The sequence below is a fragment of the Anopheles marshallii genome, chromosome 3 (assembly GCF_943734725.1).
Source record: "Anopheles marshallii chromosome 3, idAnoMarsDA_429_01, whole genome shotgun sequence".
Classification (NCBI taxonomy): Eukaryota; Metazoa; Arthropoda; class Insecta; order Diptera; family Culicidae; genus Anopheles; species Anopheles marshallii.
In genome coordinates this window covers 19,978,782-20,050,870 of record NC_071327.1, presented here as the reverse complement: position 1 = coordinate 20,050,870, position 72,089 = coordinate 19,978,782, and the positions used below count along the sequence as shown (strand labels likewise).

General features: G+C 46.7%; 5 protein-coding genes across 5 annotated transcripts; 2 read left to right on the top strand and 3 right to left on the bottom strand.

Moving 5' to 3' along the window:
- Positions 1-19,589: 19,589 nt before the first annotated feature.
- LOC128714609 (glycerate kinase) lies at positions 19,590-21,098 on the bottom strand. Its single transcript, XM_053809483.1, has one exon. It carries the CDS (start codon positions 21,096-21,098, stop codon positions 19,590-19,592), a length of 1,509 nt encoding a protein of 502 aa, XP_053665458.1.
- Positions 21,099-21,790: 692 nt separating this feature from the next.
- LOC128714025 (uncharacterized) lies at positions 21,791-27,132 on the top strand. Its single transcript, XM_053808900.1, has 3 exons — positions 21,791-21,831; positions 21,908-22,221; positions 22,301-27,132. Exons 1-3 carry the CDS (start codon positions 21,791-21,793, stop codon positions 27,130-27,132), a joined length of 5,187 nt encoding a protein of 1,728 aa, XP_053664875.1.
- A 3,652-nt stretch (positions 27,133-30,784) lies between these two features.
- Positions 30,785-32,437, bottom strand: LOC128712325 (UDP-glucosyltransferase 2-like). Its single transcript, XM_053807221.1, has 2 exons — positions 32,322-32,437; positions 30,785-32,249 (listed from the first exon to the last, which is right to left on the bottom strand). The coding sequence occupies exons 1-2, from the start codon at positions 32,435-32,437 to the stop codon at positions 30,785-30,787; spliced, it is 1,581 nt and encodes a 526-aa protein (XP_053663196.1).
- Positions 32,438-32,461: 24 nt separating this feature from the next.
- On the top strand, positions 32,462-42,726 carry LOC128712324 (uncharacterized). Its single transcript, XM_053807220.1, has 6 exons — positions 32,462-32,535; positions 33,336-34,103; positions 35,564-35,619; positions 41,605-42,306; positions 42,367-42,535; positions 42,609-42,726. The coding sequence occupies exons 1-6, from the start codon at positions 32,462-32,464 to the stop codon at positions 42,724-42,726; spliced, it is 1,887 nt and encodes a 628-aa protein (XP_053663195.1).
- A 4,688-nt stretch (positions 42,727-47,414) lies between these two features.
- On the bottom strand, positions 47,415-70,453 carry LOC128710919 (vesicular glutamate transporter 1). Its single transcript, XM_053805784.1, is given in 7 exon segments — positions 47,415-47,795; positions 49,004-49,189; positions 49,266-49,451; positions 49,513-50,001; positions 50,004-50,297; positions 51,694-51,976; positions 70,404-70,453. Coding segments are annotated over 7 exon segments (1,869 nt in total).
- Positions 70,454-72,089: the final 1,636 nt, after the last annotated feature.

Genomic DNA, 72,089 nt, shown 5'->3' with positions numbered 1-72,089 from the left:
CACGCACCCGTTGGCCTTGTGGTCCGGGGAGTGTTCCGTACGTGGTGTGCGGCAAAACGGCCACCAGCAGCAGTGGCTAATGCCAAAAAAAACCACCCCCCCCCCACACAAAGCGCATTCGCTTCGGGACGGGCAGGCAAAACGCAAAGCAATTGCATGTCATTTTCACTTCCGAATTATTTATTGCGCTCCGGGCCACAAACGGAAACGCGGCTGCTAACGAACCGGTACAAGCGCACCGCGGAGCGGACTTCTGACAAGGTTCGGCCAAACGGTGCGCGGCACTTGCTGCACCGGTTTTCCCTTTTTTTTTTTTTTGGCCGGCCTCCGGGGATTGATGCTCTGTGAAGTGAAATTTATCTGTTATTTAGATCGAATGAATTATATTTAATCAAACAATTAATAAATTATCACCGAGCGGCGAGCCGGCGAGATCCGCGCTTTGCCAGAGGCGGCAATCTTCTGCCGGCACTGGTCATGGACGACTCCATGTTTACTTCTTAACACCTTCCGAGGCGCGATCGAGCGTTCCGTTGTTGGAGCGGAGCAGCTTGCAGGAGTGCCGATGCACTAGGTTCGGTTGTGTAATCTGGGCCACCGTCTATCGTGGGGTATTTCTTCCCCGTCTGCACGTCCGTAACTGTCCATCCGGGCGGAACAATCGACCAGACCAGATTAAGCAGATTAAGCTGTAGCAAAACCCGTTTCCTACCCTGAACTACCACCGCGTAGTCCGTGAGCCCAAAAACTTCATTTCTGGGGAATTCCGGAATCTGCATGAACGACTTGGAGTTCCTGGGCTCGTACCTTAATGATGCTTGAAAAAACAAAACCCAAATGAGGTTATTATTTGTTCACACCTCTTTCCGAATGGGCCCAAAAAGGATGTTTAGCTTCCGGTGGTCGCGGGATATTCCCAATTCCTCATGAATGAGTTAGAATATTGGAAACATTGAAGTCCCCGGAGAGCAACTCGGAAATTCCCAAACTATCGCTCGTTCGTTTATTTCGTGTGGAAGCTAGAATGTACCTGTAAATCGTACATTCTCGAAGTGCGTTGAGCATTGAAAACTATTTAACAAACTGGATATTATATTATAATGAACATATCTCACAATCTCTTCCTTACTTTCAAGCAGCTCTAGAAAGACACCACGGCGAATATTAAGATACCAATGGTGATCATATTCACAAGGCATCATAATCCTCGTTGGTCCTTGCAAACGACACTTGACCCAACCAATCGGCGCTGTAAACTGTTTGGCTAACAGCCTTTCAAACTTTGCCCACCACTCAGCTTACCCGGCGCGGACTTTGCAATGCCGAGAGGTTAGCCATCCGATTGCCTTTCGGCCATCGAAACAAGGAAATGATTCTAGCTCAACCGAAAGGTCAGTAATCTAACACCGCTGAAATGAGACAGACACGGACCGTGCTGCGACCGGTGTCGCAAAAACGTAAAAACCCCCAAACCCCGCTGCAAAGCACTGCTTCGATACGATACAATGTAATCATCCGTACGGGGGCCTTTCGTCCTTCTGGTTACCCAACACCGTGGATCGGGTTTCGTGTTACACCCGCTGTTGTCCGTAACCTCCGGCCACCCATGACCGAATGACTGATAGCACCAGCACCGTTTGCTGATGAGCGATTCCCAAACCTTTTTTTCCACGCGGTGCCACGGGGCCATCGCATCGCGCGCGGTGCGGATACGGGCCGGCCCCAATCAACACCTTTCCCCATCCCATGCCCGACTTCAGCACCAGGGAAACGAGTTATCTGACAGGCTTTTATGAGCGCGCCCGTTCCAGCGCCTTGATTGCGCTGCGTCTTGCACCTCTCTTGAAAGCCTCTTAAGAGTACGCCCGCGGTCAGCGTGTGTGTTTTATTATTACTGAGCAGTTTTTTATATGTTGTTTTCATTTTTTTTTATTTTCAAGCCACAGTGAGCGGCCGTGTGAATGTACCGAACAGAAGCACAACCTTCGCGGGTAAGCGTCGAAGGACGCACAGCATAATGACCAGACACTCTGGCACTGTGTCGCTCACCGAAAGGGTGATAGAGTTCTACGATCTACGATATCCATCAACGTTACGAGACGCCGAGTTGGTCCGGCTCGCCGTAAGGAGCGAATCGAGACGAGGTGGCGAACGTCCACCGATACGCAAATGAATGAAAATAATAAACGCTTAGCCAGGGTTCAGCTGCCCGTCCCGTGCAAGGATAATTCATGCGCGTTCGAGGACCAGAGTACCAGAGCACCGTACCGGGGAATGGGCGAGGACAGTGGCGAGAACAGTTACCGGTCGTGCCGGGGGTCATCGGCTGGGCAGCATCATTCGACACCTTTGCCGATATTCGCGATCGATCGACACGATCAGTCAGTTCGCCGACCGTTCGACAAACATCCCACCGTGATCTTTGGAAGCCGCCAGTACGTCTGGCGAACGCCGGCAACCGTCCCGGCACGGTTTTTTTTTTTTTTTGCGCGGAACGCAACCCGTTTCCTTTGTCGGCACTCATTATCGTCAATAATGGGAATGGGTTTTTGGGTGCGGACGGCGGGCTCCCGGCATTATCGGCAGCCAGAAGTTCAATCAATTTTACATCCCTCGCGCGATGCAATGGTGCGACTGAAACGGAACGTGCAAAATTCCGTCCATCCGGGTGTGTGTGTGTGTGTGTGTGTGTGTGTGGTGCGCACACACTTGACTTGGCTAAATATATAATCAACCTTCGACACCGACAGCTTGCCGCGGTTCCCTGGCGGCTACGTATAGGGTTTTGAAATTACCGAAAATCCTTCGATTGAAAGTAAACAATTTTCTCCAATATGTGTAGCAATTTCATGTTTCCCCTACCACCCCCTCCCCCTCTCCTTTCTCCCTCACCTGCTTGAGACAGTATATATGCTGTATGATAATTCACCGAAACACCCAGCCGAGAGTTCGAGCGTGTACGGGCTCTGCAGCTTCGTTTAATTATGAAAGTTTCAATTATCTCTGTGACCTACATCAATGGCATAAACTGCTTATGTAAGCAGCACATTCTACAACAATGCTGCCCATTACGCACCGAAGCAATCAGCATGGAATGTTTCTTATCGTTCTTTTTTCTGAATAATGTTTACTTTTCTTAATTTGTTTTACAAGTATTTTCTTGTCGTCATTCGCAAACGAGGAAGAAGAATTCTATTCCAATTCATATACTAAGTGCTCTAATATCTTCTAATATCTTGAATTCCCTCAAAAATGGAACACTTTTCATTAAAAGTATCGCTAGCCAGTCGATAGTTCCTTTTTTTTGGGTCAAATGTTCAACTTATGCATTCATCGTGCGCGACTTTCAAAAGGCTGGCTGACTAAGACCTTCCATCAACGAGCGATGCTGTGTGTAACATCGTCGCTTGCCAGGGGGTGGCGGGAGGGGGGAGAGGAAAAAATGAAAGGGCCATAGGCCCACGCGCGCATACACGCTTGGCGCCCTTTCCAGCGGCATCGATGACACAAGCGTAAGATGTGCCCATGCAGACACGTATATTTCACCCTCGAACACCAGCGACAGGCTGTCTGGTCCGGTCCGGGCTAGCACAACCTTGAACGACCCATTAAAGGAAAAAAAAAACCTCCACGACACACACACACAGCTCACCACACTCACCGGTTCGGTACCGTTGGGCATTTGCGTTCGGGTTGCGCCTCCGGACCGCTCACAAATGATTCGTTAAATGTAAATAAATTATACGGCCGCGGACCGTGCCCGAATAGTCTCGTACGGTTTGTGTGTGTGTGTGTGAATGCCTGCCGAACAATAGAAGCGCACCTTGACGCGCTTTCATAACGCGCACCGTACAGCAAATCGATAGTAATCAACGCCACCGTAGCAGAAGGATGCTTGTCAAATTCGTAAAGGCAGACACAGAGACGCGCTCGGCACCGGACCGTGGAACGTCTTTGCTTTGGGACGGGCACCCAGCACACCACACAATAATAGCGTGATCTTGCTGAAGCTAAAGGTGCCGCACTCGAGAAAGGGACAGAGAGAGAGAGAGAGCGAGACAGAGAGAGTGGGCCCTTTGCCCACTCGTAAATGCTGATAATGCGCAAAACAACGGCACAATGTGCACGATCGCCCTCGTCGAGCGGCCCCCGGGCTGAGATGTACGAGACCGTTGGGAAAGCTCTCCTGTTTTGGGAAGCTGCGCAATAGACAATAGACGACCTAATAAGATAGTGCCCGTGCAGCAGGGCCCGGACGATCGTACGCCCGCCCGCCTGCCCATGTTTTTTCCCATCTTGGCAGATCCTTGTTTGGTGCAGAACGGCATCCTGTTCGGTGGACGCACATGCTTCTCATCGTGTTACCACGCTGCCTGCCTGCCGGCCCCGATCGTTACCAACAATAGCCCACGACGAAAGGACTCGGCCACAGCTTTGCCAGACAGCTTGACTCCGGCCCTTTAGGACGAGGGCTGTAAAACAAAAAAAAACTTTGCAACAACACAAGCCGTGAGCCACGCACACACCGAACGGCGTACAGCCAATCGGTTAGGGGTTCACGTGGTTTCGGAAACCTTTTTAGCACCAGCATGGTCCCGTACCGGGACCAATTGCTCAAGGGGCAAGCGATCGCCGCACCAGTGTTGCTGTAATTCGAGATCCCATCATCGAGAGATCCCACCGCACATCCATCCGTTGCACGATCCGTCCAGCTAAATGGCTTATCGGTTTCCGTTTCCCTGTGTAAGTGCAAACGGTGCGTCCATTGGCAGGGCCCAACCAATTTCCAAGGATTGTGTCTCTCGAGAACTCGAGACTCGGGGCCCGTTTGGCCGGCATTCCTCGAACTAGCGTGGCTCGGTACGGTCCGGTTGCCATATGCACGCAGCACCCACCGGCCGATCTCTAGCCCCTTTTTCACATGCATTCCCTTTTTCGCCACTTGAAAACGCCCCGTCGGCTACGGTTTCCAAGTATTCCCAGCCTCTACGACGATGACTTCACAGAAAACAGACTGTTCGGAGCCGGTATGGTGCGATCTATTTGCTTCTTGCCTGTGGACGGCATAGTGCACACAATTTTGAGGCTGTTGCACCAAATTATCATATTACATAGTGCACTGGACATCGGGGAAAATTTGCTCTACCGTCAATGAATCTCGCGTAATGAGGAGAAATCCACCCATAAATGTGGCAAGATCTGATGGACATGATAAGATAGGACACTGCGCATTCGATTGGTGCTCGTATCATGAGCAAGCACAGTGAGTGCAAGCACTGAGATCTGGTCAACCACCAGAATCCTACCAGATCCTACGAATATTCAGGATCTCTTATCTCCAATATCTCGAGTTAACTCAGGATCAAATACAAGAGAGTGATTGATAGTGCATGTAAACCGGAGATGCTAGAATACCTGGATTGACTCCAGTATGAGTATTACCTCCTCCGTATTTGTTCTTTTAACATTGGAAATGAGGGAACTTGGAATATCTAGAGGATTTAGCGTGAATGTAAAGAAATTAAAGATCAAGATCAATTCAAGATCATTATAATCCATTACTCCAGAACTCCAGCTCCAGAACTCAACAACAGTTCGATGTGTCAGACCTCTTCAAAGTTTAGACATAAAAATAAATAAATATAAAAGATCTGATAAAAGATCTCGAAGATCTTCAGTAAAATTCCTACGACACAACAACCTTCCACTGAAAGCGACTCATTCGCCCAAGAACGACAATGTCGCGCTGTCCGTCACCTGCAACTGCAGCATTGCCTTTTTCGCGCATTTCATTCATAAAACGCGTCAGTTCCTGCGAGTGACCCGGTGAAATGGTGCACACTGCAACGAGTACACCGCAACAGTCCGTGTCGGTGGACAAAACCTGCTCGCTTCCGGTGGGTTGGCAAGATGCCGAACCGCAAAACATACCGGCCCGGCCGATAATAATCGAACCGATCATTGGACATTCGATCGGTGTCAGCAAAACGAGCTTTGCGCACCGTTCCAATCGTCTTCACCCCCCCCCCCCCCCCTCTCCCCCTCCCCGGCAGCACGAGCAAAACAATCTGGCCCGCGTTTGTACATTTCTTTTCGCTCGGTTTTGCAAAACTCCCGGTGTACCGGACGCGTTTGCTTTGCGGGCGAACAATCATCATCCACGGCGGGTAACGCCGGGAAGGGACGCATCGAAACGAAACGCATTAATTGATACACGCATTGCGCGTTCCTCAATGAATTGCAGATCGTGGTTCCCAATCCCGGTTTCCGTCCGGTTTTTCGCCGATCGCGGCCAAACCGAACGAGAGAATGCCGCACCGGTGCGGCAGGACCGGGCACCCCGGGTTTGACCCATTGCCGGCGGCGGAATGCAAACGTACCCGAAGCCTGACGGATGCTGTGACGGGTATGTCAATGTTAATTTCATCTGCCGCTGTTGTCGTTTTATACATTTATTTCTTTTTTTTAGTTATTTGTGTACCCAGACCCGAGCGCGTCCCGGTCACCGTGCACCGGGTGGCGCTGGACGCACCAACCATCCCAATGCCTGCAGCGTGCCCATCTGGTCTGGAACAAAACACGCGCGAACCTAAGCATCGTTTGTGATGCGCGACTGCGCGACCGCGGACTGGTTTTCCGTTTGCTTATGTTTTATTTATTTGTGTGTGCAAAAACATTCCACTTAATTGGAATGGAGTTATCTCCTTTTATAGGAAAATTTGTTTTTAATTGATTTCTCTCCCTCTGGGTCCGGCCCCGTTCGGTGTCTCCTCCGGACGCCACATTTGCTCGGGGCTCGTGCGGTGGCCCACTGGGACCAGTTTCCAGTCGCGTCATGACGTGCACATCTGCAATCGATACGCCGATCTTCGAATCGATCGCACATCCCCGCACGGCGGAAACCGGATCGCCACGGGCCAAACGAACCTCCCCGGTTCCACTGGCTGTTTGCCCGGTAGTGGTCCGCCAACGGCAAGGCACTCGTGCCGGAGCACTCCAACCCGGCGGCCAGCGAAACCGGTCCGTGGACAGAGATCAGGTTTCGATGACCACAGTTTCCGCAGGCGCAATGCAGCAGAATCTGGCTAGGATTTCTGGTCAGCCTCGTCATTAGCTTCCGTTCTGCAGGAGTCCTACTCGTCCTGGTACGCCGTCAGCGAAGATGAGTGCTCTGGCGCGTTTGGAATAATGAATATTGCACATTCTCGACTGCATATTCTGTTTGGACAGTTGTGCGTGCCCAAAGTGTCAGCTAAACATGGGCAGAATTCATAATCAACCATGCAGTTCGAAAGTTTACCGCTGATGGACGGTTGTCTTCAGTCTGTGTTGACGGCACCACTTGGAATGCTACCTTCCAGATGTAGCTTTTTGAATGTTCAGCAAATTCTGCAACGCTTTCTCCGTGCGCCTGTTTGATAAGCACTCTCAGACTGATTGCCAATCACAAAAGCAACAGACACGCTGAAAGGCATTTGTTTAGCTTTTATGTTGCTAAAACAACAAGCCTTCCGCTCTCAAATATTGTGTTAGACAACTAAATGCTCTTAGCGCCACCGTGAACCGTTGGGATAGGTTGGCGAGCTTTCAGCATGATTACATAGCCGCCCTGTCAATGTGGATGGCGTGGAACTCCAGCTACAACTTCGCAGCATTATGCTACTCCTCTCGGAAGCACCTTCTGCTCAAGTGCTCCGTAATATCAATATTGAACCGATTCGTCCGCGTATGCGCGGTGCGGTTAACAAACTTGTGTGTGAAGAATGTTGTACAAACAGATGTTAACGATCGTGTTCGCAGGGTGTGGTGTAAATATTCTAAACCGGCGAATCGATCCTGCCCCCCCAAACATCCTTTTCCCACGTCGTCATCCGCTTATTGCCACAAAACTAGTTCCTGTCGCTGTGTGCTGCTGATGTCTCGCGTCTGATTCCTGGCTGATACGATCTCGTAACTAAATCTACGCGCCGCTCCGAGATCGGCCACATTGGGTCCGATCAACGATCATCGTCCCGCTTCGGGTGGTGCGGTTAAGGTGTAGGCAAACCGTCGCCAAACCGACGCGCGCGAATGGAAACATTCTGCGCATTTGTATAATAAACTGGCTTGACTGCACGCAAACCGCAACTAATCATAGCAAAGAAATGGCTCGATCGAAGCAGTTTGATCCGCTGCGTTGCACACCCATGGCTTCTGCTAGCGACGCAGAAACGTTACCGCAACACCACATGGCCCCGCCCGGTGCCACCGTATGCGCCCACCAGTGAGCGAGAGAAATGAATGTGTCATTACTATTTCTTTGTGTTTTGGATTGCTTTCAAATTGGATTGCATGAGCTCACCTACAGTGGTGTAATTTAAAACATGCTAATTAGGTGTTGTTCACTGCAGCTGCACAGTTACAAATTGCGTAACGCATGATGCTATAAATAAAAGCATTTCCTCATGCTCGATTGTTGACTCAACCACTTCTTCTTTATCGGCAACGCCAACCTCCAGAGGTCTAGGCCTGTCATTTCTGGCTTTCTGTGACTTTATTTACCCGTAGCTGGATAGTCAGTCCTGCGTACGGGGGATTGGTCCGGATGGGATTTTGGTCCGGTTCGTTCGTGTGAAGACCGGCGACCATCATGCCACCGGGCCGCTTCTCTCAACAACTTCAAAGAGCATTTAATTCAGAGTATACTCCCTTTGGCGAGACGGCTCGGTGCTGTCCAAAATCCCATCCGGACCTATTAAGAATATGCTCCTTGGGGTTGAAGATGTCTATGTCCAAACTCTTAAATTCCAGAATTGGCAGTCCTAGACCTCTTGAGGTTGTTGTGCCGATAAAGAAGTTGAAGAATATGCTCCTTGAGGTTGGAGATGTCTATGTCCAAACTCTCAAATCCCTATCATTCAACTGTACAATGAAATCCAAAGAATTCTCCAAGATTGAGAAAGAAAACTGGAACTATAATTAATAAACTCTTCTGGGGATCGGTGATGTCCACGGTCCAAACTATCAAGTCTCCAACATTCAACTGTACTATAATATCCAAAGCTACTAAAGATTGAGAGAAATCTGGAAGATTGAGAACGTAACCTGATCGTTTAATTAAAAGATCATTTAGTTCGCGATAAATTCTTTTTCAGGTTGGAGATGTCTACGTCCAAACTCTCAAATCTCCATTATTCATCTGTACAATGAATTCCAAAGCATTCTCTAAGATTGAGCAAAACAATAGATCATTCAATCCAGAGTACATTATTCTTGGGAGTGGAGATGTTCACGTCCAAACTCTCAAATATCTACCATTCAACTGTAGTATAATATCCAAAGGCATTCGCTAAGATTGAGACCAAAAAAAAAACGGATGAAACGACTCACGGTGACCTTGTCGGTCGTTTCCATACTTTCACATAGGCCTTGCGGCGATTTGGTCGAGGCCATCGCAAGCTATAATCGACCGCCACTTCAATCTGTTGGTGATTGGTATCGAAATAAATAGGCAAACAGGGAGCGAGAGAGATCGAGATTGCTGTTTCGAGATGGAATGATGAATTATTAATTAATTTAATAGAACTATTCGATGGGTTTGCTACAGTAACCAAGGATTTCTAGGCCGGTTGTCCCCATTCGAGGGCCAAACCACGAGACTACCGAGTTCCATGTTTTCCACCACGAAGGATTTATTCCATTTCACCACCACCTGTTGCGCTGTTTACTCTGTTGTCGCTACATTTTGTCACCAGTTTGGCTGCGTTTTATTTCACTTGTAATACTTTTTGTTCCCACTCCCCCTGTGATCGCTTGTGATGGTTCCACAATTACACATACACACACACTCACACTTGGTGATCTTTTTTTTTCTTTAATAGCTTCGATTAATTCACCACTTGCCTTCCGTTTTGCTCCTTGCCCATTTCCTTGCTATTTGGGACCCGGGAACACACACACACACACACTCACACGAAGACGCACTCACAACGCACCTCATCACCCTCGCCCATCACTGCACCGTCTGACCCTTCCTTTTACGCGATAACGCTTTTCTTCTTAAGCGATCCGCAAAACGATCCGCGTCGAACGGACCAGCACGGAACGGATTCGCCTTCCCGAGGCCGCCCGAACCGCACACGCAACGCCACAACACCAATCCCTTGCTATCTCTCTCTTTCCCTCCTTCCCAGCCTCTCTCTCCCTTCCTTAAACACACCAGTTTGCCTTAGCTCCTGTCTCGATGTTGTTCCACCCGGCTTTCTTCTTCACCTGTCGCTCACCTTCATGTACTTTCACCCCGTTCCACAGGCACAAGGGCGGTACAGTGGGACGGGCGGGTTTTGCGCTGCTGGCTGGATGAATTTGTAACAATTTTCCTTTCTCTCCTGGCTCCGGTGGCGCTGGTATGTGCGGCTGTGTCGCGATGCTGTTTTGTACCTTTATTTATTTACCAAACCACCGATCCCGCGAGTAAACGAGTGATTTCGGTGTCGTTTGTCGTAGCAAGGCTCCCCTTTGCAAGAATTTCCTGCCACTTAATACCACACCGTTCGGTTGACCTCTCGGGCAGGCAAACCTCTCTAGTCACCTTCCTCCTTTGGTGCCACGCGGAATGGTTTAATGTCAACGATGCGTTACTATTTTCCACACACCTGCATTAATTCTCGCCGGAGCTGTGAGCACCCCGGGGCAGATAGCACTAGATAGCACTGCGGTTGATTGGATCTGACTTTTCAAACTTGTTTCTGATCCGGCTACGGGTCCGATAGTCTTGCCGTACCGTACACTAGAACGCACGGCTGTCGTCACGCCACGGTACGAACGGGTTCGTCGCTTATACTACTAGGCGCAGCCGCAAGTCTTTCGATTTGCACCAATTCAACCTTTCGAGCCGTAATTTGATCCGTTTCGCACGGGATCCACACTGCATTCCCGCTGTTGTTTACTAACCAACTTACACGCGTACGTAGCAAAACCGAACCCGAACCGCTCGGTGTTGTCGGAAAAAAGCAACCCTCGAAACAGGGAAGAGAAAACGCTAATTCAACCCAAAAATACGGACGAATTCCCGCACACGGTCGTCACACGACATGCTGTTATGTCCGCGCTCAACTCTCTACTGGTTAAATCTATCCGTGATTATTTTAAACTCCCCCTCTCCCGACCCGGGGGGCTTCACGATCGCGACGCTGCCAGTGTGGTGCTGGCAGCCGAGCTTTAGCCGATGTTTGCTGCAGATGGCGGGCCACCGCGCGCTGTCGGCTTCAACCTGATCAACCCCCCCCCCCCCCCCCCTCGTTTGCAAAGCCTTCCAAAACCACCAGCCCGGGTCGGGCAGGAAGAAAATCGAAAATGATTACGACGATGATGCTGCTGATGATGATTATCATGGGCTCGATGCTCGATGATCGTCGGGGCCGGGGTGGAAGCCATGCGATATTGCCATGGGGCGCGCAGTCATCGAGTCAAGTTTTTTTTTGTTGTTGTTTTGTTTTGCTTTTGCTTTTAAGCACCGTCGCAGCGTATGTAGATGAAGCAGCGAACCTGCGCAACAGGTGGATCAAGCCGCTTCTGGTGCCGTAGGGGCTTAAATCACACGGCGAGCGAGCGCGACAAGGTTGAGTCGCGCGTTTATGCCGCGATGGCCATTCGATGGCTGCTATTTTTATTTATTTTTCATACCATTTTTTTCTGTTGTTGTCTACCTTTTCGCCTGGCGCGCTATCTCGTTCGCACCGCCGGCACGGGGTTTCGGCAGGGGTTCCGTCCCAGGCGTCGCGCTGCTTGGCCGGGATGCTGCTATACAAGTTTCCAGCACACCAACCCGAACCCGAGAACATCGATTTGCATCGTTAGAAATCGGCGTAGAAAATGAAACCCAGCTTGCGCACCCCACCGAACGGGTCCATCCCCCCCCCCCCCCCCCCCCCCCCCCAGTGCGATCGCGAAACGGTAACTTGGGTGCACAATTCACGGCTCCCCCTGTTCGTGTGTAGTACCTGTTTTTTTAAATTTCGAACTCCCTTCCCAACGCAAGAAGACGCGAGATGAAGGGGAAAAAAAATCTACGCACGGGCCCATGTATCGTCCAGCCTTCGTGGAGCCCCCCGGACCGCGGGTCCATGGTCGCCGTCGGCCACGAGAAAAGGGAGCCGCGGTGCGGGGAAGCCGGGTGAAAATATCACCTTGTTACATGATACTCAATTTTATAATTTGCATCTCTACTCCGGTGCGTGTTCGGTTGCATACTGCACCGAAAACGACGAAACCATAAATCCGCGCCCCGGCAGAAATTTCGAACGGATTTAACGGCCGTTAAAGACCCGCAGTCGGTCAAGGAATCCGTTGCGAAAGCAGGCGAAACCAAGCATTCCCACCACTGCGGGTACTGTAACAGATAGTCCAGTTACATTCCAACAATTCCTCTTGCGCGTAAATAATTCAATTTGTACCATTTTGTGCACAGGTACCCCAAACTCGAGCTGAGCACCTTGTTCTCGGCTTAATCTCCGCTTGTACTCCAGCGTGTTCTAAACCAGCACCAGAACCACCAGCTCGGATGGTACGCATGCAAATTTATCGCTCTGCCGTGCGCACTCAGCATCATGTGACTCACCTCGTTCTATCCTTTCCTCCTTCACGTCAGTCCCAGGTTCGTACGAACGACCAGCCCGCGACCACGACGACATCGATGACATCGGCAAGCGAATTGAAATGGGCAACAACAACAGCAACAACAAAATACATGGAAAAATCTTAAACAACTTTAACAACATTACTACAACCAATCCGCGCTACTAATAAGAACGTGTTTTGTCCCCCTCCCCCCCTAGGTGGGTCCTCGGCCAACCGTGCTGGCTTCAACGGTGGAGTTGCCGTTGGCAGGCAGGAACACTGCGAGCAATCCACCATTCCCGTGCCCGAATCGAAGCGCTCCGAGCCAGGGCCCGACCAGGGCTGCAACCGGTCTAACCGGTGGCCTTCAGTTTTTTTTCGAGTCAACGTATTTTTTCCTCCTTCCTCCACCCCCTTCCCTCCCCCCTCCAGGCCAACAACCCTCCCTCCCTCCCGCTTGCCCCCCTTTTCTCATTCGCGCACACACCGTATGTGTGCGCGTGCGCGCACGCTCGCACATAAAACCAGGTGCCATTTCCGCCGTTGTCGTCGGAATGTGAAAGAGAAGTTTCCAGCTCGAATGCGATCTCCATCCCTCGCACACCTTCTCCTTCCCTCCTCCAGCATCAAAACATGCAGCGAAGGCTGCCACCGGAGCCAAAACCGTGTGCGATCAGCAGCAGAACCAGCGCGTCTTTAGCGCGGCGAGATGGGCACGATCGAAACGGTCGGGTGGACTTGCAGTCGCAACTAATGGCGCATCTCTTGTTGCACCGCGTCTTGGACACCGTTCGAAACACCGGCGGGCCAAAGGGAAAAATGGTGCGAGCGAAACGGCTGTCGCGTTGCTGTAGCATTCTTGCGTAAGCTTTGTAAGAAATGTCAGGTAGGATTTATGCCTCGGTGACGAGCCGCTTGCAACCTAAATGCACCTTAATGTGACGTAAGTCACCCGAGGTTCGAGGTTCCTTTTTCCCGCAATCGATTCAACGGTGGACATCTTCGCAAAGTGACAAAACTGTAAAATAGTCTTGCAACAGCCTCAAATAAGCCTCACGTAGTCTCGCGCTTACTAAGCCCTTATTAAGCACCCTTTATTAAGCCGTATTCCAGTGGCGCATCATGCAGCGGAGTTGCATGACTAATTTTCTGCACCGTCGTGTCCTTTCCCACCTGGATGACCATCGTGACCAACTTGCGTGCGCACCACACGCCATACGTAACCCTTGAACGGAGGATATCTTGCCAGGGGAGGGCAACACACGCCAACAAAACCTGACGACCCCATGCCATAAAACCCATCGGTGAAGCTGAGCTTATTTTCAACCTAATGTGGCTTTCATAATAAAACTTTATTTCCCTCTCATCTCCCACCGCCCGGGCGAATATGTCGCGCCCTCAATGGGGTCGTAGGCGCGAACTGATCGGCGATCGATCGATGATCGAACCGAAGCCTTCCAAGCTCACAGCTGTGCCGGGCCACACTTGGAGGATAGTGTTGTGTTTCTAGCCGAGGGTTTTTTGTCTTCTCTCTCTCTCTCTTTCTCTCCCTTCCTAAACCCATCTGGCTACTGGGCGGGATGCGCGGATGGGAAGGGATTGAAGCAATGATAATCGATAAAAATCATCAACAAACACTTGATGCTTAGGGACAGGGCGAGCAGCCAGATAAAGGAAAGAAGAATGTCGTATCATAAAGCGTCTAAGCGGAGAAGAGTGGCCACCGGGACACCGTACCTATCTTAGGCGCATTCCGCGTGGAAGTAGTATTGTGATTAAGAGTTTTAAATGGCTCAAAGATACAAGCCAATCCAAACGTTTGTTCATATTAATTCTTCAACCTTTCACAATCAAAGTTTGGGGCACTGCAGTTCCGAGCACTGCACATACACACACCCAGCGATCTCCCGGGAGATTCGAGCCGATGCAATTTGGGCGATGCGATCCAGCCGCCCGGACGCTTCGTTGGGAATGTTGGGAGGAATTTGTGTGCTGTCTTCAAATGGGCACACACCTGTCCAAAACGGGCCAAACTGCACTTCGCGGATGGGCGATCGTCTAGGCCACCGCGCGAGATTTCCTACCATGTGGAAGGCGGGTGACCATCACCAACACGATGAAGCAAGGTAAAATACGAGCATGGCCGCGATAGGAGGGGTGGAGAGGGAGAGGAGGGCGGCGAAGAAATGGTTAAGAATGTCTGCCGTCAGGAGACGGTGGCGAACATCGTGACGAAGTGGTTGATGATTAAAGATGTTGTATAGGACACCTGTTTCTTTCCGTTGTTGTTTTATGATTATTTTTATAGCTTTTATTGATGCGGGAATATAGCTGTTAATTAGTGAGAAAATTTTAAAACAAACTTGTTCGCGTTCTCTTTTCCTTTATCGTGCCCCCTCCCTGTCTGTCTCACGTGACTTTCGTTCCCTTTTTCTTTTCCCTTTCCTGCAACACCTCGGGTTGGACATGGGCAGCTGGGCGATGGAATGGTTCCCAAGTGGTTGCAGTGGCGGAACCAGCAGAAGAGGAAACGCGGACAGGAAACGGCTGCAGTACGCACATCCGCCATCACCACCAACCAGTTGGCCGCGCGAAGCGATGGCTACGATTTTCTAATTCTTTTTTCACACGTCACATTCGTCGGCATTTTCCGCACGCCCGTGATCGAAGAATTCTGCTTTAATGAACATTAATGAGCGAGGCGAGGTGAGTTCCTGAAGGTTTCCGGTTTTCCGACGATGTCCACGATGGGCTGTGAAAAGTGCTGATAACCACGGCAGAAACCATGCGAATGTAAATCTCGATGTAGTCTCCAGGAATGGTTTTCTAGGTTAGGTTTTGTCCACCTGGGGGAGAACAATGTTTCTGTTTTCCTTCGGAGCTTCCCAAGAAGAGTTGGGTTCATCATTAGTTTTGTATGAACTTGAGCGGTTCGTTCTTTGTGAGGAACTGAACGAACGGTACAGAACGTTCGTTCTTTTGTCTCCCATGAAAAATGGAGTCTTTTATAATTTATACGTCGCTCCTATAGTTCGCTCCACTTGCCATTCCCGGTCGCTCATCAAATGATCCTACGTTTCCCAGGTAGTTCGCACAACCTGTCATTCCTGGACATGCGTTATTTGTCGCTCAACATGCGTTACGGGCAGCTCAACTTGCGTCATTCAACCTGCTTCACAGCCCGTTTAATTACTTTAACATTTAATGCATAACTCACCCCCGTCCCGTCTATATAGAAAGTTCAACCGGGAGACTCTTCGTGATCGAACTGTATAGGTTTCGCTTTTGTGAACGAACTCTACATAGAAGCTTCTGCCAAGTGACACTGACGTCAGCCAATAAAGTAATTCTGAAATCTTAAGTATAAAATTTACGTCATTTTATTCGACACAGCCCCGAAACACGATCATTAACAACTTCAATGGGAAACTTCCCCCTTCTGCCGAATATCATCTTCGCTAGAAAAACGAGTTTTTAGCTTGTTGGACATTGGACGTAGGAATTGATGGACAAAACTACCAAACTAAAAACTAGTTTGGCGAAATCTCCAATCCCCCTCCCCCAAAAGCACACACAAAGAAATCAATGAAACAGAAATATTATATTGCATATCTTCAAAAAACCTCGCCGGCGACCATCGAACCGGTTGCATATGTGGCCCATCACTAATGTGTGAAATTTTTCTGATGCCTTTAAAGAGCGCCTTCAGCGCAGCGCACGCATCGTTCAAGCGTTTTGACGATTTGCGGTGTCTCTCGGGGCACGGACGTAAAAGCATCGCCACTTCACTACATCACTCACAGCACAGCGCCAGACACAACGTCGACGAAATTCAACCTCAAACGTCCATCCGGTCCGGGCATGAAGCGGCACGACGGTTTTTTTTTTCGCTTTCCCCCCCTTGTGTGGCCACACGGTCTCAAGTGCAAGTACCGTTGGTTGCCGGCAGCGCCCGGGGCCTCCGGGTTGATGACGGTGAGGCACAGGAATGTTCGCAGCAATTAGCCACAATGAGTAACGATCGCTGATAATTGCATTCTCGCACAGCGCGGCGCAGCGTTGCAGTGTCGGCTGGGTCATCCGTTTTGGTTCGCGTTTATCACCAGCTGGACCGAAAACCCAGCACTGATACGGGTGGCGGATATGGGATGGTCGAGACCACATGGGCCTGAGCGGCATGGCCAGGGGTTTATGAGCTAGAATTTTGGTTTAGTCAAGTGATGTGTCCACGGGGACACGGCGACCAGAAGGCAACACACGCGCACTCCAGAGCGTCATGCTGCTTCCTTTCGGTAAGATTATTCAATTTATTAGCTTGATGAGTTTGCTTCAATTAGCGTACTCCCCAGCCCGCCCCAAAGTGCCATGCGCCCCAGAACGTCGTCCATCTCAGGGGTAGCAATTACGAACGATTGCAGCGCACAAGGAATTTCGACGCCATACCGTAACGGAACCCGACCCGATCCAGCCATCACGAGATCGATCCACCCTGTGCGGTGTGTGTGTGTGTGGGAGCATAAATGGAAGTAAATCACACAGCACGAGCCTGAATACCTGAACCCTTTCGAGAGATGCCCCCCCGGGTCGGGGGAAGTAGTGGTGATGGGCATAACGGTCTTTTTCTTCCCACATTAGAATTAGAGCTCCGGTCCGGTGCGGAGCGTATCAGTGCGACCAATTAAGCAGCGCACCGGAAATGACCGTTCGAGCGGACACCACAGGCGGATAAGGGAACGGGGACCATACTGTCGAGGTTTGCTGCTAGTTGCCATTTAGTCTGATTTGACACCGGCACAATCTACCGTCCGAAAGGGGGTGAAGAAATTGAAAGACGAGCAACGGTACGGACGGAACAGTTTGTCGACGTGGCTCCATGCAGTCTCTTTACGATCGAGTGACAACCGGCCTGGTGTGATGTCGGCATTGTATGTGAAATTAACGATTTTGCGGAGATATAGACTCCAGTGGCCCTTAACCTTGAACCAACATGCAATGGCAAAGCATTCAATTATGCGAGAGAAGAATGATTTAGTTAATCAGAAAATTTGCTTTTGAGATTTAGCAATCTTGTGTTATTATTGAGTTATTCACAAAAAAGTCTGTTAGGACCTAAAGATTTCTCTTTATACGATGTTCGAAATAACCTGTGTTAAAATTAAAAGGATATATCAACGGTCATTTTGAAATGGTTTCAAGAAAATAAATCGTACATTTTGGCAACACTGTCAGTAGTAACGCCAGTCGCGTGCAAGGAGGCAAACTGAAAGGACGTGAATACTGAGAGTTCAAATAAAACAAACAACGAAGGGCAAGCTTATATAAAAGTGTCTTTAAATTGTTACTACCAAGTGAAAGATCGCAACAACCTAACTGAATTATGAACTGTGTAGATGTCTAGCTGATGTCACGAATCTTGAGACCAAAAGTTCCTCCGAGAAGCAAAACTTCACCTCAGCCACTGCGATGTAGAAGTGAATGAGGTTACCGAGCTTAAAAAACTTGAAATTTACCCCCAAAAAAATCGCCACACCAACGAGACGGAACCCGGTATGCTTGTGTGTGTGTGAGGAAAAATTGATAAGGAAACCTGTCAGCAAGAAAAGTTAATGTCGTGGCATCGGCAAACAACGGAACGGAACGAAAACAAACAAAAACCTACCACAGAAAAGCATTCAAACCACGGCGCAGCAGCGAGGCGCGCGCACGCCTGCCGATCACTTTGCGTGCATCAGATTCGATACGGAAAGAAGGAGAACATATTTCATCGGATTTACCACCATTTACTTTCTTCGACGACGTGCACAAACACACTTCCTTCGCCGGTTCCGATAGCAGATCCTGCGCGCATAGCTCCATTAAATGGTAAAACGAGACTGTGGCCCGTTTGTCGCGCATCTTGGGTGCGGCAGCAAAGTGCAGATGACTCTCCACGGCATCCGTGTTTTATGTCCTCTGCATGGTACACGATCCGCCCGGCGATCGACGCAAACGTTCGCAGGCGTGCGGTTTCCCCACAGCCATTTCGGCGACCGGCGTGGGCTTGTGCAGGTGGACGCAAAAAGCGTTGTGTGCGAGTGTTGTAGCCGACACATCTTCAGCAATCGTTGCCGTGTGTCACTCAGTGATAAGTCAGCATGCCGGTGCGGTGTTGGATTGTTGTGCGGTTTTTTTTTCACCCTCGACTCACACGCTTTACGTATGCTTTCCTAATATGCCAACCGGCAGAACTGGTCAGACCTCTTCAACAGATGTACAACTTTTATGAGAATTATTATATTTTTGCATAATTTTAAGATTAAAGCAGTAAAAATATGTAAATTGAGAAGCCCCGAGCGCTCAGCCTGACCAGATGGCTCGGAATGGATACCATCCAGCCCGTACCATGCCCACCACTGCCATGATCTGGCTCACTGTTAGCTCACAGTATGTATGGCTCGCCGTATTGACTCTGGTTGGTCTCCACTACTAGTGTGCGGTTGTGGGCTAATTTTGAGAAGACTGCTCACGTCCACAGTTTCGTTTTGCCTTCGTATAAGCAGATCCAGTCGCAACGTAGCACCAGCAATGGTAGCATGAATCGGGAAGAAAAACTTGATCGATGTAGAACTAACCAGAATGCCCCATGCTGATTTTTGGGCGGTTGTTTCATTAACAAAACAAAATACCCATACGACCCGCTCGACAACACGACCCCGGGGGCTAAGAAGAGAAATAGTTCACAGAGCATCCTCGCGCACCCAACGGCCATAAATTATGGCCGTTTTCAGTTGGATTCTTCCGGTGTTTCTTGCCTACCGAGTGACTCATGATCGGAGAAAAAAATGAATTAATACGAACCGTTCTTAAATGGAGGGCCAATCGGCAACACAACTCAGATGAAAGTGGCTCTTGTTTTGTGTTTGATTTAAGTGTTTAAAATTATATTCAGCATCATTAAACGATGATCACGAAATTGGTTGTTTATTATTCACATATAGACACAGTCCATTTCCCTATGAATCTATTAACAGCATATGTAAATCCATCACATTCGTGCCAGTATGGCCAGTTTTTACAAAATAGTGCCCACTATTAAGCGCTTCATAAAACCTGTAGGAATCATTATTTTCAATGAACGATTTGCCGTCCTTATGGAAGATTTCATGATACTCGTTGGCAACAAAAGCGCCACCGATTGCCCCGGCAGCATCCGTTGGACCATCGATTCCGTCCGTGCCGGCAGATAGAAAATATACAGAATCTGCCACATTTTCAAGTTCATGCAAACCATATGAAATACGAAGCGCAAGTTCTTGATTTCGGCCCCCTTTTCCACTGCCGGAAACGCAAACGGTTGGCTCACCGGCACCAACGATCAGTAGTGGCTCCTCTTTCCAATCAACAACTTTTCCTACTAGTTCAACCTTTTCTACATCGGTGCATTTTAGCTTAAGTAAAAGCGTTCCGAATTTATCGGCCATTAAACGCTCGGACAATTTGCCCTTTTTAAAATTGTACAACATTCCGGCCAACTCTACGTAAATAGCGCTCAATTCGGCTACGTTCCCTTCGAGCTGTTTCGATAAAACGATACATTTTAATCCTTCAGATTGGGCTCTTTGCGCGATGCAGTTTACGGCCACTGCATTGCTGCCCAGTAAAAACAGTTCATTATTATCTGTGTTGGTTTTGTATCCGTTATCTCTCGGCTGGTCTATTATTTGCATAGCCACAGGAGGCAGCTTTTCCCACAGCCTATATTTCATTAAAATGTCTTTCGCTTTCCGATTCACATCGACCCCCTTCGGAACAACGGTAGGGCCACTAGCAATCAGTTCCATCGGGTCACCTACAATGTCAGATATTACGTACGAATAAACCCGAAAAGCGCTTTTGGCTTGCAGAGCCAATTGTCCTCCTTTCACATCCGATAGGGCTATTCGCACGTAGTTAAGCTCATCGATGGATGCACCGGCTGTGGACAATGATTTAATTATTTGTAGCTTTTCCGGCAGTGTAATGGGTGCTTTGGGTAGACAAAGTAACGCGGAACCTCCACCGGACACCAAAACACATAGAATGTCCTCTGACGTCATACTATGTGCGATTTGCCTTATCTTGCTGGCAGCCACCAACGATCGTTCATCGGGAAGGTTATCTCGAGCGCACTCAATTACCTCCATCACAGTGTTTGGTGATAAGCTAAAGTCTACATCTCCAGCAAATCTTTCGCTCGTACCCACTGGTATGCTTATACATCCGCTACATAGACGATGACCGAGAAGTTTTTCCATTTGGACGGCCATACCTAGGACGGCTTTTCCGAATCCGATTACATGATAACGTTTATGATCGTGGTTGACGCTTTCGTGGATTTTACTCGCTGTTTTGTAATATCCTTCAAACAATGATTTCGGTTTAACAGCCTCTACGCCATACGAGAAAAACTCTCGCAGCTTATTTACGTTGGCATAATTCAATGTACTCATTCTCCTTGAAATTAATCGGCACGATCGTATCATTGAACAGCGTTCTTTCCAAACATTAGGCCGTGCAACAGATTCGAAGGATGAAGCTTTGTGGTCGAGAAAAACGAAATCTGAAAGTGATGAAATGAATAAGTAACTTCCTCAACAATTATAAGCAAAATTAAATACCCTCGACTTTGTTCCACCTGCACGACCGTTTATTTGTTTACTGGCGATTTGTCATTTCACCGCTAAACAATCGCCGTGTTTATAACCTGTACCTCTAGAGTCGATTTGTAGTTGAGCACAAGGTCTACTGAAAACACAAGACCGAGATGTGCTTGGCCAAGGTGAAACAAACGATCTAAAAATCATTTCATTTGTGCACAAAATAATCTGTATCATTTTTTATTTATGCACCGAAATTGTATTTTCAATGTGTGTAACAACAACGAACCTACAGGAGTGATAAGCACAAAAATTATTAAATTATAAATCAATCTAAATTTAAAATTTAGATACGATATCACCTCACTCTATACGCTTTGAGTTGGGCTGACAAGCGAGGTTTTCTTCCTGATGTTTTTGATAAACGTCAAAACGGCCATGGCACCCTCCGATACGTGCGCCGATATCAAAACAATCAATGCAAGCCGGTCCTGAAGAAGCGCGTTTTTTGGCAAAAGAAATATCAGAACTGCAAGGAAATTTGTTCGTGCTTCTGCTGCTAGAGTAACATTATCGTGATGGCTACAAACGGAATAACTGAAACTCGCACTTCCATCAAGTAAGTGATAGGCTTATGGTGCTGTTGAATCGCTTGACCATTGCCAACAACAATCTTCCGCTTGTACCGTTTGCAGCTGCGAAAACATTCCGGATCTGTTTCTGGATAAGTTGATCGCGAAGATGCACTTTAGCCAGTTCGGCAAAATCAAGCGATTTATTCTACGGCCTGGCCGGCTTGCATGCACGGTTGACTACGAGACACCAGAAGCGGCCCTGCTGGCTGTGGCTAAAGGCGGTCAGTTCAAGAACCATTCGTTCAACATCTCCTGGACGGACGTAAAGCCCCAATCGTTCGGTGACAATGGCAAAATAGGCGGATCGGCTATCGATATGGAGGTGCAGATGGAGCTGGAAGCGATTGATAACACACGAGGAGCACCTTCACCGAGTAAGATCTGCTTCATTCTGACGCTTGAAAACTAAAATTCTTGAATTGTGGCAGCCTAAAATTGGAATACTCTTTGTAGGTTTGTTGGCGTATTATAAAACCGGAGAACAACGACCTGCGGTTGTGTCGAACAATCGTCCTTCTCTTCCTAAACCTACATTAACTACCACAGTACGTGCGGAGCAAGACCCAAGGATTAAACAAGTACGAGTTGAGCTAGAAACGTTAGCACGCAAGCCAGCATTTTCTTCAGAGGAGCGATACAGAGTGTTAGAGGCAAAGGATCGCTATATTCGTCTCACAACGGAACGGACAACTGACATTCGGAAGGCAAAAAACATCGAGGGCACTTGTCCCGACATGTGCCCCGAAAAGGAGCGCTATCTGCGTGAGTGGAAGTGCATGGTACCTTCGTATGAAAAACAGGCCGGCGGCGCTACGCAGATAGATCACGTAAAAGCAATCAAACAATACTCTCGCAGCTCAGCCGATCAGGAACTACCGTTGCCGCACGAGTTGCGCTCACAACAAGCTCTTGGACGCACGATGCACTTTTTGCTCACAAATTTGGCCGACCTGTGCGATGACGATGAAAGTGAAGGTGGTGGCAATGTGAGTGATTGGTTCCATTACATTTGGGATCGAACGCGCGGTATCCGGAAGGACATTACGCAGCAAGACCTTTGCTCGCCCACGGTCGTTGAGCTGGTGGAGCAGTGCACTCGCTTTCACATACATTGCGCGGCCCGACTTGTTTCCGAGGATCCGTCTGTGTTTGATCAGAAAATCAACACCGAGAACATGACGAAATGTCTGCAAACTCTGAAGTACATGTATACGGATCTGGCCAAGCGCGGTCAACGCTGTCCAGCAGAAGCTGAGTTTCGCGCTTATATGGTACTGCTGTATTTGAACGATGGCAACTTCTTGTGGGAGCTACGTCAGCTGCCGGAGTCGATTATTCACTCTAGTGAAATCCACTTCGCGCTTTCCGTGTACTTTGCACTGGAGGAGAACAACTTCGTGCGATTCTTTCAACTTGTACAGTCGACCAGCTACATGAACGCATGCATCTTGCTTCGATACTTCACTCAAGTTCGTCAGAAAGCGCTCGAAATTCTGCGGAAAGCTTATGCAGTACGGTCAACGGCAACCTTCTCACTGGAGTACTTGACGAGCATCCTTGGCTTTGAGGATGAAGAGGAAGCGGATGCGTTCTTCGATCACTACGGCATTATGGTCGATCAAACGACCGACACGGTGACGTTTGAACCTAGGCAGTTTTACATGCCGGCTCTTCCCTACCCGACGTCTCGTGCAGTCCGGCTGGTCGAGAGCAAACGCAACGTATCGACAGGTGAAGCCATCTGCGGACGTCCACTAGCAGAGTGGGAGAAACGGTTGCCCGCGATACAACCACCAACCGAAAGTTTCGATGCAAATGGTTGTTTAAAAGAGCAAGTGCTCCAAACGGTCTTTGCATATCGTAAGTATAATGCAGAAGAGAGTGTAACTCAATCTCAGAAACCGACTCCTAAAGAGCTTCTGCCTCTACACCCAATAGAGGAAGATAAGGTTGATAGTACGCTAGTGAATGCACGGGATGAAACAATGTCGGATGACAGGATCTTCAAAGTGCCTTCACCTACAATCGCAATTCCGCGGACATCTCCTCGTGCCCGTACGCCTCCAAGCAAGCCAACGATAACACCATTTGCAGTGGAACAAAGTATTGTCACACCATCACCCGTCATTGGAACATACGACTCCAAAACTCCTAGTGGTGAAACTTCTATCTTCAAACCATCGGCGACCGTTGCTCCAGCAGCATTTACATTTTCAACTGGATTTGGAAAGAATATATTCGGGAATGCATCTGCTCCACCCGGCAATTCTCCATCGACCGCATCTATAGCTGATGGTGGTAAATTATTTGGCGCTTTTGCATCCGGTAAAGCAACCTCCGGAGGCAGCATATTTAGTCAACCGGTTGGTAATGCGACAACAGCCGGTAAAAATAATATGTTTGGCCAGCTAAACAACATCACCATGCAGCACACCAATCCACCGTCGAACATCTCGGTAACACCCGCCGGACAGACGTTCTTCGAAGCAGCCAAGGAAACGTCGTTAATGAAACCACAAACACCAGCCGCTTCGGCTTCATTGTTCCAGCCCAAACTTACCGGTTTTACGCCATCCACAACATTCGGCATTGATACGATATCCGGGCCAGTGAACCCTTTCGGCAGAGTTAATATATTCGATAAAGCTTCCTCAATACCTGACAAAGTGCCTGTCAGTTCATCTCCAGCGTTTGTGGGTGGCTTTTTCCAACAACCACCCAAAGAAACGAACGATATTCAGGAGAAAGTCGGTATGCTGCCCAAGATGCCCGACCCGAATGAGACTGCGGAGCTAGAGAAACAGCAGGAAAGATTAAAACAGGAGCAAGAAAGGAGGAGGCAGGAACAACTCGAAATGGAACGTAAACAAACTATCGAACGGGCAAGTACTGATGAGCTGGAGAAGCTGCTGGATCTAATTGTGCAGGAGATTGTACCGGAAATAGCAGAAGCTGCGGTGGCGCGCCAAAAACGACTGCAACAATATCCGTTCGAACTGTTTGAAGAACTAGCCGATGAGCTACTCGCCTCTGTTGTACCCTCGGTGGCCGAGCAGGAAACTGAGCGAATGGAACGTATAAAATCTGCCCGAGCTTGGAAACTGAGCGTCAAATATTTCCACCGTTGGCACCGTCACGCACAGAGTGCGGCAAGGTGGCGTCGTTTAATGCGAACAGTACCACCGTCCTTTGTCAATGGCAGCATCGGGATGGACCAATTACCACGCTGTGATCAATTGCGCCCATTCTTAAGCGCTCGGTTCACCGGTACGAAACGTAGCCCTGATGAGGTGCTTCAAGATCAGTCGGTTCGTCGCGAAGTGTTCCTTTTCGATGCTTTTCCTGAGCGACAGCTTATCGATCCGTTCGTGCCACTGGAAGGTATGATCCACCAACTGCAGACACTATCACCCACTCATTTGCTTGGATTTGCCGGGTTAATCTACTGGAAATTGGTGATTTCGGTGCCAGCGGAAGGTGAGGAAGGCTCAGCAGGATTTCCAAGCTTTGTTCAACGCTGGCTACAGTGCTGTGGTTTCCGGAAAGACAACAGTGCAACAAATCATCCATATTTCTACTTGGACACACGGCCTCCCCCTTCTCAACAACAACATTCTTATATGAATACATCGAAGGTTGGTACTGCAGACATCAGCAAAGAACAGCGAGCAATCTGCATGCGATTACTAAGGGGACGATCGTTGGTCAGCGAAAAGGATACCGACCGTGAGCTGGCATGTAATTTGAGCGATGGACTGTTATTTTTCCTGAGTGATCGCTGCCAAATTGAAGATGCTCGGACACGCTTGAAGAACATTCTGTCAAAGTGTGGCAGTGGGGAACCCAGTATTGCTGTTATTCTTTACTGTCCCAACAGTGTCGGAGCTGATAGTAGCACTTTATCGGTGGACTGCTTGGAACAGAGCCTAGGATTGGTTGTTGGCACGATAAAACGGTGGCGCGTATTTTTGTGGTGCAAAGCAACGGAAAACGACACACTGCGAGAGGCAATCACTTACCTTACCAACTGCTATCGAGCACACCTGCAGTTTGAATCACCACGCTATCGGGAGCGATTAGAGATGCGACCACTGGCCGACTTTCTGGAGAGTTGCGTTGGTTCAGAAATGTGGTTCCGATTGAATAAGGCCTGCCGCAAACCAGACGGTTGCACCTTAGCCGGACGAAACGGGAATGGAATTGTGCAACTGTACAATTCAATCGTTGGTAAGGTTCAGTCGATGGTGAACCAAGATTTAAAACAATTCGTGCTACTGCCAGAGGAGTTTGGGAACCTTCGTGATTCTTCGGTGGCAACAAAAACCGGCAAGTTTCTACCATTGCCGGAAGCTTATTTCCCATCAGATTGGCATAGTTCCCAGCGCAAGGAGCGTCTAATACAATTGCTAAAATCTCTGGAGCTTCGTCCACTACCGAACAGTCTGCAGAGTGCAATCGACTGTGTCGCTCAAGAAGCAATCACTCAAGGTGTCGCCTCGGATGTTACGAGACTGCGGGCGGAGCTGAACGAATACTTATCCAGCTATCGGGAACTGTTGCTGGAAGATTGTTACAACTTAAGCACGCTTACTCAACAGTTTGTTCAAGGCATTGTTTCACAACTGGCAGGATATGTGCATGAATCAGAAACTCGACCATCCGGACGAACCGGCGAGAATGTTCGCCATTGCTATTGGGTACCACTATTAGCATTGATTTCAGAGAAGATTCTTCACGCTTTATTGATACGTGCCGATAAAAGCGGTCCAACTAGAACACTACCCTTCGAAGTGTGCTATCGACTTAGTGAGTTCCTTCAACACACTGAAACAAACTGGTGGAAGGATCAGCTACTGCAATTACAAGAAGAAGCGCAAAAAGCCATTGGAGAATCAGAAGTCAACAGTACTCAGACATCCTCAGGATCAAGCTTCAATATGAACACCTCAGATCGCAAGCGTTCGCATCAGGAAGAGTTGCTGCATACTGATAGCATAGCCAGTCTATGTGATAGTTTCACTAGTTTTAGCGATAGCATACGAAGCGATACCGGAGGTAAACGGGCCAAAAGAATAAACGGTATAGCGTTAAGCCAGGAAATCGTGGATGACGTAATTGCGAAGGGCTTGAGCGCTATGGCAAAAGCCGAGCAGATAATTAGCGAACATCAAGCGATCACGAGCGAGCTGCGTACTGTATTCAGTCCACTAGAGAAGGCCATAATGGACGTGGAAAAATCCTGCAGGGAGCTTCAATATCAATATAGGAGGTCTTCATCGAAGTGAGCGGCCAGTTGCAAAGGTGTTGGACAAATAAGAAATGCTGGTAAGCGAATCGTAACTCAAAGTTGTATCCATTAAAGTGGTGAATTTTTTAGTAAATTCTTTTCTGCCTATCTTTGTATTATAGGTGCCGACGACTACAGTAAACTGGTGCACCTAGGAGCAATCCTAGAACTGCAGCATGGTGCACAGCACGCGAGTTTTTGGATGGGAAGGATACAGGACGGACTGTTCGGTTAGGAGCCATAATTTACAAGGTTTGTAAGTCAGACTAGGAAGAAACTTGTTACTTTTCACGGCCAAAAACGACTGGATCTGGATGTATCTTTCGATGCAAAAGCATAAAATTGAAAATTGTATAATTGTTGTAAGACAAATAGAGAATGTATTATCATTATAGGGTCTTTTAGATTAGTTAGTTAAGGACAATGCGTGTAAATTGCAAATCTGCAAACTAGTACAGTCGGTAACGCAAAGTTTAACTTATAACATACAGGGGCTGATTATCCAGCTACGGGGTAAAATCAACACGTGACAAGAGCCGTTCTTTTTACAGTACAGCCGGTACAGTCGGTAATGCAGAACTGAACAACAGACCCGTTGTAAATTAAAAACACACCGGAACCATGCCTCCAATATGCATTATCTATTCAGCTGCGGGTATTTGTTTTTTCCTTTTAGTCACAGATAACCTGCCATTCGGCACCGCAGGACAAATGCGGACAAATTCAGCAAAATAACAAGGATAAATCAAGCAGAGCAGCCACGCTAAAACCTCTAAACCTAAAAGATTCTTTCTAGTGAAAGGTTCACTATATTCGTTGGTGTATTGATTGTATGTTTGTCATGTTATGTTAAGTATTGAATAAGTTCGGCACAACAAGAATGTGTATTTTTAAACAAAAAAAAAATAATACATTTGCCTGATACAATTCGTATCATCGGCATTAAATTACAGTCGAAAAGATACTTCATATGCAATTTTCTTTCCGTTTTTTGTGAATGATGATATGATAGAACGTTATAGTCGTAAACCAGCAGCGACCAGTAGCCTGGTGCAGGAGTCCTCTAATCCGCTCACGGTCGAGCGCCATTGTCAGCCAGTCCATAATCGCGGCCTTTCTGGCGAACGCATCAACGCCATCACTCCGTCTCAATTTGGACCTATCGCACCACCTCTGTCCATGTGGACGACGTGAAACTACTGTACGGTAAACTACCCATCGGAGTCTGGCGAGTCTAAATCGCTGTATGACAGTGAGCTAGTGAGCCTATTGTCCTTCCACACATACCGAGCCCTTCCAAAATTCCTTCTGGTCATCTTCCTCTTGAACACGGCTTTCGGGGGGTTTCGTCAGTTTTGGACAAAGTCCATGTCTCAGAGGCGTATGTGAGTGCCGGAACTATATAGCTTCTGTAATGTGCCAGCTTCGTTCGTCGCGATAGGTGTGTTAAGTAGAGAAGTATCCACAGTCTGTAGAAAGACCAGTTGGCAAACAGATCCAATCGAGTATCTCAACGTTAATGTTGTTGGCGGTGCTGATCCTTGACCCAAGGTAGATGATTTTGGACGAATTCGAAAGAGAGCTCACCTATCTGTACGTCCCTCGTACGTAAGTAAGGATTAGTAAGCATGGCCACTAGTGGTCACCTCGTTAATCTCCAACCCATTCCAACCATTCTAGAAAAGCTTCACTATATTCGTTAGTGAATTGATTGTGTGTTCGCCATAGGCATGTTGGACATTGAACAAGTTAAGTATATTTACATCGTGAATTACAGTCAGAAATGAACATTTATCTCCGACTCGTTCCTATTCCGCGCTGGAAAAAAAATGTACAAACTTATCATACTAATTATGTTGTTCGCCGCTAACTTCTATTTCCTGATGTTACTGTTTCACTTGGGTGCTTCCAATCGTTGGCAAAGAAAAGCTGCACTAGCTGACTATCTTAACTTTCATTGCCATGCTTTCTGATTTACAGTGCCCTTAATGCGCGCTTAATTAACACGGTATAATTTATTTATTTATGTTAATTTAATTTCTGCGCTGTGTGACATAACAAGCCTCATTCCGCTTATCATTCGCTAACCGATTGAACAGTGACAGTAATGTGGTGTACACCGGCGGGACATTTCCTGGCCGTTCGGCCCGCCGGTAATCTCTCTTACTGGGGCTATTCCTAATAGGCAACTACCAGTGTATTTTGTGTCTGATAAATGGTGCTTCCCGCTTGCACTTCCCCTGAAAGCCTGCAATCCTTCTTTCGGGTTACGTTAACATTGTTTTGCGTGATAAAAGGGTTGTTAATTAGAAATTGTTTCAACATTTCCACGTCGTTTGTAAATAACTTTATCAAAGAGATGATACCCAGCAGGGGATTTAATGAAGGCTCTACACTGCATAATGCTTACAGCTCCAGCTGTACAACGCTCCATGCCGATCACTTGATTGATCGATCATCACTGTGGGAAACGATCAAGTTCATGACCTCAATCATCATCACCGTCACACTCTTGTGTGTGCCTCTCACGGGGAGTCGCTAATTACATCCTCCGTACGCCACCTTGACATAGACATCATACTTCACTTTAATCACACACGCGCACCCCCAAACAAGATCACACATCTTATCACCTTAATGTAACGCGGAGCAAACACCTGGCACCCAAGATTAGCCTACCGAAGAAGCGTCACACACTGTGGCGATGCATTATCGCCACTGGGGGTACCGGCATATTTGCATAAAAGCTCGATTAAGGTCAACACACACACAAAAATGTGTGGCGAGACAAAGAGTGTTGGCAACAAAAAAAAAAAACCGGCAAACACCATCAAAAAGGACTGTCGCGGAAAAGGGATCGTCGCCTGCAAGAGAATCCATCCCGTGGCACCGCAGTTTAGGCAGGTCGGTTCGACGCGGCACACATACCTTTTGGACGGATCGTTGCACTTCGGTGGCGTCCGTGCTTGTTGCTTCCTTTTAGCCTGCAACCGGGTAAAAACATACGATAAACGAGCGCGCAAATAATTGGTCCCCTGCCTTCCCCCACAAACAGGGAACGTGTTCTGATAAGACCCGAACCGACGTGTGGTCGTTGTCGTATAAAAGTGCTAAAAGAGAAATTTTACGCTTTTAGAATGCTCGTAGCTTCTCGCGGCAGTTGTGCGAACGATCGGGTGTGATTGGTTTGGTGATCGTTTTTTGGAATGCGCACAAGACAAACAAACAAATGCCCCTTCAGTGAAGCCACACATTAACGGACGCCCTAAAGTGATGTTCGCCGTCGCATTGTTTCGGTGGTTAAGCCTGGTCTCGGTCACGATCGGTCTACTGCAGCTGGTTGCCGGTGCCGATTGGAACTTTCGCAAGTGCTTCGAGACGGTCAAACGATGCCCGAACCAGAATGTGTCGTTTTATCTCTACACGAGGTACGGCTCTTAGTTTATTACGCCAAAGCATGTGTGACAGCAGTGGAAAGTGGTTGAAACTCACGTGTATTAGAAGTGCCTGCACTGCTGGGCGTACGATTGAGCATTCAGTTGCGGTTAGGAACTCTACGTCAGATGTGACCAATAAATTAATAGGAGTTAATAGGAGTTACCAATTTGTTACACTACGCTAAGCTTTGATTCGAATTGGCTTGCTTCGCTCTACTCGACTTTAGATTTCTTTGCTCCATTCAAGAAACTGTTCTTGGCAATATTTACCACCTTCAACGCCATCCCTACAGCTGCAAGAAGCGCCACGAGCATAAACGTTAACACATCGTAGGAATACTTCTGGAACCAGCTCATGTACACTGCTGGCGATTGTAGCAGAATCGCGTCCGGATTCCGCAGCACCCATTCGCACCACCAGACCGCCCGTTCCAGTGGGCTTTCGGGCTGATCGCGGAAGAGCCGCGACATTTGTTTCATCCTCTGGCTGTACCCAGCGTTGCCCAACATTTCTTGCACCACCTGCACCAGCTCGTTCGCCTGGAAGTGTTGCATCGAGAGTCGCTTCGCGATACCGACCTCCACGCAGTAGTTGATGTTTCGGAACTGGTCGGCAAACAGCGGGAACCCAACAATCGGCACACCATGCCAGATCGCTTCCTGCGTGCTCAGCAGCCCACTGTGCGTGATGAAGAGCTTAATGTTGGGATGGGCCAACAGATCGTTCTGTGGCATCCAGGCACGGATGTACACATTCTTCGGCACCGGTACGGGTAGCTTGGACTCGTCGGATTCAAACTTCCACAGGAACTGGTACTGCGGTAACCGCTCCATGGCATTCAGAATGTTGCGAACACGCTCGGGACCGAGCAGATCGCTGCGCGCGTTACTACCGAGCGAGAACAGAATGAACCCGTTCTTGGCACTCTCGACCACCTTGCGCAAGTCGTCCGGCAGGGGTTTTGAGGGCATAATTTGTAGCCCACCGACGGGTATCATGTTCGGCATCATCGGCTCCTTGTACTGGATGATTGGATTGATGTTGGACAACGATAGGCGCACGTTTTTGTAGAACGTGTTCGTCGGAGGTGCGTCCGGATATAGTTTGCGCACGATCTTGTCCGCCTCCGGATGCATGTACACCTCGTGAATGATCATCTCGTACATGTCGTAGTAGAAGTTCTTTACACGCTGCACAAAACTCATGCTCTGCGGTACATCGAACACGTGGTTCGGTACCAGCCCGGGGTATGCGAACGCACCCAGAACCGTTGCCGCCGTGGATGGCGCATTGTACGGCGTGGAAGGAATGTACGGTACACCCTTAAATCGGTGCATTATGATCGAAGGTATGCAGGGTCCGATCATGAAGTCACTCACAAACAGCTCGAACTTGAAGTCCTTCGGGTAGCCGAGTAGAAAGTTCAATCCTTCCGACCGGATGGCCGCCTCACACAGGTTAAGACCGAACTCGTCGAACATGTGCAACATCTGGACCGGGCTTTGTTTAGCCATTTCGAAGAAGTCAAACTTTTCCCGCATCGTAGTATTGTACATGGCGCTGTAGAAGTTCTCCAGATGAATGTACGTCACGTTCGCCGGTGGCTTCTCAACGTCGGCACTGAGCACGGTCACATTATGTCCCCGTTTTCCCATTTCGTACATCAGCGGCCGCAACCTGGAAGTAAAGATGATGTGGTTGTTAAAATCACGCACACGAATATGTTCTACAAAAACCACGTCCATTTACCAGATGTAATGACTTGGCGATGGCACACCGGACATAAAGAGTACGTTGGCGGCTTGTGAAACTCCCACCAGGCCCAACACCACCGGTAATACTGTCTGCATCGCGTGGTACCTCATCGCTGTACCAGAACAATCGCAACAATGACCCTGAGTAACCGAAACTCGGCCGCTTTTATGTTCCACCCGCCGGGTCCAAAATCAACAAACTGTCAATTGTAAAGTGGACGAGGTGCGCGATATGGTGATCTTGAGTCTCATGACTGGCAAGAATAGTGGCTTATGGCTTGGTGTCCGATTTGGGCACCTGCATTCATGCCACTGCCCATGCTACACCGCACGTGATTTAGGATGAGATGCTTCTTTTAGCGTGAAGTTTACAGCGTGTTTACTTATCGCGCTACGTTTTCAAGCGTGCAATTAGGCGTTTTAAACAGTGCAGCTTATCGTAACTCTATCACGCCCGATTTGAGTGATTTTACTGATAAGCGACATTGTCTGGTGACTGAAACGTGCCGTCTTACTAGCGTTTACTAGCGGTGTAACGATACTGGTACGATTTCCGTAATTCATTTAGGTAATTTAGGTAATTCATTAGGTAATTCATTGATGAGGCTCATGAGGCGTGGGTTGCAGATTATAAATGCAAGCAGAATAGTATGTAAACTATATTTCATTCCTTTTTGCGGTCTTCTCATTAGCGGCAATGACTTCAGGTTTAGTCGCTATTCTTATCTTCAAGGCGCCATCGTGACTAGGGGAATCTTCAAGTCAACTATAACAACGTACTCAACTCCTACTATTTCTTGTTCATTGCACGTTTGAGTATGTTTGACAAATAGTCTTTAATGGCAGGTGCTTATATCAGTCTTGCCTTTGCGCAAATAATCTCAACCTATGCACAGTAAATCATTGCTCGAATTCGTGCTCTGACTCAGTACGTCCAAACCTTCATATACCGCTGGTACTGCGACCTTGACCCATTTTCGTCTTACTATTTCCGCTTTTCCCCTTCAAGAGAAACGCAAGATAACCCAACCGAGCTGGACATGTTCAATCCCGCGTCAATCACCGGCGCCAACTTTATCAGAGGACGACCATTGATAGTACTGATCCACGGATACACTGGACACCGTGACTACGCACCGAATCCCACCATAAGACCCGCGTACTTTGCCTACGATGAGTTCAACATCATATCTGTCGATTACAAGCCGCTGGCACTGGAACCGTGTTATCTGCAGGCGGTACGTAACCTTCCCACGGTGGCAAACTGTACCGCCCAGCTGCTCGACCTCATCATCGCCCACGATATCATCCCGCTCGACGATATTCACGTGGTCGGGTTTAGCCTCGGTGGTCAAACTTCCGGCATGATCGCGAACTATCTACGGGCAGGTCGGTTGAAACGCATCACGGGGCTCGACCCCGCCAAGCCACTGTTTGTCTTCGCCTCGAACGAGTACAAGCTCGACCAGTCCGATGCAGAGTTTGTGCAGGTGATCCACACGGACGTGTTCCAGCGCGGCATCCTGCATCCGAGCGGCCATACGGACTTCTTCGTGAATGGAGGCGTGGTGCAGCCGGGGTGCGATGCATCGACCATGATGACTACGGGCGAGTGCAACCACAACCGGGCGCCCGAATACTACGCGGAGTCGATCGCTACGGAGGTGGGATTCTACGGCTATCGGTGCGCTCACTGGTACCTGTACATGCTCGGTATCTGCCGTGGCGGTGGACCCGACGACCAGGTCGCTATTATGGGAGCGCACACACCCAACACGTAAGTACGCCACCACGAAACCGGTAGTCGCTGAAAGTAAAAGCCTGCATGTAGCTAAGCCACACTTACTGGCACGCTGCGACTTCGACTCGCCGCACCTCAAATACCTTGATGGATCGGGATCGTTGCGGCTCGCTTACGGCAAACGCTTTCAGCTGATGATCATCATCAGTTAACTCGTTTCATGATGGACTCGCAATCTCTTCTTTTTTCTCTCGTCTAACGATGCGTTCAATGCACGCGAAGATACATTGCATGAATGTCACGCTAATCCAGGGATCTCCAAACCTTTCAGCCCGCGGGCCGCATTGGCTGATTCTGCGATAGCGTGGGTTACACATTACACAGAGTTTTACATTAGATAGGACATGGCGAATCCAACTCGCACAAACAAATGAGATAGATACGAATATTGATATGCTTAAACAAGTTTACACTAACACCAGCAAAAACAAGTAACATAGTTTACTGAATCGCTAAAACTGGAAATGGAATCGCGCGCCCAATTTAGGCCAGACTGTTTACGTACTAGCGGATTCAAGCGTTGAACTACAAAATTAAGTTGGAAATTAATCACAAACATTTATCACCAATTAACATAATGTTAAATCGATATTATGCTCATGCTTTGTTTAAATTTTCGTACATTAATTTCATATATTCTATCTCAACTCTTGAATCCGCCAGGTGCGTAAACAGCCTGGCCGGATTTGACATTCACTAAATTGTGCCCTCGAAGCATTAAAATTGTAAATTTTCCCGTACCTAGGCCCTGACTGTTCAGCTACGAGTAAAAAAAGTCACAGAAAGCCAGAAATGGCAGTCCTAGACCTCTTGAGCTTGTTGTACCGAAAAAGAAAAAGAAGAAGAAATTGTGCCCGTGACTCCCGTGATATACAGCGTTTGCGATTCAGTAAAATGTGTTCTGTTTCACTATCAATCTCCCCGTTTATCTTATAAGCTTACGCGATTCATTAAGTTGGGCTCGTTATTTTCTATCTGTTGTAAAACCCTGTACCTTGCTGGTAATTTACACAGATGTTGCGCTCGAGATGTTTTTTTTTTTTACATTTTTTAGTATTAAATGCATGAAATCTAAAATTATTGCAGTAATTAATATTTGAGCAGTTAAAAAATATTACAACTTTCCTAAATAAGACATTTTCATTAAAATGGTAACACTAGCAAAAACGTCGCGGGCCGTAGTTTGGAGACCCCTGCACTAATCTGTACTAACATCACTCTCATTACGCATCTCTCTTTCCGCTTTCGATAGACGGCTCCACTCATATCGTATCCTCACACTCACCAAAATGCATGCAACATGCCACATGATTATGCAATTCCATTGCATGACCTGTGCGGTTTGATTGAGCCAAACTGCCTGTGCTGGAAGTTTCTGGTAGTGTGTCTCCACTAACCACACGCAAATCTTCATTCCCTCTTTCACACCCTTGCAGAACTCGGGGTCTCTACTTCCTGACCGTTAACATGATGCCGCCTTATGCAAGAGGAAGTAATTACACCCTACGAGAGGAGCTAGCGTCCATATCGGCTAACATTGGAAACTAGTGGGCGCTAGCGCTTTCCCGGGGGAGCGATACGTTTCAGTCACATACCACCAACCAAGGACCAGGCGGGGACCAAATGGGGACCAAAACAAAAAAATATATGATTCGCACTAAAGCAACCCATCTCCTGAGCTCTGTGTTTCACTTGACAATGTTCGTGTGCTGTGTTTGGTGTGCTAAGGAGCAGATCCCTAATTAGGAGATGCTCACAAAACGAGTTACACAAAATGTGGCAAATTGCTAACATCGTGCCACGACAGGAAGACATTGCGCAACTTAATTACCTTCATAAATTCAGTGGCAATAGACATAAATACCACACATTTCTCACAGTTTAGCTCAAGTTTTTTTTCTGCTGGAACCATATTTCGCACCACGCTCCCCTTTTGTGCGATCACGTTTGTGATAGAATCGAGATCGAGAATTATCATACGTTGCGCCACAAATCGGCCCAATCGACCCCGTGACGCAACACCCTCTGATGTTATCATTGAACTGGAGGGCTTTCCTATCACCCACCCATGGCCATGGCAAGGGTTGTCCGACGGTTAGGCGGAACAACCCTGTGTCAGCCTCCATGAACTTCAAACTTACGATCGGGTGGACGCGAATAATTGCACGGCGTGTGAAATGTTTTATTATGCGTTACCGACCCCTAACGCTACTGCTGGTCGATGCGTTCACTCGACCTCGAGTGTCGCGATCGTATTCATCGTGGATGAATCCATGCACCAACAGGGGTTGATGATCGCGTGTGCAACTCTCACTAGTCGAAATTTTTAGGTACTTATTTTAAATAAAACTGTTGTTGACTAACTTTATCTCAACTGCAGCAACTCCATAAGCAATCATATTATTCATTTTCAAGTAAGGTGTCAATACGACTCGTTTCTGTTGTCATTTAACGGCGAACCCTGTCAATGCCTTTTTAACCACAACTCCCCACCTAACGCCGGTGGAGTTTCTCTCTTGCTTTCTGGTTTTTGTTTCAAACCCCCCGCAAAGAAACGCGCATCGGAGATCGGGCTGAGAAAGACGCATGCACACCGTCCGAACCAGTTTCCATAAAACCATCGGCTGGTGTGGTTCCGCATTTTTTCGCCCAGCTCATCGGCGAGCATCGGTTCCGTCGTGCCGTTCGAGTGCTTTTCGTTTTGTTGTGTGTAAAGATTAATGTATTTTTTATATTTTCCGTTGCTGTGGCAAGAAAAAGTTATTTTTAGTGCAGCTTTTTTTCGATCTAAAGCTTGTGTGAAAATTGTCCCAAAGGTGCTCATAACCGTAACGGCTTGTGGTAAAAGGAAGCCCGCACATCCAACAGTACAAATTGTGTTACGATCGTTACGGATAAAAGCAAACGTGCCCCATCCGTGTGCGACCTTTCCGATGTTGCGATTTGATCGAAAGGCAAAGTGACATAAGTTTATATCAAACGAAACAAAAGTGGTGGAAAACCCCAAGCGGAAAACCCCGGCCAAACAGGCTCCGGAGGATCTTGGTGGAAGTTTTTTTTTTCACAACCGAAGGCAGGAAAATCGATTCCGCAAACAAAAGTTAACCAAAGCACAGCAACAGCCTGCCCTAGAGCGGCAAAATACGCGCCCAAAGTGAAGTGTTACTTAACGCCGTCCGAAGATCATCATCAGGCTGCGGCGGGAGGGGGAGGAGGGGTTTTTGGCAAGTACGTGGAAGTGTACGGGATCGGAACCCCTATCGGGGGGATAATTTTTCTTACCGAGGCATTTGAGGCGTACCGTAAGAAAATAACGAATAAAAATATGTAACCCAGCCACAAAGCGGAAAGCGAGAGTGAGATAAGCGAAAGTGATTGGAACGCTGCGTGCGCACAAGTGTACTGCCAATTCATCGATTGCATGTGAACGCACGATACGGTGCGTTCGGATACGCATCGAAACCGTACGCGGGGAAAAAAACGGAGTAATCAAACTACCCAAAAAAAAAAAGCAAGAGAACAAATCCGCACACCCCTCACCACTGGGCATGGTCATGCTGTTGGTGCAATCCAAAATGCAGCAACTTCCGTTCGCAGGTTCGATTGGTTTGGTTTTCATGTTGCTGGCAGCGTTCCAGAGCATTACGGAAGGTAAACAAATTGAGAAGGTTTTGTCGGTTGAAGGTTATTTGCTTTTTTTTTTCAGACTCTGTTTTGTTTCAAAGTGTTAAAGATAATGTTTTGGAGTGTGTGTTTTTCTTCTAATTTATGCGTTGCTTCATTTTACGCTCGCTAAACCCTGCTTGTTAACGATGTATAGACACCGCATCGGGACCGGTTTGCCTCTATGTCTTTATAGCAACTTCCAGTGGACTATAAAAAATTAAATAGATTACTTGACCTTGCTCTAACGCTTTCAGATGAGAGTTAAAACAGTAAAAAAAAAACTTAAGGACAACTTGTTAAGAAAACAAAAGAGCGTTGCTTAACGAGAATCTTTAATTAAATTAGACATCAATTTCATGGTAAACTATTTCTAAAGTCACTGAGAAGTTGAGAAATTCTATGTTGTACAACATGCAACATGCAGCAAATGCCTAAGTATTGCAGATATTGAGTGGACACCATGAGAAATTTGTCTGATTGTAACCCTGCTTTTCGTATCGGAAAGAAATAGTAAACAGCGAAACACACTTCGCATACATTCGTCACCGTTGGAAGCTATGTCCAACAACGGGTCCGACACCCACAAACCCACTGTCCCCAAGCCCTTGCTATCGGTGCCGACACAGCTCGAAACACTTGTCACCCGAAATTTGATCGCACCATCGATCAAACGACCAATTTCATTTAACACGCTCTTGGCAAACGCTGCAGGTTAGAAATAGCTCCCAATAGCTGAATAGCAGTTCAGGATCTTTAAGGCCCACCTCCCTCATGCCGATGGTCACGATTTCTTTCCTTTCAAGGTTAACGGCGATCCACCCCGTTTGGACTGTGCCAGTTTTCACTCTCGATCGCGACCAACCAAACAAATCATCGCGATTCGTTGATGTAATAGCCGCACCAAAACGGCGAGGGCCACTTTTTACTGCCCCTTCCACCTTGTTTTTTTTTTCTTTCAAACCAAGCCCCAGACATGTCGCATGCCTGAACCGTTGGTTCATAAATACCCTCAAAACCTTCGGCCAGTCGTCCGGATCCGTTATACACCGAATACGGTTTCTGGTGTGCCCTCGTTTGTTTTGTTTTTTTTTTGGGGGAGGGTTTTCTTTTTGTTGCTGTGCGGTTGATTCGGGCCGCGGATTGCGCAACTAGGAAATGCACGCCGACGCGGCTCGCCCCGTTTCGCGAATATTCACCTCCGGACGAGGAGAACAGGAATTCGCGGCTCCAAACACACTGACATCAACCTTGGCGAGGGTTGGCCGCTAATAGTCTAGCCCGCATCCGCAAAAGCTAGATAGGGCCAGGGCTAATTATCGGTCACGGGGCAGTTGAGATTGTACAGTGTAACCGGTCATTACAAGGAAACTCCCTGCGTGCCCGAGCGGCGGGCAGAGGCTTCGGCACGCATGGTTAAAAAAGTGAAAGGAACGCATAACCGGAATCTATTCCCCAACGGGGCAATAATCTGGCGCCTTCCACGTTGTGGCGGAGATCACGTCACGTTGCAAGGCTTCGGAAGTTCATCGCCAAACGTGCGGCGTATTTTACCGTCTTTCGATATCTTCGGTTTTGCATCACCTCCCCCAAGGGGGGGCCATCAAACTCTGGAGAAAGTTCTTGCGGGTCGTGACGATGCGATGCTTGCTGTGCGGAGCAGCTATCGGTGCGTTACTGATTCATGCCGGGTGCATCATGATGCAATCAGTGTGCAATGTACGATCCACCTTGGCAGACCGGCAGGCCGTGAAAGGGGCATCGAGGTGGGGCGTAGCTCTTCCAATTCGCTGTAATGCTACACGCTCAAAACCAACAACACGGTCTCGAAGACATCCGTCATACGGCAGTGCCGTCGACGCCGTACAGCTCGTCTTGTGCTGTAATATGCGAAGCCACCGAGTTATGCTGTAATCGATGATGGTCTACACTGACCTGTCCGCCTTCACTAAGCTGAGCTACCCTAAACACGACGCAAATACTAGCAGATCCCGGGTTAGTGCGCTGGGTTTTTACCGGCAGCCTGAACCGTCCGGTTAACATTTCTCACCGTGCATTACATCGTTTGACATTTTCAGCGTTCCATTTGTGTGACCCACAAAGCGTACTTCCTCTGCCAACTTCATGTGAAAGTGTTTGAAATGTGTCTGGTATGGTGATGACGCATGCCCCAGACAAGTTCGTGTTGATAAAGGTTGTTAGAGTTGCTTTGCTTTCTTCAATTAAAATGAAAGAAAGAAGTCGCTTGTTGCTGTTGCTGTTATTAACATTTGCGAGCTGTGTTCACTTGCCTACTCTTGAGGACATTGAAGTGTGCTGTTTTTTTTGGTCCATAACTCACACTGTCGAAGATATCACATTACTCGCCTAAAAAGTTCGTTCACAGCTTTTATTTACCTTTCGAATTGTCTTTCCAATTCACAAGTAGCAATCAAAACAAAACAATCCCAATGTGTGCATCATCATTATGACTTTTCTTTTCTTTTTTTGAGCCAAACTTTTTCATCTTCTCAATTACTCATTCGTGCCACAACAGCGGCAAACAAAAATGACCCTAACAGTGGAGAGTATTCGCCACTGGTAAAAAACCCCCCCCACAAGCAAACGAGAGCAATTTAGTTCCCATTCAATAACGCGTTCGCCGCTTAATTACGCATTCCAATCGCGCGTCGTTGCGCCAAAGGTCGGCCGGAATTAGACACTACTGTGTACAAGGATTTCGAGCATGGCACAACAGCAAACCTTCACCGTATTGATCACGTGCTGCGGTCATATGCCGACACCGGTAGCCACTGATCTAGTAAGATCAACGATGTCAAAATCATTTGACGCTTGTCAAAAACGCTGAAGTCGTCGGGTGGCATTGAGGTTGAAGTGACAAGGCAACTTAACTGATTAGTGAAATGAGGTGTCATGCGTTTAAGGACATTTTATGTTGGTCAAGATATTATTTCTAATATTTTCAGAGCAGTTATATAGCTCGTTTTAATTATTGTAAAACACAGACACAATTAAACTCCATAATCAACGGATAATTGAAAGCTTCAAAGACTTATTAAACATCAAGGCTATACATATTTATAATTGCGTAAACAGCGTAATCATCGATGTTAACTGGCACAACAGCATAACCTTCTTTAAATTCTTCACGACAGCAATTAAATGACATTTTTTTTCCCGCCATTACGATACACCCGAACAAACAAAAAGAGACGCCCACCGCCCAGGTGACCGAGCATTTAAAATGCAGCATAACGATGCATGATATTTACATGCTTCTGGTTTGAAGTTACACAACCACTTCCATTACTAACCCGGCGCCGGCAGTGATTCGCGTTCGTAAAACCAACTTATCACATCCACTCCCCGCCAACTCGCGTCTAGTAAACGAATGTCTTGCAGTTCAAAAAAGTCGCGCTGCACTGCGAGAACGGTTACATGTGCCAATAATGTCAATGTTTCATTAAACTCATCTCGTAATCATATTTAAGTTATACCCTCGCCTGGGGTACCCTTTGTGTGTACCATCACGTTCTGTGGTACGCGAGGCCTCCTCGGGATGTAGGTCAATTATTACCTTCATGAAAATGGATGCCGCTACCGCTAGCAACGATCGTTTAGTTGTGGGCTTGCCTCTGCTAAAGGGTTCTGTCGCAATATCAATACGATCGGTTCAATCGGTTGCGAAGTTGTGGCCAGACCATCCGGGCAGAACACAACGTCGTCTTCGCCAAGCCTCTCAGCGAGTTCGAAACCATGGTTACAAAGTGTCTAACAATGTGCATACTTTTCCTCTCGATCTTATCATCTCCAGCTCAGAAGCAAGAAAACAAAAATGTGTTCAACACTAGTTCGTGCCTGGAGAAGCCTTACCGATGTCCTCATCCGCGGATCAAGTTCTATCTGTATACGCGCCGAACCCAGCAAAACCCAGAGCTGATCGATGTGCTCGATCCGGAATCGCTGTACTACACGCACTGGAATCCATCGCATCCGGTGAAGATCGTCATTCATGGGTTCGGTGGTGGACGTAACCTGTCGCCCAGCCCCGACATGCGCAAGGCGTACTTCACCCGGGGGAACTACAACATCATCATCGTGGACTATGGATCTGCTGTGACGGAACCGTGCCTGAGCCAGATCGAGTGGGCACCTCGGTTTGGGAGTCTCTGTGTGTCACAGCTGGTGAAGTACATCGCGCATCACCCACGAGGAGTTCCACCGGACGATATGCATCTCATTGGGTACAGTGTTGGGGCACACGTAGCTGGCCTGGTGGCGAACTATCTCACCCCGGCCGAGGGTAAGCTGGGGCGCATTACCGGACTCGATCCGACGATCTTCTTTTACGCGGGCTCGAATAACTCGCGGGATCTCGACCCGTCCGATGCACACTTCGTGGACATCATACACACCGGGGCGGGAATTCTTGGCCAGTGGAGTCCGGGAGGGCATGCCGATTTCTACGTCAACGGAGGCACTAGTCAACCGGGTTGTGCCAGTTCCACCATCTTCCGTAAGTGCACTTGTTCGTTCCGGTGTAAGCCGTCCAGTAATTCTGTCTTTATATCTCCAGAGACACTCGCCTGTGATCATACGAAAGTGACGCCATACTTTATCGAGTCGATCAACAGTGAACGAGGCTTTTGGGCAGGACCATGTCCAACGCTTATATCCTACCTGCTCGGTTGGTGTGAACCGAAAGACTCGGATTACGTCCTCATGGGTGAACATCTCTCGAAACAGTGAGTAACTGAGTTGAGTTCTTGAATTCTTGAAATGCTAAGCTTACTTTATGTTTTTTTTTTTTTGGTGCAGAGCCCGAGGTGTGTTCTACGTTACGACGAACGCCAAACCACCGTACGCGCGTGGATTTCCGGGCAAAAACCGACGCACGGCCAAAACATCCGACTACAGTGGCGTGCGACGAAAGTAGGAAAGGAACTCACCGAGCAAACAAACAACTAATGGTTAACCATTCGTCAAAAGCTAACTGGTTGTGATAGATACAGCGGACGACAGATGAGGTGTACGTTACCATATTTCATTCCCAACATGCTGCAAAAAAAAAGGTAGTGGCCATCTGCATAAAAGAAATGGATCGTCTCAGTATAAAGGCAAAAAAAAACAGCGTTCATGACGTCATCATCCTAATGAATTTAAATTTGAAGGAAATGTAATTTTCTCAGCCACAAAGAATAGAAAATCAACGGCAGCTAATTAGGCAGCACCAGAGGGTTAGTATTAGTAGCCAGTAGGAGCAGGTTAGGATCTTAGTGTAAGGTAGGGATTAAGCATTCGTAAATGCGATCGTCGCCATTCTACAGCGACTTGGTTTTGGAAGGAGCGCGCCAGATGTGTTGCGCCGGATCGTTAACCTTCACGAGAGTAGAACGAATTTCGTTGGTCCATCCCATTAGCTATGCAGCACAGCGCGGCTCCTCATCAAGCGATGGTAACGTTGGTCACGAACCTACGCTCCAACGCAATAACGTCAAAGAGAATCGACCTAAGGTTTAGCGTAAGAGTGCACTGTACATAGACAGCGAACCTAAGATAAGGGGGACTATGTAGCGGGTTAAAGTACGTCATTTCGGATACGGGACCACTCAGCCCACCAGTTGAGTGTGAATGGAGGAAAAATAAAGCACTGCCACTGTTCGGGGTTGATTCATTTCAACAGTTTAAATATACGCACTTTTATTTGTTGGATGTTTGTGGCGAGCACTTTGCGAGACGATGCATGGATCGTCTGCCGGTCTCTGTTCAAACTCGATCGCCACACGCGTGCTGTGTGGCCAGTTTGTCGTCTGTTTTCACTCGATTAGTAGGTGGTAAGTTTCATACACTTCGCTAAACACGCTATTGCCAATAAGGAATACTTAACTACTAAATGTCATAATCATATTTTTGTGTGGCTGTACGTCCTTGTGGGTGCTTTCGAACGAAGTGGGGCTTTGTTTTGTAGGTTTTGTTCGCCTCTTGTCTACCTTCTGAACCCTTTCACCGATGCTCTCGTCATTAGCATCCCTTGCCTTTGCCACACCTACCCACCTCGCCACCTTTTCAGCGTTTAGTTACGATGATTGACTATGATGCGATTATAACAGCGAGACGATTTTACTTAATACTGTCCAGAGCTGAACTCTTCAGCTTTTGGGGAATATTCGTTACCATTTTTTTAAACTTTTTTCGCCTATAGAATAGAGAAGGAAAGAAAGGTGCCACATACGTGTGGTAGGTTGCGATTTGCGGCCCCGTTTTTCTTTAGCTCACCTTTCCCATTTTGCATCGATTTGCATACGTTTTAAGTATAATGTAGTGACTTTTCTGTTCGTATATATCCAATGTACAATGTGTTTGCTTTGGCTTTCTAGCATGCCCTCGCAGATATTTACTATTCAACGTTTACAGCTATATTTATATGTATGTATATATATATAAACGAAGTGGCACAGTAGCACACCCGTTGCTATAATATTAAGTACAATGCCGCTATGCTGCTACTCCGGAAACAACGAAATTACAACTATCCGAGCCACTGGATGGCTCGGGGGGTTTTTTTGCGATGATGTTTTGCGTAATATTCTTGTATTGTTGTGGCGGTAATAACATTACCATTTTGGGATATCCGACAACCGCTGGGATGGTGTTGGTCCGAGCTGTTACAAACTCGTGAACCTCCTTACTCCATCAGCCTGTCAGCTTTAATATCCTTCAATTTGGGGTTTTTTTTTATGGAACCGACAACTAGCCCACAGTTCCGACATACTTTTATATATATATATTTCAATTAACAACAACAGCTAGAACGACATCCGTGATTGAAAAACAGTAAAGAAATTCAGTTCAACATAACGACCAAACGAACCGTCCATTTATAATACGAGTCTCAACAATAGTCTGTATAGTGCAGTTGCATTCCAGCGTTATTTCGTCCTTCTTTTATGCTTACACAACTACGATGCCTACTCTGCTTAATCATAGAGCTACCAACGCTGTTTCCATACGCTACTGCGACCCATTTCCTACCCACCTGCTGCACACACGCACTACGTTTTTTTGTTTTTTTTGGGAAGGATACACTACCAGAAAAGGGAGGATGCAACAACAGCTGTGATTGTCATCCTGATAATATGCGTTCCTGGCACACCAACTGTTCCGAGTGCCCGCAGCAAAGGAATCTCTGTTGGGTGCCTTAATATTTGTTCGGCCTATACTACTACGTGTTCGACCTGCTCTGCACGATTCGGTAGGACCAGATGGGCCCAGCGAGAGAGTCTTTTACACGGTGTCCCCATTGATAACGGGCTAGACTTATGTTACATCTGCAAGTTGGTCAAATAGCGTGTGGGGTAACTGAGGTCATGTACAGTTGACACTGCAGCACTTCCGGCGCTGTCAGCGTGTGGTTGAGGAAGATGAGTGTTTGTATGGGAGGTTCGAGAGGGAACAAACCATGGTCCGGGTTGTAATGGGAGCAGTTACAGCACAGCTTACAGCTCGATCGATACAGTTGTGGGGTATACAGAACGATGGGGAACTAAGGCCTACCTACTGTCACTAAAATTTCAATTGATCGCGTATAGGGGTCACGTTTCCGTAAGAGACATTTTGTTCAAAGTGTTTTAATGTTCGTTCGAAATCATACGTTATTACTACTACCAACACCGATCATGCCCAACTCTAGCATTACAATACCCGTTTGTTGGATGAGTCCGACAACTCCGCGGGCCGCTCGTCACCAACCAAGAAGATGTCGGGTTGGGGTCAAACGGTCCCGGAAAGAGTTCTCCGTTTGTCTAGGTATTTACAATCTTAGCCAGATACGGTTGGTTTGTCTGTTTATCATTATCGATGCCACAGTCTTCAAAACCTCCGGTCCAAACCCCGGAACATGTGCGGCAAAGGATCGTGATGAGGGTTTTATTTTTGCGTTGATTTTTTTTTTATTACTTTTGAACTCCAATTCTCTTCTCGTGACAAATTTGGATGGTTGCCAATTAGATAGTGTACAACGACAACCCACCCCCCCCACAAATGGGCAATCGTTTCCCGCCATCGGTGTGGTGTTACATGACCGGAGAGGTTTTCAACGTGCATCGCTACTAATTAGGTTTCACTTCGTATTGCAACGATTTAAACTTTTGTTTGATGAGCTGTATATAATTCACTATATCACGGAACGGCTTAGCACTACTTGTTTTGATTTGGCCTTACATGCTAGGCGTTGTTTAGTTATTGTTTCACTGTCACATTCGCAGTACTCAGTTCGTGTTTATCGAACACTTATTGAGGCTTACCACACTAAAAACTCAGGAATCAAAATTTATACACTTACATCAGCGGCCGCTCGGCGTACGCTTCCTGCAGCTGTCAAGTTGTTTATAATACAAGCTTACGTCCGTGAAAAAAAAATCCAATTTAAACAACTTAAACCTGGTAGCTAGAAACTTTACAGGAAAGCCCATCGGCCCAAAGCCATTGTCGTCTTATAACCTACGCGGGGTCCGGGTCGGGCCATTACGCCCGTTCCGTGTTTTATTATTGTCGCCACAGCCTTTGAGAGTGAGTTGACACCTCAAATTTAACTCTTCCTCCTCTTTAGAAACAGTCAGAAAACAAACAACCAAAAAAAACATAAAAGTTACCTAATTACACGATCACGCTACACAAGCAGTACGGTTGCCATTTGCGAAACCCCGGTCAAAAGAGTTCAACGCGTGCGATGAGAGGAACGCCAATGATCGCGCACCGCCGAGGAAACACATTAGCGGTACACTTCAACTTGCTAAGCCATCCTTTAATTAAGTTTTGCTTGCCGGATATTTTATGCGTGCGTCACCACACTGACCGTGTCGAGCTACTCGTTCGCAAATTGACACTTTTTTTGTTATTATTTTATATCTTAACTTGTTTCTATAGACAGATTTGTTTTGTCGGACCAGCTGGAGGCAAACACTGTATTAGGCGGGGTAGTAGGGTGAATTATGTTCATTTAGTTCATGCTCGTAACGTCTATGTTTGATTGTTGCTTAATAATTCCGTCACTCTGTACTGCTTCCTTCGGGCAGGCAAGGATGCTCGCTACCGAACCAAGCGACAGATGCGATTTATACCGTTCCAGCATCATTTCCGGCGTAAACGAAAAGTTGAAATCAGTGCGGTGACTTAACAATTGTGTTTCATTTGTGTGGTTTGCATCTTTAGTACGATATACGATAATATTATTATGGCGCACAGCGTATGTATGTATATATTATGTAATATAGTGTCAGCTTGGTGTGTATGTACACTCGTCGGTTTTTTTTTTGTAAATACATTGTGCATCTTTTTTGCTATGTTTTAGCTATGTTTTTTTTTTGTTAGTTACTATCTAGTGTTGTAATTGCTTAAGCAGGGTTAAGTTTTATTTTGTATTTCAGTTTCGCTCGATTGGCTGCCCTCAATTCCGCCTTGTTCCGGCTGCTGCCTACGGCGTTACATTTCATAACGCATCGTAACGCATTGTTGCCATTCAACGGAAAAACAACGAAAAAACATAATACAATTCGAACACATCAATCTTATAGCTCCGGTACACTAATTCATGCTAAATGTTACGGTTTTCTTCATGCGAGCAGGTCAGTAGGTACGCTCTGTGGGATTTCCGTGTAAGTATGTGTCCCTCGCTTCCGGCTGTACCGGTTCCTCGCTGATGGCGTTCGGATAGGCGAACGGATTGTTGGCCACGTGCTGTTGGACCGCACCGTACGAGACCGTCTTGGTGGCGTTGATCTGCGCCATTGGATCCGTAATGCCACCGGCAGTGCCGCCGTCACCGGCATCGTTGAAGGTGGTTTCCTTCTCGTAACCGGAACCAACCGGGTCCCAGGCTCGTTGTTCTTCTACCGTCGGTTCGGCCCACGGTTGTAGCTCACCCGACGCAAAAATCGCGTAAAATGTAATGCCAACCAAGTGTACCGTGGCTGCTATCGTGAACACCGTGGACCAGCATGATTTAGGCTGTGGGAAGAGAAAAGTTGTCGAAAAATTGAGCATTCTAAATTGCAAATGTTTTTGAAGGACCAAAAGAATAAATCATTGCATAAAACTCGAAGAAAATAAGGAATAAGTATTTTTATTTTATAGGAAATTAGATTTTTTAGTCTTCAGATATCTCGAGATCTGTAAATAACCAAATGAGAGTAATATCCTAGTTCGCCATTTTATGTCATTCCTAGAAGGATTACAAAATTTCATGTGATTTGGATTTAAATTTCTGGTCCCAGTGACGTTATGAGTTAACTTAAACTTTTTCTCTTCTTGGCGTAACAACCTATTTGGTCATGTTTGTCATTTCTGGCTTACTAGATTAAATTTTACTTCGTAGCAGGATAGTCAGTCCATGGCTACTGGGGATTTCTGCGGATGGAATTTTATACCAGTCTTGTCGTGTAAAGACCCAAACTTAAACTTAAATTGTGATTTTTATTCGTTATTTCTACCTCACATTACAAAATGATAGCTAAATTTAATCGAGAATTCCAAATAGAAAACACAACCGTCAATATTTGCATCCATTTCAATTGCTTGTTTGGATGGAAACAAGACAAAAAGCCACAACAGTTGATTCAGCAAAATATTATACACAAAACGACGTTAAAAAAGAAACCCCTTCTTCACAACCACTAACAATGGCCGATTGAAGCGACGGCGTTGGGCGAGAAAACAGCCAACGCCGCAAAAATCACATCCCTTGACAATGGTTGCCATACAAGCAACCCCACCAATGTCAACAGTTGTACAGTTTCAAGATTTTAAAAGCCATATCCTTTCCCGAGCATAGACGCGCGCCTGGCTACGGCCGATCCGCCAGACTTGGGGTTGGTAAACGCTGCTGGAAAACACTTCACAATGGAGAGAACTCGGTCGACCCGACTGTAGCTGCAGCCGTGTAGGGTTTCGCTTTGTTCCCGCCACGCAAGGGTATGCCGATTTGTTCGAAGTCATCGGGCATGTAACATCGTAACAAATTTAATTTATTTCATTGAATCAGCATCAGCGCCGCTAAACGCTAACTAAATGCCGACGGGAAGCCGACGGAGTGAATCCATTTACGGGATGGGAAGCTGTGCCTGGCAAACGCTGGTCGATACCGATAGTGAAGCGAACGGTGGCTTCGGCGCACAGAATGCATCTGCTGATCACAATCCGATTAGGCGACTACTTACCTGCCCCCGTGTAAGGTGGTCTATCGCGATAGGGCAGATCAGGCCCGCTATCGTACCGATGCCGTTGGACATTCCCATCAGAATACTGGCGTAGCGTGGAGCAATGTCCAGATGATTGACGTTGTAACCGGATATGGCGAACCCGCTGAAGGCAACACCGAGCGTCAGTGCCGTCACTGCACCCATCTGTGAAGTGGAAGTGCAACCGGTGAGATATGATTGAAGAAGCGAAGAGTATTTTGGTGTGTTGGTGTCTACTTACAGAACTGGTGGCATGTGCTACGACCAAGAAAAAGAGACCTTCCAACCCGAACCCGCCGCAGTTGAACAGCTTCCGCACGTTGGTGGTCGACAGGAGACCAGTCTTTCGGATGTGATCCGCCAGCATACCGCCGAATGGTACGATGATCGTCATCAGTAGATGGGGCAGTGCACCCAGCAAACCAGTCTACGGAAACCAATACAGTAAGTGAGTCCCAATCGCAATGCGGTACGCTCAAATTCTTTACCTCCTCAATCCGGAAGTCGAACGAATGCTTCAGGTAGGCACTCTGGTACAGTACCAACAGATAGAAATTCCACGAGCGGCAAAAGTTCGCCACAATGATCGCGTACACGGGCATCGACGTCAGGAAGTGACGCCACGGTGTCGTTGCTATGGTCGGCATCGGCAGCTGTACCGATTCGCCGAGTGACTTTTCGATGTACTTCAGCTCCTTCACGGAGATGGTTGGATGTTGGCGCGGTTTCTCGAACGATAACCACAGCCAAAAGCAGTACCATATCAGACCCATCACGCCGTAGAAGTAGAACGGGGCGTGCCAACTGATCGAGCCGGTCAGAATGCCGGACATTGGCATACCTATCACGACACCCGCGTACGACCCGCTGAATGCCATCGTTGCCAGCCGGGAGCGCTCGAGTGGTGGGGCCCAGAAGCGCCATATACCGTGACAGGCGGGATACGTTACACCCTAGAGCGAGAACCCCGAACCGGTGAGACATACGCGCTCGTACGGTTTCTGACAGTCGGGAAACTTTTCGACCGACATCTACTCACCTCTACCAGACCCTGCAGGACGCGTACCAGAATCACAACGGTCGGATGCAGCATCATGGCGCCCGGGACGAGCAGGTTCAGAAAGGCCGAGATGGCGATGGCCGTGCCGAAGATACGATTTGCTGGAAACATCGATGCGAGGAAACCGCCCGGTACCTGCGTCACTAGGTAGCCCCAGAAGAAAGACGAATCGACGGCACTCTCCATCGCCACGGTCCAGTTGTATTTTACCGACTGCAAAGGAAGAACACATTAGGATGTAACAAAGCTACGCGTGCGGGATGAGAACTTCAATACTTTACTGCAAACTCTGAGCTATCTTTCATTTGCAATTCCCAAAACCGACACGTTAAAGGCAAAATATGGCCATTACCCGTTGTTAAATCAAGCCAATGCAACCGGAAATCAAGCGTACTTTTCACCCCTCCCCCCCTTCCCCTAGCCACCCATTCGACACAATAGTATCCACGCGGGACAAGCGAGTGCCCTTAAAGGCATCGTGTGCGGCGGGGCACAGCAACAAAAAACTTGAAACGACATCCGTTAACGCATCACGATTTGCGCCCTCGCAGCGTGGCGTCGATGAGTTATCCCGGGCTGGGGTTTTGTTGTCATTTTCTCGCTTCTTTTATGCTCGTTTCCGGCTTTCCGGTCGACTTCTTTATCCGTGTCTTTTCGTTCCCGCGATCAGACAGCACTGGGTGTCATTTTTGCTGCGTTGTTGTTGTTTCCCAGCTCATCGAAGCTCCAAACCCCTTGCTGATGGTATCTTTGGTACGCCGTTCGACCGGAACCCTCCCCAAAGTACCTCCACACCACTGCGTGCGTATCAATCGGGAAACCCTCGGCGCAATGACTCATGAATAAAAAATTATCATCTTTTGTCGTCGCATTTCTAATAAATGCTTCCATTATGTTTGGCTCCATAAAATTTCATATTTTTCCTGATTTACTCTACCCAATTCTCTCGGTCCGGTCATCCGTTCGCATGTCTATGGAACGTCCTGATACCTTTGAGCAGTGCGAACTCATCCGGAACGGCGGGGGAATTCTCCGGCTTTCGGGGGCCTTCATTTTGTCTGCTCATTATCTTTTATTTACGTGCGTTATGTAGGTATCGATATCGGAGTTATTTCATCACGAGGTATAAAAGAACTCACGGCATTTACTGCTAATGCTTATTGTTCTTAGTACAGCAAGGTTCCAAAACCTGGCCAAATAATTATGCTGTAATGCTCTTAGACACGATTTTAACGGGAAGTCTTAACGTGACCTTAAGACCTCTAAATGGATCTCGAAAAAAACCCTCTGATTAGGATACGTGACAAAATGAACGAAATATGCTTACCGGAGCCCTTGGTGCTATTTCGACGGAAAACACAATTTGCTCATCATGCAGTGCGTGGCGAAATTATAATCGAAACATGCCGATCGGACAAACGCCCCCGCCCCCAAAAAGGGACATCAATGACACGTGTCCCGGCCGGATGAATAATTACGCACGACAAAAGCCAACGCTCACCGGCAAACGGGTAGGTATTCGTTAATGGAACGGCGTGCAAATTGCTACGAGAACTGACGGTAAATTTGAGCGAGGGAGGGGGTGGGGGATACGCCAGACAACACTTACCCCGTTCTCGAACTGCAGCTTGGCCATGCCCATGTTACAGCGCATACCAAACGAAATGATAAAGCCGAGGCAGGTCATCAGCGAGATCGTGTAGCGGGTCGTCTTGATGCAGGGACACTCCGCCCGGACGTACTTGTCGACGTGGCGCAACGGTGGCCGTTCAATTTCCTCGAACGACATCGGTGAGTCGTTGCCGCCGGTGTCCGTCTGGTAGGCGCCACCGACGGCCGCCCCATCCATCTGGTCATAGCCTTGCTTGGTTTCGAACTTTTCGAACCCAACGCTGGAAAATAGAAACAAAAGAATTAGGAACTTCAACTGCTTGAAACTCTTACACAATAGCGACTTCTCGTCTTCAATTCTTCAATATTTCATCAAACATTCCATCGTGTCTTGTAATATATAAAAAAGTATTATTAACTACTAATGAAAGATGTTTTCTCCCCACAGAACTCAATCATCTATCGCCGTAAAACATTTATCTACCATGTTTGCAAATCTTCGCCCAACTTCCAAACACTCGCAGCTGTCAGCAAAACGCCTTTCGCGCCGAAATATAATTGAGAAAATGAAATTAAATGAAAAAGACCCACTTAATGTCATTCCCGTGCACACAAATGTCTTTTGGATCTGCGCGCGAATGGTTTCGCTTCCCGCCTGCTTGGATCTTCCATCCGTTGCAAATGGAATGGAGTTGTTCGTTGGGGCGTGAGAAGATGCTAGACAAGACGTTGTTCCAAGCGACTGGCGTAAGATGCTGGCCCACTCACACAACCGCAATAGCATTTCTGATGTAAATTTGCTTCTGCCCAACGTGGATCCTGTTACCTCCCATGGGAGATGATGGACGATGTCGGTTGTGCTGGTAGTCAGCTTCTAACAAGCGGCACACAGTGGGACACAACGCCATTCAACCAGTGGGATACGAACAAATCGCTCTACTCGCCGCTGAGTGGTGCTCTTCTAAACGAGATGGAAATGAATTTTCCACCTTATACTGACTGCAAGACAAAGCATCCCAATGTAATTGATAATTTGTCTACCTCAAATACCTTAGTCTTTACTGATTGCTGAGAGTGAACATATACTCGTAATCTAGAGATGATGTAAGAACGGTTCGTTAGAGACTGCGGATTATGTTTATGAACCATTGCTGGCGGGTTGTTGGAGAACTTCTTACAGCTCTAATAAAACATCCCCGATATGATTCACTTTGACGCCCTTTTTTTCCTCCCTAACGCAGTACAACCCAGTATTGATTGCGCCCGGCGCACGGTAACAAGCACAAACACTCTAAAATCGGGCTTCCACACTTAACCACAACAAATCGTCTGCCTTACAGCATGGTTTACGACGCGTCATAAATCGTCATAAATATTTCTCTCGCAACAAACAAGAGTAGGGCAACGACCACCGGAACGTGTGCCGTTTACATCATGCAGCATAAAAAATAATTGATTTGATAAATGTCATCCACGCAAAAATGGGTGGCAAAAACTAGAGATGAATCCGTGTGGAGTTCGGTGAGCCAGCGTTCTGTTAGTCTGTCCCGCCGGCAAAACATGATGGCGAATGCAATAAAGTTATCCTTTTATCACGGCGTCTCGACTAGACTTTCTCGGTAAGCATTGTTAGGGATTTTTTTGTTTTTTCGCCAAGGATTAAACGAAATTCAGAACATGATATTTTTGTTTTTCCTCCTACTTTTCATCAAGTTACGGCCAACAAATATCCATCCAGATTTATGAGTAGAGACATCGGTAGGGGAAAACCACTCTACCGAAGAAGACTCTGACTCGGTGCGTCCCACCGACCGGCTGGCAGGAATTATCGTTGACAAACATAATTAAGTTACTATCTGGAGGTTTGATAATATTGTTTACTAATATCCGCTTTCAAGAGTTCACCGGATTCCCCCTGCGAAGAGCAAGGTTCGCCTTTCAAGGCAATGTCTGGGGCCGTCCGATGAGCTGGCAAAACGTTCTGGACCAAAATGTCGATACCGAGCACGGTGATGAAATTGAATTTCCGGTCTCACCCTTGACAGGGCGCCGCATCTTGTGCGTTAGTTTGGCCGAATCATCCAAACAAAGATGGTGGTCATTTGTGCTGACGATGACTGTCTTGGTGATCTTTTCCTCGGGAGAAGCTTAACGGAGACTAACTTTATTTCGTGAGATTGATCCATGCCTTGGTGGATATTAATCCGGAATATCTTCTCGTGCCATTTATGATTGATTACGAAGAAGAAAGATAAGAAAGAGGAATGAATATGTATAGTGGAGAGCTATGAGAGCAGCATAGATTAGTTCCTAATGGTGTCCTAAAGGTATTATGCTCAATTTTCCAAATAGTAGTCTAATTCGAGAATTCGAAACTAATCATCAAGTTGATTTGAAACTTCTTTCCATCCACCATAATCAAAATTTATGATCTAAATAGAACACCCAAAATGCCCATGACATGAGCACAGTATGCAAATCAAGACTGCTCAGTCATGATCCCCCATCCCAACCACTCGTCCACTCTTCAGATCCCTTGCCCCAGCTTTACAGCACATAAATATCAATTTCACCGTCAAGCACGTGTCTTTCCCGACACCAGACAATTCGGAAAGGGGCCATACCAAACGTAGCCGTGTAGCGTTGCACTCGTCGCATCCTACCGGTTGGATGAAAATTAATGAAATCGCTTTTCAAGCATTTTTAATTTAAATTTGTCAGCACTTCAAACGATTGAACGGTTAGGACCGAACATCGGTAAGCCTCGTACTCTGCGGGTAGTTGCGTGCCATATCCCGCTGCCTTGCGATGTTAACTTCAGCTCCGGAACCGAAAGCCCGGCACGCACAACCCAAGACGGGCATGATTGAAATCCAATTCCCGTAAATATCATTTACAATTCTTCCGAGACTTAGCTTTTAATTCACTGGATTTCGCTACGCTACCTTGCTTACCGATGCCATCCCGAACGATTTAACTGCGAGAACCACCTCCGGCCGATTGAATGCTGCAAGGTGTGGGTCTTTTGTTGCTGTTGTTGTGTGATTGTAACGTGATCCCGATCCCGTCCCGTCTGCGGGATTACCCGAGCGGTGTTGGGAAATTTGTCGGTTTTTTGCGAAAATGCTATAATCTCCAGGGTTTTCCGGGGATTGAGGGTTGAACGCAAAACAGTACCGAGAGATCGGTTCTAATGTAAGCAAACTTATTACGCTAAACGGTTCGATTATGTATTTTATCTTGAGGATACATTAACACAGAGACACCTCTTTACAAGTCACCAACTTTACAAAGCATTGAAGCGAATTGTCATCTAAATGTTACAATATTAAGCTTCAATCTTTTACCCCCTGGAAAGGAACATCAAAATGTACCTTCTTTTATCTCTCAAAAGTTACATTAAATTAAATTTCATTTGATTATTTTTGGCAAAACATTTATTTTCAATTGCTACTACCACTATGTATCATCAACAGGTGAGCAAAACCCGTTGGTCAATCAAAGTCTCAAGGAACCTCCCATTCCACAGCCCAAGGGACCACACCCACACCATCCTGCAGCTGAAAACCTTTTCATCGGCTCGCCGTAACACGACTCAAACCCACGCTCGGTGGTGAATATTTGACGTAACGAAGCCAAAACCATACCACCTTCATGCAGCTGAAATTCATACGCGTCCTGAGGGAGTTGTGGTGGAAACTTTTATGATTATGTTCGTGGTCCCCTTTTTTCCCTCCCCGGTGGAAAGGTTTCTGTGTTGATTCGCTTGTTATGTTAGTGATTTGATTTTGTACTTGCGATACGGGTGCCCCTATCAACATTGCAGTGCCGGAAAAAGGGGAAATGAACGAACGCGCAGGGGAGATTTATAGAAACGGGCCCCACCCCCTTCCCTATGGTGCGTGGGAAAGAAATACATAATTTATGTTATTAACTGGTAACAATCCGCTTTACTTACGGTGCGATGCCGATTTTGGTTTTGCCTCCCGCTAGGCAAGGGAAGGTTCTGCAGTTCGTGATAAGCGATGGAACCCGGGTCGGTAATTGACGATATCAAACATTTCAGTTTTGGCTAATTGATACTGGCTACGGTTCCTAGCAATGCGTGACAAAATACACTTGCTCCCTTGTGGGCTCTTTGTTCGCTTCAACTTGTACAGCTTCAGTTTTTGAACTCTTTTATATCGCATGGAGTCTATTATGCTCTCATGAATCCCATAAATTACTTTCAACCCTCAGAAATATATTCTTCAAAATTTAATATTACACACTTACTCGACACAACTATTTACCCAAGAACAAATAAAAACACCTGCAAACAATAGTTGCAATGAACCGTACCACACTGGTATCGGCACACCGAGCCACAACCCTCCATTGGTTCGCCGTGAAGCACAAAGACAAATAAACCCCTCAGCCAACGATAGCCCCGGAGTGGAAGGAAATGAGAAATGTTATTAAAAACTGGGCTACCGGTCGGAGTTGATGTAAACATATTCTCCCAGTACCGGAAAGTCAAACATTTGCTTAAAAGCTATTAAAACCACGAGCGAAAAAAAATGGGAGACTATCCTGCCTTTGGTTGGGTCTGGTTTATCTCCCAGTACCGTTGAATGTCTAGACGATTCGTTCTTTTACGCAAGAACAAGAGATATGCAAATAAATTTAATTTCTAAATTATGGATCATATCAATATTTGGCGTTGTGTCACTCCTCCACCAACGACCGCTTGAATCCACGACGTGGCATTAGGACGGAACTGTAAACATAATAACAGTCGCTGTTTTAACCACACCGCGCTGTACACCCAACGAATGTTGAGGGTTAGGTGAGTGGTCTATTTGCGAGCTGCTTCCGATTTGCCAACCCTTGTTTTGTGACCGTGAATTTCTCCCGAGGGACTAGAAACCAACCCAACCAAGGGTCGACCTCTAGAGACCAATATTATCTCTGCCGAGATTTACGCAGAGTTTGCAAAACATTTTCCGATGCGCCGTAACTGTAACGGATATCAATCAAAATTAGATAAGCCTATCGACGAATCATCATCAAGCGCTGGGACTTTACCCTCCAGGAAGTTGGCGAGGAAACGCGAAATGTGAACCATTCGGAGCGCAAACCTTGAAGGTCATATCACATCGCCAAAAAGAACGCCACCGTTGTGGCTATCTGCGCTTATCTGACTTGGGCCATCATTCGATTAAGCCTTTCATTGTACCGCGATGATTGAATTTCCGGTTGAAGTACTTCCATCGATTGGAACATACGGTGCCCCCACCCGTACTTTAATGAAGTTTTGATTGATGGAGTCTGCGTACGCGTGGGATACGCAGTTCATTAAAAAAGGATTTGCAGTGCCGGTGCAGCAGCATCCACCAGCCTAGTGGGCGGAAGCGTTGGGTACTTCATAAAACGGAAAGTGGAACACTATTCACCTCTTGAAATATTCGCACCCCAAGAGAAAGGGAGCAAACGTTGTTGCCCAATCGTTTCGTTGCTACGGCAACGTTCCTCCCGAACTGGGGCTTTATAATTTTCATTGTTCGCATCCGGCAAAGTTTTCCACCAAAAAGAAAAATAAATAAATACCAAATGGGCAAGAAAACCCAAGCACTTATTTATTCATTAAACGGTAATCGTTCGTGCGAAATTGAATTTCCTTCCTATTACGGTTACTAACCCCACCCGAAAGGTGGGCAATCACGTTGTCATGCCCAACCGTTTGCTGTTTCACTCTTACTCTACTCTATCTAATTATCAGCCCACTCCCATCGGGTCCCATCCGTGTGGCGACACACGAGGACTTTTCCCACTGGCACGGGATATTCGTGACCGAGGCGGAAGCGGAACAAACATCACAGCAGCAAAGTGCAAAGATCCGTCTGTCCGTCTGTTCGCAGCGTCACAAAGTCTCCGTGGGCTGAGATTTTTTTTTTCCTTCCCCGTCCGTTACCAACGGTGACCGGCCAATTCGCATACGAGGGGCTTCTTTTGCTTCGGACGTGGTAAATAACGATGGCAGGAAAAAAGAATCTTCCATTCTTCAGCTGCGATAAGAGAAGCGTGCAGAAAGGAAAACAAAACTCGTGCAGACAGTCTCGGAACCGTCCGGAAGCGGAAACAGAAAAGCAATCATTAAAAATAGCTGTTAAAAGATTGAATCGTCCAGATTACGCAACATAATAGAATCTTCGGGTTGTTTTTGTGCCGTGTGAATCCCTGCTGCAGAACGTGCGCACCCGGGAAGCGCACCCAGATGGACACAAGGAAAAACGATTTCTTGGTGATCTCTTAAGAAAGTAGCATTAGTTGTTATTGTTTCTTTTTTCCCCCTTCGAGTACTGTACAAAAAGCTGAGGTGATCAGATTTTATCTTTCCTTAAACATTTTCTAACTAACATCTGCAGAGAAAGGTTCACCAATCGTAGTTTGGCGCTTAATAGTGGTGAACATAGCATTTTCTTCGCGAAATCATTGATTTCTGTCAATCATACTAAGATGCAGCACCCCATAACGTCGACACACCATCCAAAGGAGACCTTTCATATTGGACATACTGGTCAAATTTTCTATAACCCATTGCCCACCCAACACTTACGCAATGGTCGGAAAATCTTCAAACAAACAGAACGGACCAACGGAAGCCAAAGAAAAATAGAAATGTAATAAAACCGATACATGACCCTTCGCCGTTTGACGAGAAAGAAAAACAGCAATCAAATGAATTGGCAGGATTGATATCCTTTATCCGATGCCTACTCCTCTAGCGGGCTGAGGAACCCTGCACATCCCTTGCTCGGCAGAAACGCAATCGGAAAAAAACATAAACATTCAACGGGACCTGTCAGCGAGAGGATTTTGCAACAACCATTCCTATAATCCCTGGTGATTCGGGGAGTTTTCGGTGCGAGAAGTGTACCATAACCCTCAAAATCCTAACGCCGTGTACGGGAAGCTTCCCTCCTAAGTCTGCCGCAAACATTCAAAAACGTGTCTTCATGCTTTTCGCTCTAAGAATATTCACCAAGGGAGTCTTTAGTGAGAGGAGAAGACGTAAAGTATCGAAAGATTTACCCCTCTGCGGAGTTACAACAACAAAAAGGATACTTCCACAATGTACAAAACCCGTTCGTTCTCTCGGCATTTTTTTTGATGGACGAAACGAATTGCTTCAAAGCCATCGTATCGCGCTGATTATTGTTTCGTAATGATGTAATTTAAAGTCATTTCTCAAATGAACACTAACCGGTGCCGCTCTTCACGGAGGTTTTTCGCTTTGATGGCGTTGGCGTTACATCCCCGGCTCCGGTGACGGCCGGGTTGATTTATTGCATTTTGGGTGGATTGAAATAAAAAAAAACACGCTCTCTTCTTACAAAAGTGAGACGTACCCGGTATCGCTTTACGCCCGAAATATTGGGACAAATCCGTTGAAATTCAATTCCTACCGCGCGAAGATTTCCGACTTGGCGGTGGAATTCTAAATAATGGCAATTTTTCATACACACCATCCCCGTGCACAAGTGGGTGAGTGTTCTGCGCCTTCAAAGGCCACGTGGAACGGAGCGCAAAAGCACACCCGGACCGAAACCTCATATCGATTGACGATTGTTTCGGGGTTTCGGAGCAGACAAACCGACCCAGCAAAATCGATCGAACTGTGGGGCGGGCGGAAGTGCATTATACAACCATGGGAAAAAAAACCCATTTACGGCCGAGAACTCCGATGCCGCTAGTGACGCACGGCGGAAGCCGTGCAAGGCCGCCCAAAGTGAATTGAAATCTCAAGATTGCTTCTCAAGAGTGAAAGCGAAACGTGACAATTGTGCCGCGTGCCGTATTTGTACACAATATTCCTACGATCGTACAATCGGCTGCAATCAAACATTATAATGTGTGGCACGAGGTTTTCCGATTGTGAGGGGGGAAAAATGAGTAATGGAATTTCCGATACCGGGTAGTCATGGCAACCGAATGGAAGTCGCGATAGTGATCCTGGTAGTGTGTTGGTCTATTCCTCGTATCTTTTTGTACAATTTATTATACATTCTCTCAACATTTTTTCCTTCTTTCTTTCTCAAACATTTATTAGTTTGATAATTATTTCTTCCCTCCACTGTTATCTGTGTTAATTATCTTTCGTTTCAACAAGGACATTAACTTTTCCCTACATGCAACGCATCTCCCTCAGCTCTTCATCAATCATTTACTGTAATCATGCTGCTACCAGAAAAGCATCTTTACGACAACCAAAACAGCAAGGGGTTAAACGGCTCTAATTACTTTAACGTATAACGGCCTTCCACCAGATTTCCGAAAAAGCGGCGCGTGACTCTCCCATCACACGGACTGCATGACACATTCTCATCTCACACTCATCATGAGTCGCAGTGCAAAACAAACAACCATAAGGACAATGGCGTTAAAATCTTCTCGCCTCATCCCGTGAGTTTCGTGCTCGATTCAAATTAAGATCATTTATCGGTCCGAAAATGACTCTGGCATAATTTAGTCATTACTTCCCATTTTATGTCGCTTAGCCTTCCGTGCGTGTCCGGACAGAGATAGTGTGCCTGCCTGCTACTTCTTTTTTTTTTTTGCTGCCACATCTCCGATGGGATGTCATCACCTTTTGGGTCTCCCTCAGCTTCATAAGGATCGGCTTTCAGAAGCAATTTCCTGAGATTTCGCCACTTTTGTTTATTTATCGTGCGATTCCACTCCGGGCGTTTATTTCCAGAGGGGTTCCGGCATGCCGACGTTCGTCCACCCTACGGGCACTGGCGGTTATCAGATTCAATGTCCCTGCGATGGCTCTGGATGGTAGTGCTACCCATGCCAGGGTCAGTCAGGATCAACAATCATCACCCCACAGACGACGACGTTTCATTTATTTCCGGTTTTTATTCACCTTTTCATTGGACAACATCCACGGATTGAGTGGAAAAATAAGGCACAGAAAACAAAAGCGTTGCAACTACATAAAATCTTCCCCCGAGACGAATGAATTATCAGATCAGACCGTAAACAGTCCGGCAGCGCGACCGGAGACCGAGAGAGCAAAAGTGTCGCAAGTTTTCACAACTTTACGCATTCCAAGCACGCACCAGACAAGTGGCTTAATGTGTCTCCGCTTTTGCATACCGCTTTGCCCTTCCTGTTGACCTACACGGTGCTGGAGAAGGATGACCCGCGACTCTGGATAGAGATATCTTCACGTCCGTTAAACGTTTGCCTGTTAAATTTACCGCCGCCAAAGGAACTACTCTTACGCAAAGAAGACTTCTAGTGAAAGTGTCTCCAACCCGCTGCCTTGCTTTTTATTTCCTACACCAGAAATAGACTCAATCCTTGATATTCAACTGACCCGTTCTTTCTGCAACTCATAAATAAGGCCTGTTTTTCTAACACCAGTCAGCCAGTTCCGAGCAGCTGGAAAAGTGTAACGTACTTTAAAGCTTTTCACTTTCAACGCTCAACGATTGTAAGATGCCACCGAGGGAGTAAGCTATGTTGGACATAATAATGATATCCGTACTCCTTGGCATGCGAACGACTGGCGAGAGATGTACGGAATGTTTGACACACACACCCACAGCGCTGTTGATCGCTATTGATTTTACCATTAGGAAAAGTTCACGAACAATGTATGACCCAGTTTGTGAGATGGAACGCTACAAGGAATCGTGTTTTTATGGCCTTATTTTGTTGGCATACACTGTGTTATTCTAGTTTTATTTCATTTCACTTAATGCTGTCACTTTATTATCATTTGAGTTATTTCTCTGAAGCCCCTAGATTTGCTGCAAATAGATCCCATAAATCTCTTATCGAATGAGTTGCAAAACTTTGAACTTTCGACAATGGCGTACTGCCTTTTTCGCAGTGTTTTTTCGTGTTGTTCTCACACGTGAAACCCACCGCTGAAAAGTCACATGTATCAATCACCTTTCGACATGCGTGGAACGTGATATTCGGGCCCTTGTCAATGATTGCGGAGGCTGTCAATGTGGGACGTCACCCTCCTTTTCGATCCTTTCCTGCCTATCAACAGACTATTTTTCATCGCTCAACACACTCCCAATACTGGGGCTTTAACGTTGACTCATTCTACCATTGTTGCTTCAAACGTACAGTCGACGTTTGGTGAGTATATCCCGGCAAAATCTTTTCCTTAACCAGAACACTGAAGCAGCTCTTAACGCCACCCTGAAAAAAAACCATCATAAAGGTAAAATTCATTTCAGCTAAAATCGGTGCCTTCCAACCCGTTTGGGGAAGTAACTTACGGCCAGGATGGTACGGTACGTATGTGCCAGCCCCCCAGGGGAAATCATTTAAGCCGCATATAATGATGACAACAAAACAGTTCTCAACGGGAGATTTGTTGCCTTCCCATCCCTGTCTCCAGCTTTTATTCCGGTCCTTGAACGCTGATGTTTAGCCGGCACAAAAGGTGAATCAATGGTTAATGCGCCTTTTTAGCGGGTGGAAGGATTGAGTTTTCCGACTGCGATACCATCGGGGATGGAACTTGATGGCGAGCTTATCGGAAAGATGACAAACGTGATCATTTCACGAGCTGATTAATCGAAAACCCACTCCGTTTGTAGCTCATTTTGTTCACAGCTTCACAGCAAGATGTCTCTCCATTCCATGAGATTTTCCCCAATTTCGGCTGTGCTGCACTACCATCAACTGTATCACGTTCCATCGGGATACCCACCGTTACACCACAATGATTTACCTCATCCAGAACACATCACGCTTTGTCACTTACGCGGCATCCTGTCCCTTCAGCAAGCCGTGTTAATGAGAGACCGGTTGATGTTTTCGCTGATGCAGGGGGAATCGAGTTGTCAACGGTGGTAACCAGCGCAAAAGTGAGACATCACAAGTCCCCTTGTCACTGGATGGGAAAAAGACACCCTCTCGTCGTAAACACCCCCAGCAACGCAGCGTCCGTCCATGGTGGTTAATTCCCGATTCGATGTGCCACGCACACTTCACGGTGAATGAAATTTAACGTCACTCTTTAAAACATAAGAGCGGTACCGTTGTTTGGTCGCTTGAAAATGCTGATTAAGATAAAAGTACTCACTTCGTACCGCCCTCCCGCTTCGGCACATCCCTTCCCTGGGTAAAAAAGTCCGCTGGCACCATTGTTTGGGGAAAAGTTTTTCGCCTCCGGTTTTCCATTTCGTCACTTGCAGTGCTTCATCCCAGGACGGTTGTCCTGGATGCGCCGGATCATTATCGGGATGAGCGTTTTTCTTACGATATTAATTATCATTAGATCAGTCGGGAGTCGAAGACGCTGTGCGGTTTAATTGATTTGCTGCTGAATCAATCACTCCCGGTTGGTGGGACGGGAAACTTGAACCAGTTTTAATTTAATTATTCAATAGCTTGAAGGAGTGTTTTGGGAAAGAATTTTCATCAATCTTCATCATGATGGATGTACTGCGAACAGACCGTGGCAATAGTTTATTAACCAATCTTTGGTCTTCATACTTCGTAAGGAATGACATTTTTACTATCTTACGCTTGATTTCATCTTATCCGTTGTGGTAAATCATAACAAACTTCGATTCCTAGTCAAACAGTGAGGACACCCCTTCGACTAACCAGTGTCGCACAGTGTCCCCTATCCGTCCACACACCACATCAAACGGATTGCTTCGGCTTTAGTTTGAAATGAGACCATTAAGCCTGGTTGAACCGCTACAAACCCCTCCACAGAACCACACATAATAACAACAAAAAAAACCACACCGATTCATTATCATACCAACGCCGAGATACCGAGTAGCCACTGAAAGCCGCTTAGTGTGCCGGGCTTTTTATCCTTCGGTTGCCCATTCAAATGTGTATCCCCGCGTGAATGGCGCAGCATGTGGTAGATGGATGTTTTCTTCTGTCTGATTTATTTTATGCTTCTTTAGCCCTGCGCCGGAGCTAGAGTTTGCTAAGCGGTGCAAAATTATACCATTCATCCCGGGTCCATCCCATCGGCGCCTTAACACACCAGTCACTGGTGGCCGTTTGGAACGGCAGTGATAATAGCGGCTCATCACCAGCCCGGCCGGTACACACTGCCGTTCCCCGTGGGGATCCGTTGCGAACAAAACCGTTCAAAACGGCAACGACACAAGTGTGTATCGATGACTCTCGAGCATGTCGCAAGCTGTGTATGATCTTGCTGCTTACCGGCTGCTTGTGGACGACTTCAACTCACCCCACCCGGCACACGACGAAACGGAACACCACAATAGGAAGGCCTTGGCAACAGTATTCAGCGGCGAAGGATATCTTCCATTTAAGGTAGAAAAATCAAGATACACACGGAAGCACACTTTCGCTACTACGATACTATCTCGAGAAGGATCTTGTCACGATGCTAACGTAAAACCGGTGGTCCATTTTACAACGATTACTAGATGCGAACAAAAACAACCCCCCTGCGCGACCATGGGTTTGATCTTCGTCGTTAAAAGGAGAGAAAAAAAAACCCACGTACACCAATTTTCCATCCTTCCCATACGAGTGTGCAGCCACATCTGGTCAGTGCCCGGGCGACAACAATCACTATAATGGTGGTCAGTTGCATTTATCTAATTGGACTTTTGCTTCTGCCGCTGATGGCCCATACCACTCGGATGGCACCGGTGACAGGGTATATTTTAAACTACCTAACCACCCTGTCTAACCACTTGCCGCCAGTTCTTTTTTTTTTTTGACTAACAAATCAATTTCATGCTTCACTCGCTTTCATTAATCACACCATCAGTTACGCACCGTTCGGTGCGAAAAAAAGGACCAGAGCAACATCGGCTTTTCGTTTGTGAGATCGATTTAAAAATATAATATATATAATACCACAATTTATGATCAACGTCATCATCATCATCATTTTGCAACAAAGTTGAAGTCCACCCTTCGGGTTTTTTCCCGCACCGAACGCGCCGAAGCTGGAGTTAGTTTCCGGACCATGAATTTTCCACCGGAGCAGAAAATATAGCCAGGACGGTTGTGAAGAAAATGGAAATTTGTACCTTTTTTTTTTGTTGAGGATTTTAAGACCAAGTTATGTGTAAACTTTATAATAAGTGTATCTTGCTTCTAACAGCGTTTTCCACTAACTATCATACGAGTTTATGTGAAAAATTTGTCCATTTCTTTTTTGTGATTTTCTTTTGCCTTCTTGCGAATGTTTTCTTCGTGTTCCCAATTCCTGCTTGTGGTAAATTGTAAATCCGATTATAACTTTGCTTGCACATTCTTTCATCTTGCAATTTATGGGATTGGAACCGCAGCAGGGCGTGCTCAGTAGACCGAGCAGGTTCTCCCATTTTTTTTTTCAGATGATTGTGAACATTTTTCTCTATTTTATTATCAGCAATATGATAATGTTTCGGTGTCCCAAGCATAATCGCATCGGTGCTGATTACTCAAAAAAAGGGAAAAATTGCATTAGTAAGTGGATTTTGTTTCGATTATATCTGCTTCAAAGGATGATTTATTTTAAGATTTTGCTCTAAATTAAGCTGTTTTTTTTTTGTTCATTTGATATTTAAATTAAAGTTTCCTAACTTGAAATCGAGCTCAACATCACCAAATTTATGTCGCGAAGTGCGTGAAGATATTCATCGCAATATCGTCCACCAATCGTTGTCGGAATGTTTCAGTCCGTCATCAATATTTGTGTTCGGGGATAACTTACAGCCCAACTCCACTTAAAAAAAAACACACACACACACTTTAAATATCGGAAATACACACCTAAAACCCCAAAAAAATAGAAGAAAACCACCATTTCCGATCCATTCTGTTGAGCACTTAATAAACCACTCGACAGCTAAACTGTGCGAGAGTGAAAGTACGTGACCGAAATGACTAAAAACCATCCGTACAGAAAGTGAAACGGCCACTATTCCACCTCTCCTTAACCAACGCTCTCGCTCCAGCAGTTTAGGACTCATTTTGATAAAATTTGTTCGTCTCGTATTGAATGTTAATGCACCCAGAAATGGTTCTAAGGGCGGCCCGCAGTTATTTTATTTTTATTTGCCCGTTTCGCGATTACTTCGCCGATGACATTATTACATCCGGTGTCCTTTTTTGTCGGTACCTAGGCGCGTGCCGGCGTGTCAGTGTCGTCACATGATTTCCACCCTGCGCTCTATCAAACGGGAGAGTTCTCTGTATTGATTTGCGGGGGAAACGGGAATTGGGATGGTGTGCAACGAAGGCAAATGGTAATCAATATTGCGCGAAGATTAAGAACTTGCTCGACAAATACACTCGCCAGTGCAAATATCATCAGGCGCATTTGTTAAAATATGTAAATTGCTAGACATTTATGCAAAGAAGCGATCGTTACGTGTCTTCATGCTGTTGCTCACTCCCCGGGGAGAGTGTGAGAACAAATTGTTCTATGCAGTAAATTCTGAAAACGTTGCCATTTTTGCCTAATTTATTGACGATGTTTCGATGATTAACATATACGTACAGTGTCCTGTCTCTGGATGGATAAATTATATTTAAAACGATTTTATAATCAATAGTCTAAAGGTGCTTAAATCCATACACGTCCTCACACCTGCCAGCACGCCTAAACGCTGCTGAAAAAAAAGAACAAGTTCTTGTTCCTTTCCACAACAGTACGCCAAAAACATTATCGACAATAACACTCTCCCATTACACACCGATGCGCAAAAGGCAAATGGATCTCGGTCGGGTACAACAATGAAATCCATTAACGTGATTAAATTGCTTCGGTTGTTGAAACGGCTCATCCGTCGCGATTCTCTGTTCCACGCCGTTCCCGGACTACACACAACAATCAAACACTGATGTCGTGTTCTGTTGACGCAATCGTTCCGCACTGGCAGCTAGTGTCCTGGAGGAAGCAAGCTGAACTATACCCAAAAAGGGGTAACTTCCTATTCAGTTCCCCGGTCCCGTTCTAGTGGTGTTTTTCCCTGCTTTGAGAAAATTCAACTGCACGTCGTGTGAATGCACAAGAACAAGCTCACTTTTTACTTCACACAATACACTGAAATCCCTATCAAATGGATGGGATGGATGGCGTCGAGCCATTCCACTAATGTTGCTAAATTCATTTTCATCACCGTGGCCACATCGAGGGTGATAAGTAAATGCAGATTGGTAACCGTTAAAAACAATTACCACTCTGGTTACGGTTGTTTTCCCTTGGCTTTTGAAACGACCCTTAAAAATGAAATGACTTGTCCTCATGTGAGAGAAGAATAGTTTGCAATACGAAGAAATATTCTGTAGCAAGCATTTTGGACAAGGAACTCCTTCCCACGGATTTATTGATTGACCGAATTTCCAAATGCTCGTGTGGTGCGTATTTCAGGGCGCACTACAAACCAAACGCATCCTTGCGACCACTTCAGCGCAGACAATCGTTCCCGCAGGATAAACAAACCGACAGTTCGGCCCATTGAATACCCGTGCCAGCCGCCAAAAAGTCGCCAAGTCTCGCCAAAAAGTCTGGCAATTCTTTTTTATGGCTTGCGGACGGCACGGTTGGAACCGCGCCAAAAAGGAAGAACGAACGCGAATAGTTCTAGTTGTGCGTGACATGGAGTTGCTCCAGCGCCCGGTGGTGGCTGGCCTGTGAAGAACATCAGTATATTTCGGTTCATCTCTAGCATTTCTTCTGCCCCTCCTTGGCGTACTGAAGACCGTGCACAGGCAGGCTACTTCCATCGCCTCCTTTGCGAGGAATGGAATAACATCGGTTATTAGTGTTCTTGTCGCCAACCCGTCGGAAAACTCTTCCCTTTTTGTTGGTTCTTCCTAGTTTCGGTGGACTGGCCTCGTCCTTTTTTTTTTGACTTCCTTCAAGCGCCTGTTCAAGCGCAAACCGTTTGCAGGGAAATTGGTACATTCGGGGAGGCAATACCAAAGGAAGTGAAGATCTCTCGGTAAGATGCTGGCAGATATTCGCTGTGTGGCGCCAGCGAGCCGATTCGACCGAAATGATAAATCGTTTTCGGTGCAATATGATGCGGCGGAAGAAATTGGGAATGAGGCCAGATTGTGGTGGTTTTTTTTCACAAAGACACTGATACGGTAAAAGAACAGTTTATACTGGACGTATCGAATTGACTATTGAATATTTATGGCGCTTTCGAGAAGAATTTCCTATTCAAATGGTGTTTGCCGGAATAATTCGTTTTTTCTTTGTTTCGTTCGGTGATTTTTTTTTACAATTAAAAGATTTCGTTAAGAATGGACTTACGAAAACTGCAAAATAATAACAGCGCATTAAGAATGTATCCAATACACCCTGACTTTTAGGCATCTGACAGCTAGACAACCCAACATTACCAAGTAGAACATCATAAATCTCCGCACCTCAGCAGGTGTCCGTTTGGAGCTCCCGTAGCGAAGATTTAACGCCTCCGAATTCGACCAACCTCGAGTTTGTATTTATTGTTTCTCCAACTCCAGATAAGGACTTCGCCCAAAGGAACAAAAAAAAAAGACAAGCAACCAAAACAAATTGTTCCCCGGGGGTCGAATTAGAACTCGTCCACTTGACGGTCGATGATGGTGTAAAGCAGCCGGTACAACTTCACTTCAAGAATCGAGCATGCCGTACCAATGTACGAAAGTTGGGAGCTCTAAAGTCTTCCATGAGATCAGCCCGTGTATCAGTAGGAACCAGAGGCTGGGAACATAGTGTCCGCATTAGAGCTCACGCTAGCGTAACGAAATTGGCATCAGCACGTGCCGTTTGATGCGTTGTGGCGTCGCTCATATTGTCACGGTTACACGCTTCATACCACTTTCCGTTTTGGCCAGGCTCACTTTATCATGTTCCTGTTTTTTTTTATAAAGCCATCATCATTGGCGCGTAACCGAATGTATTCATTCAGTGCCTCAAAAACCCGTATCACATTTAATATTGATGTTCCAACCTCTAGGCAATGGAAGTTCTTTGATATTTAACACATCATTTCGATACATTTTTGGTCCATGAATGGGCACTGGAAGTGAAACTCTCCTTCTCTCATCAACCTCGGCTCTTCAAACGCTAATAGGCGGAGTGGAGATTTCACTTCATTAAATAGTGCCCTAAAGCCATAAGGACCCACCAAAGCCTCCGTTCGCTTTTACAGAAAAAGGACCATTCGAATCCCGTCCCACACTTTACAGCTCGCCGCCACGAGCCACGTATAGCTTTTTGCATAAATCTCTTTATCTGCGAGACGTTCGAATGCATACGCCAACACCGGAAGCAGAACCGTACACGGAAACACCCTTTCCTCGTACAGTGCTTAATTAAATTCAAAATGCGTCCATCAACCGTCAGCAAAGACTCCACCCAAACACGGGCCCAGACTCGACGCGAGTTTTGCCGATCGAAGCAACCTGCCAGCAGCGTTTGCGATATTGTGTTGTTATTGTCCTTTAGAGTCCTTCCTGTGGCGTTTTTTTTTTTGTAGAAGGAACAAAGTTTTCCAAAGAGGGTGGAAAACACTACTCCCCCTCTCTAGCCTTCCGTCCTTTTACCCTCGGAAACCCCTTTTTCCCTACCGATGTACCGTGGTGCTGGTAAATAATCTGCCCATTAGGATCCCCATTAGGCGGTATTATCATAAGCAAATTCTATTAAACAGGACGGCACAGCATCCATTCCAGCCGGCGCTATGGTAAATTCAACGCCGGGAAAATCCCTGCTCGTTGGAATGCCCCCGATATGCAGAGATGTGAAGCATTTACCGTGAGTGGGCGTTACCGATGAAAGCGAAACATGTCCTTTAGTCATTTATAAACAAATCCTCACAATCTAGGCGGCCGTCCTTTCCCAGTCGTGCTACTGGAGTGGCTAGGCAACGGAACGTTTAAAAATGATACAAATCCTTGGCTTTGTAAAGAGATCCATTTGCAATCCAATCCGCTTAAAATTTAAAGCATTTGTTGAGGAGGAGCACGAGCAGTTTTTTTTGATTATAAAATGGAAAAAATCTTATTCAATAATAACGATTTAATCTCTAAAACTTACAGATATTCTTATCCAAAATCACTGTACTTTTGAGTTGTTTTTAACTTTTCGCTCTTTTGTAATAGAGATAACTCGAAAACTACCAAGCGTTTTAAGCGTTTTTTTATTGATGGTCACTTTTTTATAAATTTCAAAGACCAGGATTATGTTTTAATATATTATTGACTTCGTTCTGCAGCAAAGATACGTAAAAGTCATGCATCAACCACGGAAAAATCGATTATCGCATTTAAAACTAATGGGGTTCAAATGAATCGTTTCCGTCAGAATGGCTAGCTCGGTAGTTCTAGTGTAAAAAAAAACATAAAACATTAATATTTTCAGTGATTTATGCCCCATTTACCATCAAACTCCATCAAAACATTTTCTTTCAAAGCCGATCGAAGGCATCAAAAACGCGCAATAGGCGCAACAAATCGGATCGGGAACCGTATTTCATAATTCTTGCCGATACGCTTGAGAAAGGCTTCATCATCTCGTGCAGTTAACTGAGCCACATTTCGCCCGGCGGATGGTTGTAGATAACAGTTTTCGCTTTACAAAAAAACCAAAAGCTGCTCGCTACGCTCATTGTGCGTTCGAGTGGATCCCAAATCCGGATTACAAATGCTTCCCGCTTTTGGAACCGGCGTTCCCATGTAGTACGAGTCTTTGATACTTACCCACCGAAAACGTTGGACGCCCGGTCCTTGAGATCTGCGAAGCCCGGCATTGTGTGTTGCGTTGCTTAGAAACTGGGGCTCGCCTTTCGGTTGGTGGTTACCGGATGATGTAAGTCCCTAAAACCGAAGCAGTTGCTGGGGGGGGGGGGGGGGTTTCCAGCACCTCTATTACCACCTGACGAGCTGCTGATGTGTGCTAACAAAGAAGCTGGTAACGAGCGATACGTTCCTCAGTGGTTCTAGTGCGCGGTGGTAGCCTGTTTCATGATCTCGAAGGATATCCCTATGCGTGGAGCAGAAGTTTGGAATAAAATCTTAGCATTAATGATAAAAAAAAGGCCTAAAATACACTTTTGGGTGGTAAGTTTCATATTTTGGTTATAGTTTTAATTTGGACCTATCAATATTCTTAGCTATCTAAAAGGAATTCGTTGTGGGTCATTTAAATCCAATAGGAAAATTCTATTAGGAATAACATTAGTATGATGAGATGATATTATCCTCCAATAGATAGTGTCTCTCCTACGACAGGATAAATATTCAGCTTATCAGATAGCAAAAAGTCGTAACCGTTTACTTGCATCAACTCACCAACAAGAAGTTCACATACTCACACTAGCACTATTCAGTTTTTTATACGTTTTTTCCATTAATCGTTACTTTATAAATAATTTGGAATAACAATTTTGCTAATGTTACACACAGATGAACACTAAAAATGACTTGATATCTGCATCGAGACAAGCAAACGGAAAATATGAAACAGAATCTTTTATGTTACACAACACTTTTCCATGAGATGGTTGCTCCATCACGGGTGATCAGCAATGGACATGCTCTATGACCTCCGGTAGGTTGATCATGCGCACAACCTATATTTTAAGGTGTGCGCAAACTATCTGCAACATTTGGGGGTGCTCGTTTTAAACCAACTTCCTAATCAAAATTCCTATTTTTTGTTGTATTAAATTACTTACCTAACTTGATGTATATCAGCTACTCCAGGCTTTCGCTACTCCAGCATTGTTTGTTTGACGATCTTAGCCTAGGACAGGATAGCGCAATAGCGATGGTATACTCGAAGGGTTGCTCTTTTCCCACCAAAACCCCAACAACACCACCACCACTACACACCTACGCGCGTACGGGAACACATTGACCAACCGGAAAGAACGCACGGACGACATAGATCTGCATTGATTTCCATCTTTTGAGCATTGCTTCACCCGGCGATACGGCAATATTGGTTTGTGAGTTACACTCTGGACGGTGCACCTTGTCACTGCACCCAGGAACTGCACACGGTCAACGGCCCCGAAGACCGATAATGACGCACGGACGCACGCACATTACCCCACACGCACACACACACACACTCACGGACGTACCGGACCCGACCCGACCCGCCACCGGTCCACCGACCCGCGAGAAGGACCCCAGCTCACCACAGTAGCCCAGGCAATGGCGACCCACCCCGTGGTAAGGACGGTCCGCTAGTAGCGCAACCGATCTGCTTGCATCCAACTGAACTGCCAGCGACGGACTCCGGCTCGAATTGCTACACAAATGGTACCGCACACTAGCCCGACGACGGTCAGCAATCGTCTGGCTCGGGCCCAGATCCTGGAACGTCCTTGTCTGGCATCTACCGGCAAATAGCGATACAGTCGACTCAGCTCTCCCGGA

Bases quoted from the DNA above. Each gene is read 5' to 3' on its own strand.
- LOC128714609 (XM_053809483.1), bottom strand. From the start codon at position 21,098: ATGATACGATCGTGCCGATTAATTTCAAGGAGAATGAGTACATTGAAT.
- LOC128714025 (XM_053808900.1), top strand. From the start codon at position 21,791: ATGGCTACAAACGGAATAACTGAAACTCGCACTTCCATCAA. The intron at 21,832-21,907 runs GTAAGTGATAGG...TACCGTTTGCAG, and splicing joins GAAACTCGCACTTCCATCAA to CTGCGAAAACATTCCGGATC. The intron at 22,222-22,300 runs GTAAGATCTGCT...TACTCTTTGTAG, and splicing joins ACGAGGAGCACCTTCACCGA to GTTTGTTGGCGTATTATAAA.
- LOC128712325 (XM_053807221.1), bottom strand. From the start codon at position 32,437: ATGAGGTACCACGCGATGCAGACAGTATTACCGGTGGTGTTGGGCCTG. The intron at 32,250-32,321 runs GTAAATGGACGT...CTTTACTTCCAG, and splicing joins TCGCCAAGTCATTACATCTG to GTTGCGGCCGCTGATGTACG.
- LOC128712324 (XM_053807220.1), top strand. From the start codon at position 32,462: ATGACCCTGAGTAACCGAAACTCGGCCGCTTTTATGTTCCACCCGCCG. The intron at 32,536-33,335 runs GTAAAGTGGACG...TTCCCCTTCAAG, and splicing joins AAATCAACAAACTGTCAATT to AGAAACGCAAGATAACCCAA. The intron at 35,620-41,604 runs GTAATTACACCC...TATCATCTCCAG, and splicing joins GCCGCCTTATGCAAGAGGAA to CTCAGAAGCAAGAAAACAAA.